Source organism: Silene latifolia, chromosome X, assembly GCF_048544455.1.
Source record: "Silene latifolia isolate original U9 population chromosome X, ASM4854445v1, whole genome shotgun sequence".
Classification (NCBI taxonomy): Eukaryota; Viridiplantae; Streptophyta; class Magnoliopsida; order Caryophyllales; family Caryophyllaceae; genus Silene; species Silene latifolia.
Window position 1 is genome coordinate 311,524,848 of NC_133537.1, and position 72,089 is coordinate 311,596,936.

General features: G+C 36.6%; 2 protein-coding genes, 1 long non-coding RNA gene and 1 other non-coding gene across 8 annotated transcripts; 1 reads left to right on the plus strand and 3 right to left on the minus strand.

The window, feature by feature from the left end:
* The first annotated feature begins 24,920 nt into the window (after positions 1–24,920).
* Positions 24,921–32,778, plus strand: LOC141617490 (GDSL esterase/lipase At5g55050-like). Its single transcript, XM_074434691.1, has 5 exons — positions 24,921–25,394; positions 30,745–30,875; positions 31,265–31,501; positions 31,804–32,053; positions 32,166–32,778. The coding sequence occupies exons 1-5, from the start codon at positions 24,980–24,982 to the stop codon at positions 32,384–32,386; spliced, it is 1,254 nt and encodes a 417-aa protein (XP_074290792.1). The 5' UTR covers positions 24,921–24,979; the 3' UTR covers positions 32,387–32,778.
* On the minus strand, positions 31,149–31,221 carry TRNAF-GAA (transfer RNA phenylalanine (anticodon GAA)). Its single transcript has one exon. It is a non-coding gene; the product is annotated as a tRNA-Phe (tRNA).
* Positions 32,410–49,705, minus strand: LOC141617488 (DNA mismatch repair protein MSH5-like). Of its 5 annotated transcripts, none has more exons than XM_074434688.1 (34): positions 49,542–49,705; positions 48,104–48,135; positions 47,581–47,672; positions 47,388–47,468; positions 47,250–47,322; positions 46,625–46,688; positions 45,514–45,668; positions 45,142–45,243; positions 45,031–45,058; positions 44,914–44,945; positions 44,768–44,825; positions 44,073–44,159; positions 43,858–43,914; positions 42,434–42,535; positions 42,029–42,073; positions 41,610–41,687; positions 41,127–41,177; positions 40,960–41,041; positions 40,495–40,568; positions 40,316–40,415; positions 40,073–40,169; positions 39,895–39,984; positions 39,723–39,787; positions 39,560–39,618; positions 36,592–36,668; positions 36,418–36,504; positions 34,588–34,649; positions 34,442–34,503; positions 33,782–33,835; positions 33,607–33,692; positions 33,206–33,237; positions 33,089–33,112; positions 32,847–32,962; positions 32,410–32,750 (listed from the first exon to the last, which is right to left on the minus strand). In XM_074434688.1, the coding sequence occupies exons 1-34, from the start codon at positions 49,578–49,580 to the stop codon at positions 32,667–32,669; spliced, it is 2,427 nt and encodes an 808-aa protein (XP_074290789.1). In that variant the 5' UTR covers positions 49,581–49,705; the 3' UTR covers positions 32,410–32,666. The 5 variants fall into 5 exon arrangements, 4 of the variants coding, with proteins under 4 accessions (XP_074290789.1, XP_074290788.1, XP_074290790.1 ...); XM_074434687.1 differs by having other exon boundaries at positions 34,588–34,670; XM_074434689.1 differs by lacking the exons at positions 47,250–47,322; positions 48,104–48,135; positions 49,542–49,705 and having other exon boundaries at positions 34,588–34,670; positions 47,581–47,595.
* Positions 49,706–63,865: 14,160 nt separating this feature from the next.
* On the minus strand, positions 63,866–64,523 carry LOC141621950 (uncharacterized). Its single transcript, XR_012532799.1, has 3 exons — positions 64,408–64,523; positions 64,203–64,301; positions 63,866–63,997 (listed from the first exon to the last, which is right to left on the minus strand). It is a non-coding gene; the product is annotated as an uncharacterized LOC141621950 (long non-coding RNA).
* Positions 64,524–72,089: the final 7,566 nt, after the last annotated feature.

The following is a 72,089-nucleotide window of genomic DNA, read 5'->3' on the forward strand; positions in this document are numbered from 1 at the left end:
CTCTTTTTTATCAGGTATGTGTGGTTACGGGGACGTAACCATGTTTCCTTTTAGGTGGGTAGGAGGTGATTGCATATGGTTTTGGTATGGTTTATGTTAGTTTTCGTACAGTTAGTAGCTTCTTTGAGTCGGTTTGAGTTATGGTTGGGAGTTTTGTTTTGAGTTTTAGTTGCGTTGTTATGTCGTGCTTGAGTTAGTGTGTTTTGTTTTTGAGTATGGGTTGAACTTCGGGGATGAAGTTCTTTTTAAAGAGGGAAGACTGTAATACTATGGTTTTCTATGCTTATGGGTACTCTATTGAGTGGGGCTTACTCTGTCGAGTAAGTAAGTTTGGTTTACGAAACAGTGTTCTGCCTGATGGTTACTCGATCGGGTACGTTGGGCACTCGATCGAGTAAGGGTCACTTGATCGAGTAAGTGACTTACTCGATCGAGTAAGTCGGTTCTGCGGGTTGTTTTAGCCGGGTTTTGTTAGTAACGCGTGATTGATATTTAAAGCCTTCTGTCAGTTTTTCTATCACTTTTATCTTTTCTAGAACCTCTCAAAATAAAAAGCAAGTTACGTTATTTCCATCTTCGCGTTGCTATCAAATCCTAAAGGCTAAGTTCGTCGGATAGTCGTGTTCTTTACGTCGTTGAGTTCGTCGTGTCATGAGTAAGATCCTTGTATAGTTTTTATATCTTTTTGTTGAGTTTGGTTAAAGCCTTAATTGGGTAATTTGGGGGTTTTGGGGGTATAATGTTGTATTAGATGGTAATGGTATGATTATGTGTTTATAGGAGGTGGTTTCGTAGCAAAGCAATATTAAATATCTGCTTTGTGACGATCTCGTGATTTGCTAATTCCGGGTAGGGTTTCCCAACTCGGTTATTGGTTACATAGTTGTTGGTGATGGTTGTGTTTATTGTTGATCTATAACGTATTGGATTGAATTGGTGTTGTTGTTGTATAATTGGTTGTGTTGTGTTTGTCTGTGGTTCGCGAGGCGTGTCCTCGGCTGAGTGGAGTCACTTGCAGAAGTGGCTTCACGCCCTTGATTTGCCCTTTGTGGAACCCGGCATAGGAGGGGATGTGCACATTAAGGAACATGGGTTATCGCTCGGAATAGATGAGCGGGGATTTGGTGGGTACGGTTGCGGTCCCCCACTGGCGGCGTGGAATACCTGTTGCGATGGGTATTCTGGCAGGACTACACACTTTAGTGTGTAGTCAGGTGTGTGGAGATATAATGGAGTTGGGAGTTGTGTGTTGTTTGTATATTGTGTACTTTATTTTATGTAATCAGTAACTGGCCCCGTTTTAAATGTATTGAAAACTGTGGTGATCCATTCGGGGATGGTGAGAAGTTATTGAGCAGGTATGAGATGGCTTGCACGAGGGATAACTGGGATGGAGTCGTCACAAATCTTTAGAGTCTTCCGCTGTGTCTTGAACTTAGTTTGTTTTTCAGTTGTTTGGTTTTTGGAACGTTTGTATTACCTTTACAGTTTTGGTTTTGGAATTGTAATCACTTAAACTCATTTACTTATTTAAGTATGTTTCTTAATGGTCTATTTGATATACATTGCCTCGAGTAACCGAGATGGTAGCATTTCCATGCATTAGGTGGTCCTGGTAAGGCACCTTGGTGTATGGGGGTGTTACATTGAGAGTATGCGGGCCTCAAAATTTGGTGATTGGGATTAAGAAACTAGTCCATTCGAGGATGCACAGTAATACTTGTCTATCTTGCCCGTTGATATGTAGTGGCTGCTGAAGTTTGACACTAGTACTTAAGAAAATTGATTGTAGACATTGATTGAAATGTAGTTGGAGGAAAATGTTATGTAATGATGTATTATTTGATTAAGATTAATGGAAAACCTCATATTTTACCAAAAAAAAAAACACTAAACATTATAAGAGTAATAAAGATTAAAACTTTGTCTAACTTATTGTATAAAAATAGCAAAATATTATTTATTATAGTCAAGATTTTTTAAAATACTGCATTGGGTCAATTGATAAAAACACTGTAACAACCCGGATTAAAAAACAAAGGAAAAACTTATATAAAGGAAATATCAGAGTATAATACTGATAAAAGGTTCAAGGTGGCGGAAACACCTGACCTATCTGGTTCGTTACTAAAACCGAAACAAACTAATACACTATTCGAAGGTTTTTAAAACATAAAGCAAACTCCTATTTTATTATTAAGCTCGCTTCGCACATTCCCCAAGCAAGCATCAACCAGTCAGCAACACTCTGAACAACCTGAGAATGGGGGTCGACAATCAATCGGGAGTAACTAGATACTCTCCCAGTCATGTTTACAACAATTGAATATAATCAACATTCAATATGGTATGGATATTGATGATCGATGTTACTTATGTGCTCAAGCTACTGAAGGGTCTGATCACTTGTTCTTTCTGTGTGCTTACAGCAAGCAGATTATCTGTTACATCAACCAGAAGCTAGATTGCCGTCTTCCTGAAAATAATGTGTTTAACTGGTGCTTGTAGAGGACTGGTACTAAGTTACAGATGGGAGTACAGGCAGCTATTGTTTGGGGAGATATGTATCACATTTGGCAGGAGAGAAACAGGTGTAGGATTGATGGGGTTATAACCAGGCCAGGCAAATGTTCAGAGCAGATTATAGAAGGGGTGAAAGCCAAAATTAGAGGTCGAGACATCCAGCATGTGACCAAGGCACGGATAAATTGGCTTAGACAAAAGAATTTATATGTAATGGTTGCTTGAAACTTTGTACTTAAAACTTCTTTTTTATATATATAATACATACTCACATTCCACCAAAAAAAACATTCAATAACAATTGAAAGGCATAAACAGTAAACATGTGAGACCATCTATACTCATGAAAACCCAATACGGCTTACCATGACTTTATCAATCTTAGACGAATGCGACAATGCAAATCTAGACCATATGCAACCACTATACCATGTACACTTACAACCAAAGTAGCACACGACCCATAACAACTTAAGGCACAATGCTAGCATTAAAGCATAGCGAACATGGTGACACACGATCCACGGCGACAGAAGGCACAAAGCTAGCAATCAAGCGTAGCGAATAGAGCGAACGCCTGTTAGAGCGTATAATCACTGCCTCTAACTTGATAGAGAGTATAACCACTGCCTCTAGCTGATGGAGCGTATAATCACTGCCTCCATCGGTGTGGAGCGTATAACCACTGCCTCTACGGTACTATGTATAGCGTAAAACCATTGCCTATATGTCTAAGACCTGGCCAGACTCTCGGTGCAAACCAAACGACACTCGGGACCCAGAGCGTATAACCACTGCTTCTGGCCACCCCCGAACACAGACCAAAATAAATCTCGCATCAACGGGTGGCGTTGGTTCATTCTGATAGTATATAACTGATACTAGAGTCACCTATTCAACCAGCCAACAAACAAATGCACAGTATAACTAACTGTACTAACATGCGTGAACAACATCACGACTCAACCCATAGGATAGTATAACTGACCATCTTACTTATCATATGAACAAGAGTAACCAACGACATAAGCAAACACAATGTCATTTAATAACTGAACACAACACAACATGTGAAACAAGTATCAACCATTCAATGTTATAGTACACCAGCTATGACTTTAACATTAATCATTCAATGTTATAGTACTCCAACTATAACTTTTACATTAACCTTACCTCGCAACTCAACGTTATATTAGCTAAGCTATAACATTGACTTCGTTAGCCTAATGTTACATTAGCATTAGCTATAACATCGACATGTGACTTAATTTATAGTAGCCCAGCTATAACATTGAGCTATAATCTCAAAGTTATACGGCTCCACCTATAACTTTATCACAACCTCAGAGTTGTACCAACCCATCTATCAATTGGGAACCCTAGCCGCACGCCCCAAACACCCAAACGGAGCATAGGCAAGATACGATATGCAATTTAAACAATAAAACACATACGTAAACACACATACACAATTAAACATGATAATAAACAATCAAACACGTACCAATTTACACAAATCAATTATTAAATCATGTAAATTACATCAATTGGCATAAACACAATTAAAGGAAAACACACAGTTACCTTATTAGCAATTATTGAAAACTTCTATAAAGAATACGACCAACGAAGCTTTGTCTCCAACACGTGTCAACATCCCAAAAATCGACACTAAAGAAAGACACAAATCGAAACCCTTGAAAACGCCATGAAAGACTCCTCTTCTTGTTTACCCATTAAAATAAGAGACCCAAAACATAGGTTTAAAGGTCCATACAAATTATTTTTCATAAAATTATTTGGAGATAAATATGTTGTAAAGATAAGAGCAAGGATTATGAAAATATAATTTATGTATGGGTTTAGAAAAAGGAAAGATATTCAACAATGCAGTCAAAAGGAGAAAAGAGAACAAAAAAGAGAAACAGATGAAAAGGTGTGCGGCACTCTTCAGGTGAAAACAAAGGAGAGCAACCAAGTTGCTTGCTTAGGGTTTTGTTTATATAAGGGTTTAACTAATGGGTTTTGGATCCATTAGCTCATACCATGTATTATCTGATTATAAATTGGATTGAGACATATTAAAACACTTAGAGAGCTCATACAAGAAAAGTAATTATTAAATTAAAATAGTAAAATCGTGCACGGACATTTTAACCCAATCTAAAGTATATCAAAATAAGAAATAATAAAATAGAGAACGGAAGCTATAAATATATATTTCCAAAATATGTTATTAAACTTCAAAATAATTAATTTAATAAAATATTATTATAAAATACGGAGTGTTACAAATACCCCTTAATGTATCAAAGCTTTGAAATTACACTCCTGTTTTTTTTTAAAAAAAATTACACCCTTAAACAATCATTTCTATCAAAGTTGATACCACCTCAATTATCATGCAAAAAAAATGTGAACAGACCGTTTTACCCCCGACTTAATACTTAGCATTTACTCCTTTCCCTTTGCTTTCACTTTCACTTTACAGTATTACTACTCACCATTCGCCAAAGTAAAATTAGGTTAAATTTCCCCAAATTTGTTCAATCTCGTCTTTGATTATTCAAAATCAACATCAACAAACCCAGATCGTACACCATCTTAGATTATTCAAAATCAACATCGATAAACCATGATAGCAATAGGAGAGATAGAAAAAAAAAACATAACTACCTGGTCAGTGTGCCTAGATTAAGGGCAAGAAATTGGGGGTAAAAACTTCACAGTGAAAATAAAGAAAAATAAGGGGGAAAGATTGATAAAAGTGTGAATAGAAACAAGGGAGTCAATATGTAATAACGAATAGGTAAATGATTTAAATGAAGGATAAAATTGGATGTTTATGTTAATATTAAAGGGAATCTTACAATAGGTATTTAAGGGTGTAGTTTTCTCTAAAAAAAAAGACATAAAAGGGTGTAATTCCAAAGTTTTGGTACATAAAAGGGTGTTTTTAACAAGGGACAGTGATAGGGCGCCACCGGGTGACGCCAAATTGGGTGTCACCCTCTCACATGCATTCTTAATTGAAGGGGTCCCCATTCACCCCATGTGAGAGGGTGGCACCCTTTTATTTTCCTTTAACAATTGATCCTACTACATATTATACCTATTTGTTCAAATTACAAACCACATACAAAGTTACTAATCTTCCCAAATTGTTACCTTATACCTAAATTAGATCTTAATTGAGATAAAATGATCAAAAACTCGGATTTTAATATGTTATACCCATTTTGCTCCACATCCTCGCCATATCTAGCACCACAAGGATCAACCACCACCACAACGTCACCGCAACCTAACCATGCACACAACCTAACACCGTCTCGACCCTAATCCAACCATACCCTAAACCGTATCCATCAACACAACGCCACCCAAGTCCCACCTTTATCCCACCACCACCACCGTACTTAAGACCCTACCAATCAAAAACCCTAGATCTAAGGAGTACGGTTCTTTTAGGTGCGACAACGAGCTAAGGAGCTAGGTTTTGTAGCGGGTGGCAGGTGGGAAAGATAGTAGTGGTGAAGGGTTTATGTGCGTCAATCGTAGAAGTGAGATAGTAGGAATTGATCTGAGACGGCTTGCAATGGTGGTATGTAGTGTAAGAGTGGTGACATTGAGCAAGATAAATAGTGGTGGGCGTGTCGAAGGTGGTGACTAATAATGGTGATGATTGTTGAGGGTGGTGGATGTTGATGGTGGTAGTGGGTGGATGAAAATGATGAAAAAGAAAGACTCAATAATAAGGGTATTATGAATAGATTATTTAGAATTCAATTAAAAAGAGGGGGCGTTAAACCATAAAATTTACCTAATAATGGTTAATTATGGTTAATTAAGTCCCAAATCCGGGTATTCGGGAGCAACTTAGGAAAAGTTGTACCTTCGTAGGTAGTAATTTGAAAAAAAAAAAGTATATTATGTAGTAATTTGAAAAATCTTGACTATTATAAGTGGTATTTTGAAATTCAGCCTAAATAAAAATACCAACTTGTAGTAAATTAGACACAAAATTCTCATTTGTGACGGCCAATATCCGTCAAAAGCTTGTAACGGGTCAAATAAAACTCACATGGGTAGATAAAAACAAGTCATTTGTGACTCCCTAGACACTCTGATCTTTGTCTTATCTACCCATGTGAGTAGTGCTTGACCCATCATAAAATTTTATGACGAATATACCCATCAAGGAGACTTACCGAGAAAAATTAGAAGGGAGAGAAATTAGTTTCCAAACTTAAATTAAGGAGGAATGAAATATGAAATCTTTCTTACAATTATTAAATTACTAACTATATTAAACTAAGAATGTAAAGAAAAGAGAGGTTTTTAATTTATGAGAACGAGACTTTCTAAAGGTTAATTAAACCTAGTGTTATTACTACCTAGACTTGACAAAAGCAACCCGATTTGAAAAGGCTGATCCGAGTCCCGAAATTGACCTGAATTACATCACCCGAATGTGACCCAACCCGACCCGAACATGACCCGACCATTCTTGACTCGTAACGAAAATGTTCCGATCCGAAACCACTCAACTCGAAAATGGCCCGACAAAACGTAACTCTAATTGAATCGAAAAGACTTGAAATGACTTTCTCTCTTATTCATGGACTCGAAAATGACCCGACCCGCTTGACTCGAAACAGACCCGACCCGCTAAACCCAAAGCATACCCGAAACCCAAAAAGTCCCGAGCTGGCCCGAATTAACCAAAATTAATGAGAGACCCGAACTAACCCAACTCAAATTGGCTTGACCCTAATCCGATCCGATTGATCCGTTTATTAGGTCTACTACTACGGACTTCCGTTTCCTGGCTCTTTGCCCAGAAAACCAAAACAAAAATGAAGACTTTTTTTCATAAATCGTCCAACACTTAACTAAGAAGCTAATATTTCTTTTTTCTCTCTAAAAACCCTAGCCTCCAACAATCAGATTCGGGGCTTCCATCGACCATTAATCGATGGTAAGCCCCATAAAATTTTTATTTATCAATTATTAGTATGAAAATTTATGAATCCATTAATAAAAGTCTCCTTTTTGGTGAGATCCATTTGTCTGTCTCCAATATCGGAGTTTTTTCTGTCCTTTATATCATTCTAGGGTTTTGCTTTATTGGAAATATAAATAAGATCAATTTGTTGATGATTTGTCATACGACTCTACAATTGATACGCGTTATTCGCCAACGATCTATGGTGCCGATAAAAGGTAAATTTTCTCCATCAATGAATCAAACGAGGGATCCCCTTAAAAGCTACATGAAGAGAAAGCGTCTGAGGACGATTAAATAGCCCAATCATATCATGTTTTGAGATCCCAAGTTTTAAGAGAGGAATTTGTCCTTTGGCTTCTATTAGATTTGTTGTTTTCGATTATACCCATCTCTTGTAAGTGCCATTTGGCGATTTATTAATGAATTGATCTTTTCTTTCAAAAAAAAAATGAAGACTTTTCTTCTAAAATATGCTGCTCGTCTTTTTGGTCAGCATTCAATAATGGGCATTTTGCTTGTTTCCGTGGTTTCGCATTCTAAACCCACATGGTGGATGGAGTCAAGTATATGATGGGCTAACCTATGTGACTGTCAGAGGTGCGGGCCATGAGGTTCCCCTGACTCGTAGAAGTGGACTAATACGATAAATAAACAGGCCCACAATAAAAACAATTGATCACAATTACACCCTAGAGAAAGGAGCCCAAATGCACTTGTGGCTTATGATTTGTTTCCGGTTTTGCTCGTACTTAACCCACTTTGTTCACTCGGTTTTGCTCCACTTTGGTACCTATAAAATGAGACATCCAAGAGCAATATCAAATTTCCAAAGAAATATGACAAATTGACACTAATTAAAATAAAACCAATAATATTCTATTTTATTCCAATATGAGTGAATAATAGCTAATTAGATTACTAATTTAACTAAATAAGAAATAAAATGTGGGTTAAAAAATGGTACAATATAGGTATTATTAAGTATTATTATGAAACTCAACAAGGTTAAGAAAAGAAGGACCCAGAACTTACTAGGACAACTACGGACATCCATGTCCTACTATTCAAGGTGAGATAATAAAAAGTGACTTTCAGTTTCATCACCATCGTCAATTAGTTCCATTTCATAATACTAGCTTTGGGCACGTGCTTCGCACGTTTGTATAAAACTGTGTATGTATGTAACATAATGTGTTGAAAATTGTAAAGTAATTCGATAATTTACTGCGGTAAAAGCTTCATTGGAAAAGTGCAAATACATAACCACGTTCGGATATAAACTGTACATATATTTACATAGACTGGTAATAACATAGTCGTGCATGGCAAGCCGTAGTATAAGTATTCACATAGTTATTGTGATCACGCTAATGTGCTTACAAAGTAGCGATCACTGTACAAAAGGAACTTCTAGTAGGGCAGTAAAGCCACGTAACACCACATTTATGCGTCCTGCTGATGGGAATAGCTTACCCAAAATTTTCCCACCATTATTCGTGTGTAGTGGCTTAGAAATAGCTATCACATAGTATCATAGTCTGCGTAATGCTTCTACTGTTAGCGGCCAAAATATGACATTAGCTGGTCGATTTTTGTTACTGGGAGCTTTGGTGCGCGTTCTCTGTTTCGTCTAAATTGTCCTCAACATTTGTGATGACAAAGCGTCCTTCCTGTTTCCTTGATAGTTTGAGCCTGAAATAGTGTTCTCCTGATGTTGTAGTTGTTGGTAGTTTGCTTACATCTATATGTCCCTCCTGATAAATAAATGGGGTTGTTGATATTACGGTAAACAAATAATGTGTGTGGATTTCTGAAATACTGATATTGTATGAAAATTTACCTCGTCGCTGTTTTGCATCATTGTTATTGCGTCTATGCGGAACAGTTGTTCTGCTTTGTCTCCGAAGATTGTAGCAGTTGTTGATGTAGTTTCATCAGTCAATTCCACCGAGCATCGACATCTGGGTTAAAATGCAAAATAAGTTAAATTTAGTGCGATCAAAAGCATCTGGTATTTTGGATGTATGCCCAGAATGCAGTAAAGGGACGAGAAACAAAGAACATAAATACTGCTGCCCAAAGTTTTTGTACGGACCTTGGTTGGGCGGTGTGCTCTTGTGCACAGAATCTGTAGTTAAATTTTTGGTTGTATTCAGCATTTATTCCGTTCCAGCAGGTTTAACAACCCATATACCAAAGCTTTTGATTTTCCGTCTTTATTGACGCCCTTGCTTTGACCAAAAATGAGACGTTCTGCATAGATTGACAGGAACATTTATGAGTTAGTGTGGTCACTGATACTATTGAACTTTGTGTTTTTCGTGATAGTTTCCAATACCTTGTCAGTGGTTGAAAGCGACGCAATTTTAACAACGACATCTGCTGCACGAGGCTGTGCTGAGGTAGTCGCTAGTGTAGTATTTCTGTCCTGTGTAACTTCCTTTACGGTTCTTTCATGTTGATTTAACCTGCAACATGGTACGCGAGTTTAATTTTTTTCTTTGAATTATTAATTCTTGCTAAAAGAAATGAAACAATTTTCCAGTTTCGAAGGGCTTCGCTTTCAGGAATTGTTGGGTTGTAGATGAAGGTGCTTGAGTAGCGTGTTGATAAAGATAAACCTGTAAATGGAGATTTTGTTAGTAATGAGTAATGTAAGAATTACCCAAAGCATTAGTAGTTAGTATTTGTACCGTTAAAGGAGGTAACACGCAAACATGTTGCTAAAATGATCGGAATCGAGTCTAAGAACTGATCAATATGAGCACCTTCAATGGAGACAAATTCATCCCATAATGTCATGACAACAGGCTGAAGTCTGGTTACAACATTAACAAAGATTAAACAAGAGTGTGCCTTTTAGATATATAGTTTGTAAAGAACCTCCACACATAGATAAATACTTACTCATGGTCTATAAGGATAATCTCTTGACAGATGCCATTATTCGTAGTCTTAGGTTGATAGATGTCGGTCACCGCAGCCAGTATGTCTGATGCAAAAAATGTAGAGTTTACTATGTATTTTTTTACAGGTTTATGGGCAACGTGAAACGTAATCAGTTCTATTTAAGAGAATTGATAGAAAGGTACCAATCTGTGAACAGAAATCTATGTGTTGCTGAAGTTCTGAAAGTCGTGGCAATTACTTTGTTGTTCAGATCATCATCTTGAATTTCGCATATAGGAGTCTTTGTACTTATTGTCCATTGGTATTTGTTGTTGACAATACGATGTTGTTCTTGTATAGGGTTAAATATAGCATTTGAAATGTAGTAATGACCAAGCGGGTATCACGTCTTTGAGAGTTTTTCAATGTCTTTACCAAAGATTGTAGCCTGCACCTGTGTTCCCTGTAATGAGCACATTAATGGGAAGTGGTGTCATGTTGTTGTAAAGCAATCTTATATATCCGTAGACACGTGGAGTGGTAAATATTGATCCGGCCATGAGATTTGAAGAAGGTAAAAGAACCTTCATGTCTATTGCAGTAAGAAAGTGCAAGTCGGTGCATGTTTATTGAATTAGAGAGAGATGGTGCGTACCTGGCCATCGATAAGGATTAGGCGCTGGTATTTCTGTGAACTGTCGTGCAAACCAGATCGAGGGTTAGCTTTTTCCATCACACGAACCCTTGCAGTCCATTTTTTGGTGGTCGGACTGATGTTACTGATAAGTACATTTCAGATGCCATTCTGGAAAGAGTACAGTGCAAATTTAAAGCTGGTATATTTTCAAAGGAGATACATAAAGCAATTGGAGTAGTGTGTAGACAGATGTAATAGGGAAGCTCAACTCTTTGTCAATATCAAAGAAAATATTAAAAGGCGGAATGTTCACAGAGATATTAAAATAGTTCGTTATGCAGTTGTAGCAAGTGACAGTATTTCCTTATAAACAACATTTCTTGTGTAATCGGATCTCGGTTGTTCTTCGGATGGCTTTGCCAATATCTTAACACACTTAGCTGTCTTAGCTCTAGACAAAGCAACATAAAGTTGCCCGTGAGAAAAAACTGGCTGCGGAAGATATATTCCCGTATAGTCTAGTGTTTGTCCTTGTGCTTTGTTGATGGTCATAGTAAAACATAACCTAAGAGGAAATTGAGATCTTGTAAAGGGTATGTAATACTTTTCATGTTCACTTGGTTTGAGTGGGATTCGTGGCAAGAAAACTCTCTTTCCTCTAAAGGGACCAGTAGCTATTTCAGCGTCAATTACATTTCTCTCAAATCATTTGCATATTAGCCGAGTACCATTGCATAAGCCTTGTGGTGGATCAAGATTCCTGAGCAACATCCCTGGGCTATTGAGTTTTAAGTGTAGAATATGTGGTGGTAATCCATTTGGTGTCAAACTATTAAGAAACTCTTCATGTTGTCCTTGCTCACTTGTATCAACGGTTTTGTCAAAACTATGATATATATAAGATTCTCCTGGAAACTTGTTAATAAGAAGGTCATTGATATAGTCAACGTCTTCATTTTTTGGTGTAAGTATTGTTCTATTAACGTTGTCGGTATAGTAAGAAGTTTCAAAATCAGGAAATACATGGCTAATCAAAGTATTGAGCGAAGTAACGTCGTCAATATAGACTATTGTTAGTGAATTTGGTAGACTTATTATGTCGTCGTAGATGTATTGTTCATCTCCATTACCAACACGTAATAAGTATTCTCCAAAAGAGGGGTCCAATTTGGGGCGCATATTCAGTCAACTTAAATTTTTTTAGTGTTTTCCAGAATTTTGATTTAACTATACTCATATCTATTAAGTCTTCCTTTGTTGCCCTTGGAACAACTGGAAGTACCTGGCGAAAGTCGCCTCCAAAAACGACAACTTTCCCACCAAATGGCAAGGGGCAGTCCATCACATCGCGAAGCAAAACATCTAGTGCTTCCACGATTGTTTTTTTGGCCATTATGGCTTCATCCCATATGATAATTTTTGCTGCACGTAAGAGCTTGCCTAATCCAATTTATTTACTTACGGTGCAGGCGCTGGTCTCGTCTATATTTATGGGTATTTTAAACCTGGAATGAGCAGTCCTAGCAAAGGGTAGGTTGGATGCAGCTACGCCTGAAGTGGCCGTAGGTAATGCAATAAAGCCCTTCGACCTCATGAATGCAAGAATAGCTCTATATAGATATGTTTTACCCGTACTAGCAGGGCCGTCAATAAAAAAAATTGCAGGAGTATTTGAAAGTTTTGTTTTCGTAATAGAATCAAAAGTGTTTTTTGTTCTTTATTTAGATTGGAAATGGTCATAAGTTCTTCTTCCGTAACCAAGATTCTTAGCTCTTCCTGGATTTCCTTGCAATAGTCATAATCCTCGAAACTATTTATGTCAAAATCTATAAATTTATAATCAGCTATATGTTTTCTCATTGATTCTAAAGCGGAACTAATTATTTGAGCGACTTTGCATCTTATTTGATCCTTTGTGAAGTTGTTAGTATAATTGAAGTCGTCGGACATAGCTTTCTCATATTTCTCCCACAGTTCCTTTGGGTTGCTCGGATCACAATAAACGAGAATGGTAGCAAATAATTGGCGTAAGGTAGAAGGCATTTGATATATGGCTGCTTCTTGTAAGCACAAATCTAAGTTGTTTTGAGACTCTAAGAAACCGTGTAGTAAAGAGGCTTCACGAAATGAGGTCGTTTTTATGTTTTTAACAAAGAGGAGATCATCATAGCAAGTAGTTGTTCCAATATGATGTAATAGAATACGCAGATAATATCGTTCACCTTCAGTTGGATTAGCTGTGACAACTCTTTCAATAACGTCTTTTTTTTTGTCTTGGACACCACATTTTGTTTTTCTGATCCCACACAAATTCCTCCGGAAACTGTCTATATAATAGGTTTTTGGGATTCAATTTCAGCTTATTCATGTAAAAATATTGCGTTAACATAGTCTCCTTTCGTTGTTCATTGTGTATAATACTGTTTAAATTTTCTTCTTTGTGGAATGTTAAAAGTTGTTTTCCTTCCAAGTGAAGTTGTAGGCTTTGCACAGCGGGATACATTTCATTAAGTGGGAATTTAAATATTCTCCACATAGCTTCCGGTGTAGATATCCATCTACCGGCTTGATATTGCTCTATTTCATCGATGTTTTCCGATGTCCTAATAGACGCTAAACCGAAAGCAACACGATCATGACCTTTATATATATATATACTTGTACAAATATATATTTGATTGCCTTTATTGTAGAACAGACTTCGACATTTATATGACAGTCATATTTAGCAAGTAGATATGGATTATATGGGATCACCCATCTGTTGTCTAAGGTGCAGCGTCTCACAGTTACCGTTTTCCCGTCATCTCTTCGTCTATACAAGGGATATGAATTCTTTGTATGTGTAGTTGTTGAGTAGAACGATTTAGGATATTTATTCTTGCACTTACCTTCGTTTGACATGCATACGTTGTTTGGTTTTAATTTTCCATACGGGCCATGCATCATATGTTTGACAACGGTTGTATATAAGTGCGGGTTTAATTCTTCATTTGGTATCTCAGCACATACAAATTTATCGTAAGTTTCAGGTGATGTAAGTTTATGAGAGGACTTTAAAATTAAAAGGAAATGTACGTGAGGTAGGCCTCTTTTTTGAAATTCAACTACATATGTGTATGCTACAACAGGGCCGAAAAGTTGTTTCTTTAATAAATCTGATTTTAGCTCTCCTAGTTTAGCCTTGAAAACACGTGCAACCAAATCTGGCCGGTTCTGTACTTCGTTGTTATACGTAAGTTCTTTGATGATTTCAGGCCAATTAGGATTACAAGTCATAGTTATAAACAAATCTGGTTTTCCAAAATGTTGTACTAATTTCATCGCGTCAACGTAACGTTTTATCATATCCCTTGGACCGCCGATAAATGAGGATGGTAAAATTATTCGTATTCCTATTTTAAATCCTTTATATTCTCCCATAGCTATATTATCTACTATTCCTTGGTATATTTCGGCTCTATTTTCATCTTGTTTATAACGGAAAAAATCTAGCCTTGTTGCCTCAAGTTTGATATACATGTCAACTACATATTGTTGCAGTAAACGACCACAATGTAGTAATATTGAGGTACTTTGCACTCTTATTTGTAATTTGTAGCAGTAATACTCTCGACATGAAACCATGCGCCTTTTTCTTCTACCCTTTGAAGCTGGCATGAAAAGGACACAAAGGGTTTGAGGGTACAGTAAATGGATCTGCATAAGTAGCAAAGCTAAAAAATGCTTGCGAAAGAAAAGCGTACCAATTTCTTCGCTGAGTAGGAGGTCAGTTGCCGAACTAAAATTGTGAGGATCTATGGGTGCAACAACATCATAAGGCGATCGGCCGCTGGCGTGGTCAAGTTTAGCAATTCCTTGGTGCCACCCGATTTCACCATATGGAAATAGCAAGGGATATTGCAGTGGATCGTAGCAGCCGTAGTAATGTTGTACTCTACAGCTATGGCCGCTATGACTATGCACAATAATATTTCGCTCCCTATATTCTTCACCCTCACCTTCAACCCATATCGCCGCAACTTGAGAGGCACTGGGTTGATTAAAAGTGCGTTGATCTAACTCGAAATGAGTTCTGATTATTATCTCGTGGTTCGGTAGAGCAGGGACGTTTTGTAGACTTCGAAAGAAGTTTTCATAAGTATTAACCTTCAGTATTTCCATAATTTTAATGATGATTTGCACATCTAACATAGGAGATGCAAGCAGGCGGTTTTCAATTTCATGCTCGGTGTCGTAGAAATAAAGTTGCAAATATTTGGGGTAAGCCTCAATCGGGAATAAGTCATTTATAAAGTGATATACCTGACCTTGTACTCTGAAGGTATATATTCCTTTGTTGCTTGTGAATAATTCTTTGTCGTAATGAACACCAAACGACGTAAAAGCGAAAGCATTGTTGTAGAAGCGAACATGTTTAAAAAACATACCTGTTTCGCTAGATCTGGATAAAAATATGTCAAAGAGCTCAGCCGGAGGGTAATTATCAATTAGTGTTACAGTTCCAGCTGAACAACAAAAACCCTTTGGTTCTCGGTGGAATTTTGTTGCACCACAGAAGTGGCATGTTGTAGTGTCTGGAAATTTATAGGCTTCCCTTGGAACGTTAAAGCATTGTCGTCTGTTTCCTATTACATTTCTTGCGACTATATTTTTCTTGTTGTGGTGATATTCATTAAGTAGGTTTTGGTGTGGCTGGGAAAATGGTTCAGATGTTTGACATACGATATTCGAGGATGATCCTACTTCGAAGATGCTAAAGTATGTTGTCTGCTCCTTGTCTCTGCGCTGATTATCTTTGTGTGGAATTTCGCTAATTTTCTCTTTCATTTTTTTCCTTCTATAGTAACTCTTTCTTTGTTTCTTCCTTACTTCACATTTTATTTCCTCGGATAAATTTTCATACCATGTTCTTTTTTTTTTCGTTTCTTTTAAGCCTAACGTCTACGGTTGAAACTGTTTTCAAGGTTGTTCCTACTTCGAAGACGCTATAGTACGCCAGTTGCATCTTTCCTTTATTTTGTTCATCTTGTTCCCGTACTTCATGGTGGTTGTGAATAAAGTTGGCTTTTTTTCTAAGTGATTGCTCTTTATTAGCTAACTTCCTTTTGTAGTACGACTCTTTTTGTTTTGTTTTTTTTTTGCATTTGTAATTTTTTTTTCGCTACAGAGATTCATATACCATTTCCTTTTACTTGCATTCTTTTCTGATCTGTTTTCCTCTGATGTATACATATGGATGTCTATAGCACAACAAACTTAAATGTACAATAAAGCGTAAAAAAAAATATATAGTATAGGAAGAATAACAAACCTGGTAACAGAAGGTAAGAGTCTTTTTATGAAGCTATGAGAAGAGCGTAGAACAAAACGGCTACTATTTAATAATTAATCTAGACAAAGAAAATTTTGGTTAGTGTTTTCTAATCCGTGTAGCACATCTGCAACTGAACATTAAAATTTCAGCGAAAATTAATACTACAAGACGCTCAACAAATGATTAAACAAAACAACTCCTTTAGACATTTGCTCAAACACCTTATAGGCATGTTCTCAGTAAACATATACAAAGATAAATATAGTTCAGTAAGAGGATTATACATCTGATGTATTACCTCCAATTCTATAGTTTTTGAGTATTCTAATCAAGTTTTTGAGTTTTATTTTAAAGTTTTTGAGTTTTACTATAAAGTTTCTGAGTTTATTCACTTAAAAATTAAGCTCTAAAAAATTATAATAAAACTCAAAAATATTACATATTAGTTTAGTTAAATTTGAGTTTTGACGGAAAAAATATTAAAATCTAACTTATAAACTTTAATATGCTCAAAAAAATATACATATACTCAAAAACAAATAAAGTTTGAGGCAATAAGCTAAAAAAAATACATATATGCTCAAAAAATAAAAAAGTTGGATGTAGTACATCCGATGTATGTTCCTTTTTCTCTCCACCATACCCGAAATCTCGAAAGAAATTCGTCCCATATTAGTTTGAACAGGTCTTTGTTAAGTACAAAAGCGTAGAAGACGAACGTTAAAATTTCAGCGAAAATTAATAATGCAAGACGCTCAGCAAATGATTAAAGGAAACAATTCCTTTCAGACATTTATACAAACACCTTATAGGCATGTTCTCAATAAACATATACAAAGATAAATATAGTCCACCATACCCGAAATCTCGAAAGAAATTCGTCCCATATTAGTTTGAACAGGTATTTGTTAAGTACAAAATCGTAGAAGACGAAGTTAATTTTTTCCTATATATGAATTGACAGCATCCCATTACCTATATCTCAAATAAATACAGTTCGTCTTAGTTTTTCATAAAGGCCAGATAGTAAAAGAGACAGACAGTGAATAACTACGCCATCGATAACACAAGTAAAGCGAAAAAGAAAAACACATTTATTATAAAGTAAGTAGAAGAACAATATAAAGGAGTAAACCGTGTAGACTTACATATGCCTAAACTGAAGATATTCAAAGTAGCAGAAGACGGTGAAAATTTACAGAGGACACAATGGTACAGTAAGGTAGATGAACGTTGAGCAGGGATGGAATTAATTTAATTTGTTGTATATGGGATAAGGATCCATGAAAGTTTCTTAGTCATTCAGCAAGGTGGCAATTTGTAGTCTATTTAGATACATGTGTCATGTAAGGGAATAATTTGGAAATAAACAATGTTTACATTACACCCGTACTCCCTTCGTCCCGGTCATTTGTTGTCCTTTGATTTTTTCACAAAGACTAAAGAAAAAGGAGGGCGCCAATTACTCACCACAAAATGGATAAGGACAACAAATGACCGGGACGGAGGAAGTATTTTATATAGGGTCTATAAGAGGGAAATAAACAATGTCTAAATTACACCCATATTTTATACAGGGTATATGAGGGGCAAATTTGTCAGGTGGTAAAGTTGGAGGAAAGGACAAAGGTGAAATTGCGGAATAGGAAAACCTATGCAAAGTCTGCCAAATTTACGCAAACTACTTGTTTTAGTCAACCATCACCCTTTTTTATATAGGTAATAGGATATACTAATAATAATGGTATTTGTTATAATGAAAACTCACGTCCCACTTCGATAGTGTAAAGGCGAAAAATCATCTTTATAAGTGTCCAGAGAATATAATAGTACGAGGCCTTTTGATAAGGAGCCTAAATAAAAGTAAATCCGCGAGGGTTTGGCCCAAAGCGGCCAATAACGTACTATTATGGACAGTGAACACCGACATAGCAGCGGCCCAACAGAAGGGTATCAACGCTTCCGGACAACAAGTGGTATCCGAGCTCAAGGTTAAACTTGGGCCTAGGCCCTACATCGTACAAATGGAGGAGCTTGGAGAGCGGAACAGATAGCATTCGCGAGTCATGGACGCATGGGCCCGATCTGGCAGAATGTTTGCAAATCTCAAGTCCATGGATGGTATGTTGGTGAAGCATCGAGTAAGGTTTGAATTTTGAAAGTAGGAGCCTTGAGCAAGCCCGATCCGATCCAGGGCTAAATGGATGAAAGGCCCCATAGGTCTTGACTCTTGTGGGACAAAGACCGTTTGTGTACTTGAATTGTTGATCATGTGGACCCTCATCAGGTTGAATTGGGTGCCATAGGTCTGGTGGGTCCTTTCCAGGTTGAATGCCAAGGACCATTGTGTTCTAGGACTTCTAAAATGGCAGACCCAATCCAGGGTATATTAGAGGCAGAGGAGTTCGATGTACAAGTGTAGCTCGTTCCGAAGAAGCTAACACTACAAGAAATCCTATTTCGGGCGACTACAAATGGCGACTGAAAAAAATAGTAGCTAATTTGGCGACTGAAAAAAATTTCGGGCGACTGAAATTAGTCGCTAAGTTGGCGACTACCAAAATCCTTCGAATTATTGGACTGGCGATCGATTTTCAGAAAAAGGGCGATGAAATCGCCGCCAAATTGGCGACTACCCCTTTTCTGTCGCCAATTTCAGTCGCCCGCTCAACGAATATGATACACACGCAGATCCTTTCTCCCCTCTCTCATACTTTACCAAAAATCTAAAACACACAAAATAACTCAACCGCAAAGGCGAAATCCGACTTGTACCCGACCACCACTCCGACCACTACTCCGACCACCGCTTCGACCACTGCTCCGACCATCATTACTGTGACGACAAGGTTCATCCTCTCCCTTATTTCGGTTCATCCAAGGTATAATTTCTTTGTCTTAAATTTCAATTACTTTGTTTAATTTTAGATTATTTTGTTATTGTAACTAGTATTAGGATGATTTGATATGTTTATATAAGTATTTGTGTTGATTATTAGGTTTTTAATTGTAATTTAATTAGGTTTTGGTGAAATTGAGATTAAGGGTTGTGTAAATTGGGGGTTTTGATAGTGATGATTGTGTTGTTGATTTTGATTAATATTAGTTTTGTTAGTTTTGTTGATTTTGTTTATTGTTTAGTGAATTAGTATAATGTTAGTAAGGTGGAAGTTATTATATGTTAGTAATGTTGAATATAGTAAGTTAGTATAAAGTTTTGTTTTTTAAAGGTAGTAAATTATTTTAATTAGTTTGATGTGGAGTATTGTTTTTTAAAGGTATTAGTATAGTTAGTATAATTTTAGTTAATTAGTATAAATTAGTATAATTTTAGTTAATTAGTATAAATTAGTATAATTTTAGTTAAGTATAAATTAGTATAATATTAGTTAATTAATATAATTTTAGTTAATTAGTTTGTATGGATTATTATTGTTAAAGGTGGTTCTATGTTTTATTGTTAAAATTATGGTTTATATATTATTTAGATTAAAATGAAGAGATTGGAACGTGGATGGATGTACGAAGAAAGAGTAGATAAGAAGAGACGTCCTACCGCTAGATTTATAAAGAGGGTTCGTGGATTTATTGAATTTGCTAAACAAAATGATGAATATGATTTGGTAGAAAATAAACTTAGATGTCCTTGTACTAAATGCAAAAACGTGAAATATCTACATGACATAGAGGTAGAAGAACATCTTTATACAAATGGGTTTTGTCCAAACTATTACAATTGGATTTCTCATGGAGAAGCATATTCTCCCGAACAACCTCAAATCCAACAAAATGAGAACCCATATAGAGATATGGTTGTTGATGCCTTTGAGTCTAATATTTTCAATAATGACGATCATCTTGCAATGAATGAAGAAGAACCACCAAATCCACAAGCAAAAGTCTTTTTTGACATGTTAAAAGCTTCTGAACAACCATTATATGAAGGGAGCAAAATGTCATTGTTACAAGCCGCCTCTAGGATAGTAACGGTGAAATGTGAGTTTAATATGCCATTTAATGCCGCTGATGCCATTGCTTCTTTGCTTGAGGATGCTCTCCCCGAAAATAATGTCATGACCCGAAGTTCCTACAATACCAAACAAATCATTAAAGGTCTTCAACTTCCGCATCAAAAGATTGATGCATGTCCCGAAGGATGTATGCTCTTTTGGAAAGATGATGCTTTCCTTGAAAAGTGCAAGAAATGTCAAAGAGATAGATATGAGACAAGGGAGGGAGATATTGTTTTGAGGGGAAAAAAGGCAACAAGGGTTGTAAGAGAGGTGGAAAGAGTAAGAAACCAATATCAATAAACCCGCCATTAATTTACTTTCCACTCGCTCCAAGACTTCAAAGAATGTATGCAACAAAAAATATTGCCGAACAAATGAGATGGCACAAGGAAAATCCTCGTACTCCGGGAAAGATGTGTCATCCGAGTGATGGGGAAGAATGGAAGCGTTTTGATATGATCTATCCTGATTTTGCCGATGAACCCCATGAATGCGACTTGGCTTGTGTCACGGATGGGTTTTCTCCATTCGATCGTTTGGTAAGCCTTATTCATGTTGGCCTGTAATGGTCACTCCATACAACTTACCACCTTGGTTGTGCTTGAAAAAACAATTTATCTTCCTGTCACTTATTATTCCGGTCCAAAAATCCAAAAAGTAATTTAGATGTTTATTTACAACCATTGGTGGAAGAGTTGAAACATTTGTGGGAAGTTGGTGTGGAAACATATGATGTGTCCAAAAGGCAAAATTTTCAACTAAGAGCTTCACTTTTATGGACAATAAATGATTTTCCCGCTTATGGAATGTTATCGGGTTGGTCTCATCTTGGGCAAAAGGCATGTCCTTGTTGCATGGAAGAGAGTAAAGCATTTTATCTCCCTAATTACAAGAAAATAAGTTGGTTTGATTGTCATAGACACTTCTTATCGGAAAGACATGGACATAGGAGGAACAAGAAAGCTTTCTTAAAAGGTAAAGAGTGCGTGACGATACTCCGGATCGACTTCCGGGGGATGAGATATGGGAGTTGATTTGTGATTTTCCAACTACTGTTGATGGTACAGAAGAAGAGTTTAAGAGTTGAAAAAAAAATGGTTGGTTTAAAAGAAGCATTTTTTGGGACCTTCCGTATTGGAAAACAATGTTAATTAGGCACAACTTGGATGTAATGCACATAGAGAAAATTTTTTTTGAGCTACTGATTCATACGATTATGGATGTAGAAGGAAAGTCATGTGATACAATTGCTGCAAGAAAAGATATAAAGAAATTTTGTGACCGTCCCAAATTGCACATTCGGAAAGACGGGTCAAAGCCAACATCCATTTTTACTCTTGACAAAGCTCAAAGGAAGGTATTGTGTGAGTGGGTACGAAAGTTGAAGTGTAAGGACACATAGACATGCAGGACCAACAGAATGTGAGAGCGGCGACATGTGGTGCAAACATGGCTAGGTAGTGGCATAGTGTCTCGGCTCATGGAAGGCTATCAAGACATGGTAATGCTTGGGGGTCTCTAGAGATTGGTTGGGGCTGTGCGGTGTGGGAGTCTCCATGGAGGTCAATGTCTGAGTTAAGATGATGGTCCTTAATTTGAGGGGAGGATTGTTAGGGTGTAAACTTACATCCCACATCGATAATGTAAAAGTGAAAGATCATCTTTATAAGTGTCCAAAGAACATAATAGTACGAGGCCTTTTGGGAAGAAGCCCATGAGTAAATCCGTGAGGGCTTAGCACAAAGCGGACAATATCGTACTATTATGGACATTGGACACCGACACAGCAAAGGCCCAACAGAAGGGTATCAACGCTTCCACACAAAGTATTACCTTCATTTGTTTGCCTTTTCATTTTGGAAATGTTGTTCATAGGTAATTTGATAATACATAAGCTTCTTATCCATTTATCATTCAGTAAAAATATCTACAAATAGTATCCATATCATCCACTCTCCTTAATCTTTGTGATAAAATCAAACATAAATAAATGACCGAAATAGAGAAAATAGTAATTAAGAGTAAATATTTTGTGACCTAAAACTCCCAAGAGAATGATAAAAATTACAAGAAATTTGAACTTGTGATCTATATTATCGATTATCAATATATCTCAGTACGCGATCATTAGTAGTATTATTAGAATATTAGGCCCATTAGGCCCGGCTATCATCTAGGGTTTAGTAGTGACGGCTCGGCTAGCGTCTAGGGTCTATGCTAGTAGGGTTTATTATACCCCATGTATTGATTCAGAAACACACAATCAATAATACAATTCTCTCTTATAAACTACTCTCCTCTTTATAATCTTAACAACTATCATTAGGTCCATACCTCTTTAATTTTGTTTTGGTCTTATTCCGTGTGGGGGCACTAGATCCAGACCTCATTGAGAAGATATTAGAAGACAATAAGCCAACATTACCGTATCGTGTCCGTTTACATTGATCCAGTCGCTTGGGACCGTAGGTTTAGTGCGCCAATATGTACGCGTTGAAACTACCCTGCTGTCAATTTTGTACCACATTATCAAGTTTTGGCAATCACTTGGTTTTTTTATTTTCCTGTTTGAGTTCAATTATTTCGATTATCTATATTATCTTGATTGGGACGGCATCAAATTATCGATTCTATTTCTGTTTGCTATAATCTGACATTTTAGTTTAACTATTTCTTCGGGCTTAATATGGTCTAAGTTAGGTAATATTTGAGTCGTACAAATTGAAGAAATTAGTTTTCTTAAGGAAATGGATTTGCGTATATATATATATATTCATTATCAATCATATTAGGGCATTACCCATGAGCATTTACATCAACTGATAAAGTTTTGTTCTAGCTTAATTAGAGGTTTCAAGTTCGAGCCCTAGGAATACAGCAGTGTTAAAACCGAGCTTTACCGCCTTAATGGTCCTACTCAACTCGAATCCGGACTAGCCTAATTGTTATGAATGGGAGATTGGGAGTCAATAAGGTGAGTTTGAATTCTGGTGCAGAACTGCAGACAGTGAAGTTATTATATCAAGAGGACAATGATCAACCTTGTAAGTTGTAAGTCGAGAGAGTAACATGTACTTCTCAAATTATCCACCATGCCGCCAATTTGGAAATCTTAAATTGGTTTCATACTTCCATAATATAAACAGGGAACTATTTGTATTGTTGCGAATTGTGATACTCAGATTCATGCAATTTTTGGTTGTGCATGAAGCAATCTATGAATTCCCTTTCTAAATTGAAAGGCCAAATTAAAATGGTGTACTTATCAATTATTTATACGGCTTTATTAATTTAACATGTTTATAAAATAGATTCGCGCTCAAAAATTATTTTAGGAGAAGTTTGAATCCGTTTCATTCAGATATGAATCTTCTTACTTATACTTAGCTTTTTGTTTAAATGCACCATATTATTTGTTATATTTAATTTATTTTACATAATATTGTGTAAGACGATTTTACATAAGATTAAATACATTTTTTTCCAAAAAAGATTCATAAAAATATTGTAAACAAACTATGGAGTACATCCAAAATTTCCGTCTTTCATTTAATTTATTTATGTATTTAGTTTGTTAGTAGGGCTACTTTCAATAATGAAAATTATCACAACAAAATAGAGAATTTTACTTACTCGGATGTAGTGATAATTACATCCTAAATTAATGGAGTGGTCTATGTCTATTGCTAAGCATCCACATAACTAATTAATTGTACAAATTTGTAAGTAACCATAACTTCTAAACATAAACCAGTTCATAATTTTCTAATTTATCTATTATATAATGACTTGCAAAAATGAAGTTTCACCGAACAACTCATCATCCTCAACATCATGGAACTTCTCGTAATCCACTTAATGGGACGACCAAAATAACATGGAAAGTAGTGGTGTCACCAAGGAAAGTACTAGTGACACCAACTAATAAACCAAAGAAAGTAGTACTTGTCACCAAAAGAGAATAAAACAAATGTATTAGATCTCATCAAATGCTTTCACACTATATAATGGAGGACTTAAGTGGCGGAGTCTGGATTTATCATTAACGAAAGCGATAATTTTTAAATAGTAGATTACTAATGAAAATTAGGGTACATGTACCAGAAACTAATTCATAATTTTCAGTCAGAAATAAATATTAAATTTCCGATATTTAGAAAGATGATGGTCCCAACTAGTTAGACTTGGCAAACGGGTTAACCGAGTCGGATTCGGGTCGGGTTAATTTCGGGTTTGCAGCCTTCGGATTGGGTTCAGGTTGGTTGGGATCATTTCGGATTCGGGTTATTTTTGGGTCAAATATTATCAAATTTTTTATGCATAATAATCAGTGTGCAGCAATATATCCCGATCGTATTATGGGTCTGGTCAATTCGGGTTAAACTCAGGTCTTGAGTTCGGGTATCGGGTCGAGTCAGGTTAGTTTTGCCATATTGACTACTAATCTCTCTAGATCCACAACTGAATAGAACTCTCGCTCATATCTTTCAGCCAGTGGAGGTATCTAAGTTAAATTTTTTATTTTTTCAGTGTAATCTGCTTTTGTACGTTTTATTTTGTCCACATAGATATATTTAAGTCGTAGTATGCTTAAAGACGAATATAGGGCAATTTTGCCGTATCTTACAAGTAAATTAGTGCTATATAAATCCCAACCCCAACACTCCTCCACTTCAAACCCATATTCTATTCCCCTATTTTTAGAGGATATAATAGAAACACTAAACATGGCACTACTATTATGGGAAAACATGCAATTAGCAAGAAAAAATTGCTTTCTAATTCCATTTTTATTCATGTGTAACATGAAATCATTAAGTGCACAAGCACAATTAGCACCAGCTTTGTTTATGTTTGGAGACTCATTAGCTGATGTTGGAAACAACAATCATCTTCCTTTGTCCATTGAAAAGGCTGATTTCCCTCACAATGGTATCGATTTTCCTACTCATAAGCCTACGGGTCGATTCAGCAATGGCAAGAATGCTGCAGATTTTCTAGGTAATTATTGCTACTCCCGTTCAAGTGAATTTCATACACTTTTAATTCATATATGAGGTATATTTTAATCAAACGTATGAAATTTATTTGAAAGGATTAAGGGAGTACTTTGTTGTTTTATTAGCGGAAAAATGAGTTAGTATCACCTGGATGGTTTTAAAATGTGCACCTCCATAGACCATAATCCGAATATAATTGTTTTATTGATATAATAAAAGATATACTAAACTTAATACGATCTAATTAATAACTTAATTAACACGTAGTTTTCTTTATTAAATACAAGGGCATGGTCGCATTGGAAAATCACCTTGTATAAAATTGTAATACGACATGTTATGATCTAAGCACATGTTTTCTTATATAATAGTAGCTTCTGGATTTGAGAATAAATTTTAGAGTTTTTTGTCAAAAACTACCTTATATTTAGGGGTATTTATAAAAAAAAAACTACCTTATATTATTTTTCTTGTTTTAGACTACCTTTGTTTTCTCATTGTTTGGTCAAAAACTACCTACGCTGAAAATATAGCGAGATTTGGTCGATTTAGTGACATTAACCTATTTCACATGACTTTCTTAACATCAAACAACAATGATCATCTGCATCCAAACTAAAATTTAACTTCAAATAAGCAAAATTAATAAATTTCACATTTCAATAATAACTACAAACATCTACTAAAGTTTAGCGTAAGTACTTTATGATTTTCCAAAATCGGGCCTTAGTAAGATTAAAACATAAAAGAGTCATGTGAGATATGTTAAAGCCGGAAAATAGACCAAATATGTCTAGATTCTTAGCGTAGGTAGTTATTGACCAAAAATAAAGAAAACAAAGGTAGTTGAAAACAAACAAAATAATATAAGGTAGTATTTTTACAAATACACCTAAATATAAGGTAGTTTTTGACAAAAAGCCCTAAATTTTACACTATTTATTGCAAGTATGTGCTTTTTCAAAAACTAATTTCTCTTCTCCGAAAATATGGCCGATTCAGGATAGTTCTCTTAATCCAATATTCCAATAATGTGTCTTTATTTTCTTTCTTTTTTTTTTATTCAAAAATTCATAGTATAATTATTTCTCCATTTATGATATTAAAAATTCATGCAATGTCCAAAGATTATTTGTTTTTAACACAATAACTCAAAATTGTCTTAAGGTGTGACTGTGTGAGCATGACATGATGAGTTGGACACATGAATAATTATTTAGCCGACTCAAGTAATAATAATACGCGTTTGTTTAGAAGTTTGTATTGTTGATATTACATATGTACGTACATGATTGAATGCAGCATTCAACATTATTTGCAACTTACTTCATTCTTTTGCCATGCATGTATTGTTACTTACGTACGTGTTCTGGTTCGATGCTGTGGACATCTGGTCATATATATTACTCCACTATTATAATCTGTTAGGGGTTCGATTCACACCCACGATATAAGTGCGCTCAATTAAAGTCTTGAAGTAAACTAACTTTTTCAATAGATATGTTGTTGGTGATTTAAGTGTAATTACCGATTTATTTGGTGTAATTAAGGTCGGTTCATTGATGGGTAATTTCTAGATAATATAATGCGAGTTCGAGAACTACGGAGTGTACGCTTGTATAATTATTTACGGATTGTGGAATAGTTTGCGTAATTTAAATACTTTTAATCCTAATTTCTGAAGAGTTACAACCATTCATAAATGCATCCCCCTATTTCCCTGCCACCCAAATCCTTTCTATATAAATAGATAAAGGATGAGAAGAAAAGTTACAGAAAATCATAATCTTCTACTGCATCAAAAGAATGTACTGCATCAAAAGTATAACATTCTACACAAAATATTTTCTATATTACGTCTCTAATTTTGTGCCAAAAATCAGAACCGTCTTATCTCAATAGGAAATTTGATTTCACCCAGGCACTAATAAGGGTCGAATTATTCTATTAAAAAAGCGGAGTCGATTCGGTGCGATATTATTGTCAATTCATGTTCGTGCATATAAAATTTCCTAACATCTGTTGCATAAAAATATCAATGAAGTACGTAGAACCTAGATGTTATTGATAACATGGCTCATGCTTTATGAAACAATTTAAGAATAATATTAAAAATTGAGATTCAATGAAACAATATTGGGGTAATGGTCCTAACTTAAACAAGGCTCATGCTCTATGACTTAAGGAGTAAAATTGAGATTCAATGAAGTAGATAGAAATGTTTCGTGTAATTATTTTCGCAAATGTTACCATTAAAACTAGTATTTCATATCTTTATTATTTCATACTCTGTACTATTTAAGTTTATATTAAAATAAATACAAATTAAAATTTCAACAAAAAGTAGATATTAAACTCGTCGATATAAGATTAGACATGAGTTTAAAATTACATGCTCTCATCACTCTACGACTAGTGGAAAGAACAACGAAAGATAAAAAAATATTTCAGTCAATCATGTTTGAGATGAGACATAACAAATGAAACTCTTCTTATTAAAATAAAAAGAAATCATTGGCACAAAATGGATAATATAAAAGTTAAATAGATTATAACCTGATTTGGATAACAATCTTATCAGACATCCAGGGGTTATTTTAGTCTTTCTCTAATACAATTCTTAAATCCTAAAATAACAAACCTAAAACAAATCAAACGTAATCCCTCTTCTCCATAACTGCTTCCCTATTCTAACTACTGATCTCCATCTTCTTCTCCTATACAGATTAATCATCTTCTCCCTCTAAATTATTCAATCAACTATTGCAACTCTCATTCTTCAATCAAAATCATTAAGAAATTAATCAGTTTTTACCATCAATGGTGGACGGAGCTTTATTGGCTGATGACCGACGGCTCAAATTCTTTATATATTCATCTTTTTCCATTATGCCTTACTTAATCATCCTCTCCCTCTAATTTATTTAATCAACTATTATAACTCTCTTTCTTCAATCGAAATCAATTTTTACTATCAATGATTGATGACTGATGGCTCGAATTCTTCATATTTAAGCTCGAGTTCTTTTGCCAATAACGCATCTAGTTTGTGTAATAGCTCGATTTCTTATATGACTTGCAAAAGCCTTGAGAAATTAAATTGGCAAGTCACGCATCAGGTGGAGCTTCAATGATGGCTCGAATTTTTTTTTATATAAGCTCGAGTTCTATGTTCAATAACACATGTATTATGGGTAATAGCTCGACTTCTTAGATGACTTGCAAAAGCCTTGAAAATATAATTGACAAGTCATGTTTAATATCATATGTTCAGCAACAGATCAATAAGGATATAAAAGTAACTTAAAACTAGTTTGTATATAAAATTTCAACAAAAAACTCTACATTACAATTAGAATCAAAAGACTCTATATAGACTCAAAATCTCATGTAATTAAAATGTTGTTGAAAAATTAGATGTAATGCCAAGAATTCGAAACATATACTAAAAATATGAAGAATTGTTGGAATGGGTAAACATAGGCTCAAAATATATAGCTCGAGTTCTTTATATATTAGCTCGAATTCTAGCCAGTTGTATAATGAGCATTATACAACTGGATGTAGGATCCTATTTGTGTAATATAACAACAATTCTAATTTGGAATCAACTAATTAAAAATCTGCATACTTATTACGGGGTAGTTTATTAGGATGGTAAAAAATCACGTATATATCCCTTTATTTATTCTCGTTATCTTTTTTTGTGGCTCATTTGTAACCACAGAGAAAACAAATGGAGGGAAATTAAAGGCTTGAGAAATTGAGAAAGTTTACAAGCTAAGTATTAAAATTTGAAAATAAGCAAAACCAAAAATTAAAGAGCAGTCCATGTGGCCAGCGTGTATGCATGCATCTTACATCTTTACCCATTAACATACCTTTTGTAACTGTTGTCTAAAAAAAAAACATACCTTTTGTAAGTTTGTTCACGAAGTCTTTATAGCCAACGTTGTGCTATTAATCTATTTATTTTACTCGAGCTAAGTAATTAACACACCAGCAAATCTTGTTTGTGATCGTCTTTTTAAAAAGACTAGTATTGGTGCCCGGCTTCGCCCGGGCTACCTCTACTTACTATTATTTTTTTTTTCATTAAATAAAATTATTTAAAGTTGCATAACCCATAAATTTATCATTAATATATTTTTCTATGACATACCCTAAAATTACGATGAAATAAATTTTGAGACAAATTCACTACTCCCGCTATTAATATTTTACTCTTATTAATGAAACAATAGTAATAACATTTCACTACTTGCCCGTGTAAAAAATGTTACTTTTTTTACTACCCCGTATGCATTAAATCAAATCGAAAGAATTATGCAATATTATATATTATGAAATATAACTTGAATTATTTATAACCTACTTATATTATATTTTTGTATGTTAAATAATTAACATCTCTATACATCTAATATAAACTGTAAAATTTAATAAAATTGCATGAATTTTAAATTTAATATATAATTTTATGATGATAATAATTAATATCATAAGTGTGCATGTTTATACTAATTAATTACTTTATTTTAAGGAAATTGACCATCTTTTAGTCTTCTATAAATATTTAGGAAAATTACCAAGTATCTTCTTTCCTTCAGTCTCCTTGAAATTGACCATCTTAATTAATTATTTTATTTTAAGGAAATTGACGATATTTTAGTCTCTTACAAATATTTAGGAAAATTATCAAGCTTCTATATAATTTAATTTTAACCCAAACTATATAATATTTGCATTGAGATCCCTTAATCGGGTCCATCACACGGTGCCAGCGATTTAAAACTATATAGTATAATTAATTTGTATAACTTTCTTTAATTACATTGAAGTCCCTTGGTTTCTGGAATTAATATATAGTATTGATTGATTGATTGATTGATATCTTACAATCCTCTCTCTTATTAACTTTTATTTTAATAGGTTAGTTGTTAAAGGTCTTTTTGAAAAGACCATCTATAACGACATTCTGTACTAACCCATCTGGTTTAATTTCCGTACGTGAGATTTCTTAGGACCATGCTTATTAAGTTATTACACTACCTATTTATCTAGATACGGGGATACGAAAAATATGTTCAAATGATCAATGTATAATAGTCATTTTTTCGTTAGCATTATTGATTCCTACTAACGCATGCAATCAGACAATATACAGTTAATTTATTGATTAAACATTATTTTACTCGGTAACTTTTGTTCACAAATGGTATGATTCCATATTGAATAGGATGAAGTATTTAATTTTTAATGTATGAATTTGTATACAATTTAAAAAGTTTTAAATGTCAGATGTATCATATACCCCATTTTAACGAGAGAATAAAATTAAAATGTAACAGCGGAAAAGTTGGGGCTGCCGTCTTCGTCACCGTACCTATTACTGATGCACACACAAAGCAATAACTTTTCAAGTGGAGTAAGCTTCGCATCTGGTGGTGCTGGTATCTTTGATGCTAATGATCAACTTTTAGTATGCTTCTTTTCTCTGTCTTCTATTTTCCACATTCTTAGCATCTTCTGTATGTACCACCAACAAATGTTAGTCCAATGTCTCACTTCAATTGTCCTACATAATTTTGAAATAAGACTAATATGCAATTATGCATTTGTCCTACATAATTTTGAAATAAGACTAATATGCAATTATGCATTAGAAAGGGAAAAAAAAAGAAAAGTCCTACATAATTTTGAAATAAGACTAATATGCAATTATGCATTAGAAAGGGAAAAAAAAAGAAAAAAATGCGGTGAGCGTGGATCGAACACGCGACCTTCAGATCTTCAGTCTGACGCTCTCCCAACTGAGCTATCCCCGCTGAATGAATATTATATTGACCTACACATATTTTATAACTATAGCGTCAGTCGATACCGATGAACAAGCAAATAGAGTACTGTGCAGCTGTACAAGAGACAATAATGCAGCAAACCGGACAAGCAGAGGCCAGTGACTTCTTATCAAAATCAATATTTGCGATTGTGATTGGAAGTAACGATATTTTGGGTTACTTTGGATCATCTTCGAACAAAATGAAAAAAGCTACACCTCAAGAATTTGTGGCTTCAATGGTTCAAGCAATTAAAGGACAACTTAAGGTATTCCTCTCTAATGTGCTTATCATTCTTGTATATGGTACGACACTTTTATATAGTACAAAGTACGTAGTTTATGGCACTTCTCGTATTAGATCTTCTTAGTTAAATGTTTTAGGCACGGCGAGTGTCAGTATAAAAGACGGTAGTCAAAGTTTCGTGTTAAAAAGGAGTTTTGGCTGAAGTCTGTCAACCCATTATAAGCCATGATACACAATCGTAAGGAAGAGTAGAAGAAGCTGAATAAATCACAGGTTATACTTATACTTGTTGCTAAAAGGGCCCGTTTTTCGTGTCTCTGGCAGAAAATATACGATATGGGGGCTCGGAAATTTGTGATAATTGGGGTGGCATCAGTTGGATGCAGCCCAGCACAAAGAGCGAAAAGCAAAACAGAAGCATGCAACGAAGAAGCCAACATTTGGGCGTCTAAATATAACCAAGGACTGCTCTCAGTATTGCAGCAATTTAAAACAGAGCTCCAAGGCTTCCAATATTCTTACTTCAACACCTACGATGTCTTACTTAACCTCATTCAACAGCCTGCTAACTACGGTATGCCTCGGTCATTGTCAAAAAAAGACGCATAAAAGAACATTAAAAGGAAATTAACTACGGAGAAAAGGACGTCTCTAACAATTTATACATGCATAAAATTTGTGTGCAGGATTCAAGGAAGCGAAAACTGCGTGTTGTGGACTAGGAAATCTAAATGCACAGGTCCCTTGTATACCAATATCAAATCTTTGTACCAACAGAAGTGACCATGTTTTCTGGGATTTTTACCATCCAACCGAAGCAGCTGATCGGTTATTCATAGACATCGCTTTTGATGGCCCCAAACAATATGTGTTCCCACTGAATGTTCGTGAGCTGGTTTCTTCGTAAGCTGTTGACAGTTTTTGTTCACATATACTTTTATTGAGTACAAGTCAGATATATATAGGTAGCGTAATTCATTTTACACAGCTCGTAAAGCATGGAATCATTATCAATTTACATAAGTCACACCATACAATTTCTAGGATTTACATGATTGATAATAAGCAATGCTCGAGTTTCAGACAGTCCCAAGATGTGCTAATGACATCAGTACTCAATGAGACATGGAAACATCCGACTCAAGAAAAAATCATGCCTTACGATAACCATGGTTTGTAATGTTATTCTAAGCAACACGAAAAATGTCTTGTAAAAAGAACTGGAGATTGCCGTTCCTAGGCTCGAAAGCCAACAGTTTATCAAGTGCATCCTGCAATTACAATATACTTTATTGCTACTCTGCGAAATGCACTATTGAGTGTTTCTTCGGTAAAATTTAATCTACGACAATAGTGAGAAATAAGACCTTGTATTGTTGATCTTGAGTTACTAAGTTCTCGGTAGATAGTCGCTCGACGTGGTTATTGTCAGAGGTTGCATCCAATATCAAGGCCGCTCTCTTTATAACATCCTCAGGAATACCTGCGGATGTTAGTAAATGTTTCTTTTGAAGTCAAATATTCAGTCAAGATAATAAAAAATTTTAAACTTCAGTATGGACAACACAGTGTTGAAATAGCACTGTCTCAAAATTAATTGCAAACGTACCAGCAAGCATTGCACAATGCATCCCTGTAAAGCCGCAAGATGGTCAAATCAGGATGAAAAGTCGAACAAACAATGACAGATATTTCCTCAAGAAGTAACGAGTAGTGAGACACCTACCATAACTCAAGTGTGCCTGTCCAGGAACTAATCTGTATAGCATGTCATGAAACAATCAGTTGACACGATTAAGCTATTCAAATATGACAACCAAAGGTATGTAAGGGCTTGCAATATCCTTAGCCATGTTGTTAACTATGGTTAGGGATTAGATGGTGGTGCAGTCTATGAACTGTCCTTCCAGATAGAAGTATTATGAAATTAACAAAAACTCATAATGGACAGTATGGTCAGTATCATCCTAATGAAAGTATACTGACTAGGAAAATTTTGGTTAATTTTAATGTGCACAAACACTGAACAGGGTCGGCCCAACAAGTGCTTCTTAGGAGGCACTTCATATATACCTGAATTTCTAAAAGAAGAAGCACCATCATGAAAGCTTCTCAAAGAAAACATACCTGTACAGAAACACAATGTCTTCCACAGGCAAACTGCTCTCCTCGGGCCTCAAAACACTCATTGTGTAAAACATAATCTTCTCAGACTACACGATTTATAAAAAGTACTGAGAATTCCATCAAGAAGCAAACCTCATTAAGTTGAGTAATGCTCAAAAATTAACACAGAATTGACCTTGGGCAATACACTCTCCTGAAATATTTCAGTCAAGTGAGTGCAAAGCAAAACCTGTATATCGAAAATTAACCATCAGTCATCTAGAATATTCTCTTCAAAGTAGTAACAGATACTGTTAGCAACTCAGAACAGAAGCTTTTAACGAAAAAAAGTTCATCAACTTAAAGATTATGCAAGCGAAGACTTCGAGCGATTCATGACAGGACAAATTAACAGTGGAAGTACTAGTACAACAAGAAGGCTCATAAGAGTGTTAAGAATGCAAGCAAAATAAATACCACGTAATCTTAATGTCAATAGAAATTTGTTATAACATATGCATAACGAGTACAAACGGAATAGCATTCAAAAGCTGCACTCATAAGAACATCAACTTCAACTCAACGACTCTCTAGAGCATAATTATTCATCTAGCCATGTGTATGGGTTTCAGTGGGTCACTTTCTTGGTGTCTTCTCCATTCACGCCCTTGGTGTCCGCTTATAGAAAGAAACGAAAAAATAGCTTGGCGATTATGTCAGTAAACAGTGGCTCAAGTTGGTACATGTTGACAAATTAATGATTCCACTTTCAGTTATACTCACTCTCGTGTTTACCTATTCCTGTGCACTCACAAATTATTTGAGATAACTTGGGGAAGGAAGTTCACCATCTAACCTTTGGAGTATCTTCACTTTCCGCAAAATATTTCACAGTTCCACCGAGAAGACCAATGCCATCTGAAATGGGCATGTGAAGCATTATACACTACCGACTGAGTTACTACAATCACAGATCAGGTCACACAGGCCTCTAATTTTTACCTTCCGCAAGAGTGCCTTTCCCAAATTCATCCAGAAGACAAAGAGAACTCGCCGTAGCTTGCCTACAATTATTCCCATTTAGCCTACCCTTGATTAAGAAAGCTTGGACAAAATTTCAGAGGTAATTGAAGACTCCTGTTTCCAGGAGAGCAGCTAGAGAGAGCACTATGCATGTGAAAGCAGCTAGAGCACTATGCATGTGAAAGCTTATGGAATGAAGATGATGTTAAAATTAGCAAGTACCACCTCGTATTCATCCCAAGCTTATTGTTTCCATTGGACTCTTGCCGTCAACCGGTGTCAATTCTAAACACCAATTTCTTTAAAGAGTAAATTAAAAATAGAGTTTTTTGCTATTTACCACCTATTGAGTATCAAAGTTTACATATTACCACCTATTGAGTCCATTTTTACAAATAACCACCTACTTTTGAGGGAAACCTCTACAATCGACACCTATTTAGCACTTCATTGACGGTTTTTATTACTTATCGGCTCCCTTACGATTTATCGGTCTCTCGATTATTTAAAATGACCAAATATCCCCCCTTCATTATACACATATTTTCAACTCAATTCACGCTCATTCCTATGTTCATCTTCTCACACATTCATCATCTCATTTCATTTTTTTTTTTGGCAGCAATTTCATTTTTTTTTCAACTCTAATTAACGGAGTAAAAAACTCTCTTTTATGTCATCTTCTCGATCAACAACATCCATCATCTCCATTAGAAATCTAGGCAATTGTTTATCACATTAGAGCTTCCTGGGAGACGGAAACCAGTGTTCATCTTCATCAATCGACATTAGTCATCATGTCAATTGTCAATTAATTCAAAGTTAAGGTCATTTCTTTCCCAATTCGTTCTACAATCGTGGTTAATGCTACCAGAATTGATTAAAATTGCGATTTTTCCCAATTTTTAAATGTTAACCTAAATTTCTTATTGTTACCAGAATTGATTAAGACCACAGATTTTCCCCAATATAATGTTAATCCGAAAATTGAATAGAATGATTAACCTAGAAATTTTCGTAACAAGTGTAAAGAGATCGAAAGGAGAGAGGATGGAAGAGGGGGACTCGAAATTGAGAACAATTGAAAAAAATTACCTGATGTTGATTGCCCAGAAATGAAGAACTGCAATATTAAGAAATTGAGTATAAAGGGGAGAGTGGAGTTTGGGTTGTACGACTTGTATAATGAAGGAGGGGTAGTTTGGTCATTTTAAATAACCGAGAGACGATAAATAGTAAGCGAGCCGATAAATAATAAAAACCGTCAATGAAGTGCTAAATAGGTGTGGATTGTAGAGGTTTTCTCAAAAGTAGGTGGTTATTTGTAAAAATGGACTCAATAGGTGGTAATATGTAAACTTTGATACTTAATAGGTGGTAAATAGCAAAAAACTCTTAAAAATAACTCTTTTTTAAAATTCAGTTTTTAAAAATTACTCGCTTATATAATTTTTTTTCTAAAATTACTCCCTTAAGATGCACTTTTATTAAAAATTGCTTCAAAACTTACAAGGGAGTAATTTTAGAAAAAAATTATATAAGGAGTAATTTTAAAAAATTGGATTTAAAAGGGAGTTATTTTTAATTTAATCTTCTATAAATATATGTAAAGATAAGAAAAGTAAAATATCATGTTTAATTTATGAAAACAACTAATATCATAAATCATCTTTAAAAGGCTGTATACTAAGTTGTAAATTAGGAGAAAATATCCTTCAAAACAGCAGGCAAAATGAGAACAATGTTAATGGGATGGCGGAATACAATTTATGCACACTGCACACGTCTGAAACTGCTCAATATTTATACCTCAACATCATGCCTACTTGTTGTAAATCAATCATAAATGTTGATTGCTCAGCAGCAATGAGCTTGCTTCCCATTGCACAAAATATCCTATCCGCAAAATACAAAAATTTGAGTGTTATATTGACAACTTTGTGACACCTTCATTGTAAGAAGCCTCAAATATCAGAAAGGTACCTATCAGTTAATCCTATCACAGCAGCATCCGCAGGTACAAAACTTCCAATATGAGATAGGAAGACTATCAATGCTACCTGAGCCAAAAAATCATATATTATGAAACACAAGCTGCTCAAAATTTTATCGCACCTCACTTTTGCAGGTATGTGAACTAAACAAAGGTGACAAATCCAATAATAAATTTCAGGCACTTTTTTGGAGACAGTAATATCCTGCAGGCTGAACTATAAGAATTCTAAACTCAATGGAAAAATACGGTCACGATGGTTGTGGCTCGGTTTTGAATAATGGTCAAGTCTGCAAGAAACATGAACAAGGGGTATTCTGACAGGCCTTATCAATGGATCTTATATGCTGAAGCAGACACCAAAAACTGAATGTTGGAGCATGGAACCAGAACTAAGGGGCCTAAAGCATATTAATATTTGGGTGTAATCAAACATTAACTTTTGATGTATGTCAAATGAAATACGGAGTACTTCGTTATAAATTATAGCAAAACATGAGTGATTTGAGTATTGATTCAGTAGGTGTCAATAATAAAAAAAAATAAGTTCATTTTTCAATCTAAAACTAGAATTAAGAACTCTTCGAAAATGGAACATTATAAAATAAGTTGGGAAATGGAGAGAGCAGAGTGGCATAATAGTCATGTATATTGGTATAGTGTCGCAATTAGACCTGTCAAACAAGCCAGTCGGGTTACAGATTCGGTCATTTCAGGTCGGGTACGATACGGATAGGTTTGTTTCGGGTTTGTAAGATACGCGTTTGTACGGGTCGGGTTGGACAAAAACGGGTCAGATTAACACATATTTACAAATGTCTACATTCTTTAATTTTAACAATAAACATATAGATATTTTTATTTTATTTTTTTATTTTTTAAAATATCTATATTTAATACTCCATATGATATTAGTAAGATTAAACATTTTTTGTTTAATACATTCAATATCGCAAAGATATACGACATATTTGATTGATCCGTTATTGCGTACATGACAAGCAGTGACTATATTTATATGGTAATCATATATTTATATGGTAAATCATTTGACTAATTAAGCATGTGGTAAAACAATGCTTTAAAACAAATATAAGCATATTTTATTCTAAAACTTTGACAGTTTAGAAGTTTAGATTATGTTTATCATTTTATATTAGTTTTATGGGCTTTTTTGACAGAAACTACCTTTTATCTAGGCTCGTTTGTGAGAGACTACCTTTCTTGTTTTTTTTTTTTCGACTTTCTACTATTTTATTTCTTCTTTTTGCAAAAGCCTATCAAAAAATTCAGTTTCGGCAAAAAAGTCAAATTCCCGTCGTTGGCTTACCATTTTCATGCGTGAATCTAACTCTTTACTTCATAACACTACTAATTGACGATACATTGATTAAACCCAACATTAATCACCTCAATTTGTCCATCTCTTACCCCGAATCAAAACCTAATTCACCTAAACAAAATCGCCATCAACATTTAACTGAACATGGTAAATTCTTTTTCAACAACTATGATCTATCATGGGCAAAATCAACGCCTAGTCTTAACTTTTCGAAAATCATCATGGATCAATCTCAGGATCACTTTTCTGCTATCTCATTAATTTTATGATGTTCTGATGCCCGTCATCTTCGCCGTGCAGAGGAAAAGAGGGCTATGTTACTCCGACACTTCACTTAACTGCCGTGTCCGACACATATCTGTCCGACACCGACACGACACTTTGACGCTTCATTTTTGACCAAAAAATTGAAAAATTCTCACAAAATAGCCGTATCCAACACTCGCCACGTGTCAGACACGGCACCCGTGGGCACCCGTGTCGGAGAGTCGGGGTAACACAGAAAGAGGGTACTTTTATATGACTGCGATGAAGAGGGAGATTGAGGTGGTTGATGCGATGAAGATGGGATGGAAAGGACTTTTGATAGGTCATTGGGTATGGAGTGGAGCCTTTTGGGATTTTGTTAGATGAACAAAGGGGAAAAACCTGGGTTGTATGTATGAAAAGGGAGAAAACAGCCAGTCAACGTCGGGAAGTTGAATTTTTTCGTCAGAAGTGAATTTTAGGCAGGCTTTTGCAAAAAGAAGACATAAAAGGTAGTCAAAAGCCAAAAAAAAGGTACTCTTTCACAAATGAGCCTAAATAAAAGGTAGTTTCAGGAAGAAGAAGAAAAAAAAAAAAAAAAACAAAGGAAAGAAAAACCTAGTTTCATTTGTTTTAAATACAAATTTTCAATAAATTTACCTATCTGCGGGTCGGTTTATGTGTTGGGCGGGTCTTAACCGTAAATATGCGGATTATTGTCGGGTTGGATCGTTTCCAACTTCGGGTTGGAAAGAGCGGGTTACTCCCGGGTTATTTTTGGTTGGTTTTTGGGTCGGGTCATCTTTTGACAGGCTTAGTTGCAATGCATAGCAAAGAGACAAAAACAGAGCTTGACAGGATAGATTGGTGAACTTGGATGTTGAAATGAAAGACTCTTCGAAGGTATGTCTGAGGATCTCATGGGCAGCCACAGACATATACTACCATAAACTATGTTACTCAAACACGTTCAGAAGTATCCGACACAGGTGTGTGTCAATGTGGCGGACTCTCTGCTTTTTATATGAAAAATATGCATATTAGCTTTAAATGAGGTCCAAGTGTCAATATCCATGTCCGAGTATCGAGTGTCTGACAAGGGTACGCGAGGGAATAAGAAGAGTTGGAGTAGCATAGCCTAGGCATCAAAGCCACACTAGGTCAACCACCTCATCACTTGGGGGCAGGGGCAGAAAAGAAAGGAAGAGGTCTATTGAGTGAGGAGTGTTTTTATAAGTTTTTGTTTTTTTGTGCATATTCCATTAAAGGCTAAGCAAGGAAAATCAAACATTCCTACTCCTGAAATCAACAACAAACAAAACAAAAGAACTTTATGTGCTTGTCTACAGTAGGTCGAGTAATTAACACACCTGCTTTATATAAATACTTTTTCCAGAATAATTAGGTCCAGTGATGATGTTAATTCTTCCTGAGAAAGAGCAAACATAATGTAAGTATCGCTGCAACTTTGGACAAAGTGACAAACACACGGTAATGGCCAGATATTTAGGTGCAACGCCTAAAGTCACTGACCATTATCAAGAATTTTCGTGTCATTTGGAATAAATGTATCGACGGTCATCTCCTGCAGAAGATGCCTGACAGGAAGCAGTGTTGCATATTACAGATTCATTCCACAGCACCCTCCTTTTGAAAAATTATTAGTCATTATTTCATGTTGTAAGACACAGTAACCCGCACTAACCTCCCATTTTGTATATGGAGTATGGATTCAGTAGTCAGAACAGGCCTTACATAGTTGTTTTGCTGAGATACCAATGCCAAAGACAAATAGCTGAACATGTGAAACCAGATAAACTGGTATCAGAATCATTTAAACCAAATGACAGACTAAGTAGTAACGTTGAATCAGATCTACATACCAGTCAAGTTCTGCGGCAAAGTTCACAGCCTTGAGCAAGTGTGCCGAGAATAAGAGAACGTGTGATATCAGATCCCTTATAATCACCCTCTCCATGTCTATGCCATTTGAAAGTAAAAGTAAACAAATCAAAACCAAGCAAGTGTAGAGAAGTCATGCCAGCATTCTCCATCTTTTCAGTTAGCAACACCGGCCATGCAGGCAAAAAGATGAAGCATGTGTAGACACAGAGTAGCATGCTAACCCAAAATCTTGTGATATATGTCTCCGAGGATGTCATCCAACTCTCTTGTTTTTGAGGTTCGGTAGAAAAACCTTCTTGGCTCGTTGTCACCGTCAGAAAACTGCATTATGTAGCACTCCTAATTCAGTCACTCATGCTGTTCTCATTGATTTATAATCTACTCGTTTAATGCAACTTACAGCAAATTCGACATCTTCAAGATTTTTTAGTGTGGACTCGTCGAGCTTTTCCTCAAATATACAGAGCAGGTATCCTAAACAGGAATTCAAACACATTGACGTTTCCCCAAGTTAAAAGAAAAGACATAGTACAGTACATGAACAGAAGTAACATGAATTGTGAAGATTCAGTCAGCCTGATGATGATTACACAATATGCATCAGCCTTAAACAGAAACACACCTAAAAAATATAGAGAGTCAAGATATATTATGATAGCTTTTTTGTCTTTTTACTAGTGAAGTTACTAACAAGTACATTGATGTCACAAAATTATGTTGACACACAGAAGGAATTATACAAATCCACTAGTTCTCTGATTCCTCAAAGTATTATAACTATATGACAGGCAAAGGCCAGATCAATGGTAAAAAAATACAAGGGATACTTTACATCAGACAACGAGGTACAAATTGTAGATCAAACCTATTTGGTGTATGTAAACAGTACAAGGCACAAGCTTTCCTCCATGCAAGTGGGGCAGCCGTGCAAGCTCTAGTGATGAAACCTGCATCATATTTGAACCTGAACCATCAATAATGAAACGTTACATGAATGTGCATTGCTCAATTTTCAACTTGTTTAATAGCTACCTCTTCCAGAAGTTCCGGCAGTTCCTCGTATATTTGCCTCAGTTCGTCCAACTAGGTATTAGAACAAAATTCAAAATTACCAACTGATACGACTACTTTGCAACAACAATATCCCTATAGTACCCTATGTTGCTCGGACTCTTCAAAATTACCTCTGCGTACCCATATTGGACACTCGACACTCGGACATGGGTAGGACACTCGGACATTTCATTTTAGACCAAAAACATGATTTTTTTTCATAAATAACCAAACCCAACACTTGGACTGTTGGACACACACCCATGTTGGATACTTCTAACCAACTCCGAGCAACATAGGTACTACCAACTCACAGAGGTCGTCTACAGAATAGTTAATGTTCACTTGTTTAATTTAGAAAGAAATTCCATGGAATAAGAAATTGACACTGCTAAAAAGGAGCATTCCATTTCCTTCAACGAGAAATTATAAACTGCTACAAAAATGTATTCAATATCTGACCTCATCACAGAAACCCTCTTTGACAATTGTTGAATAACCTTTCTCTTTTACTCTAGCTACATCAATGACACCAATGACCTGCACAGTGCAAAGCATAAATTATCCCAACCAGAGCCAAAGAAGAAAGACACAATGAAGAAGCTAGATGTTGAAATAAGTAACACAGAAAAGAACTCTAAAAGAGGCTAAAAAACATTGACAAATATGGAAAAACAGAAACAAAGAAACTTACCCTTGACAAAAAAACATAAGAGAATCTTTAGCTAAGTATACAGATCACTCACACATCACATATCACAGTTAATGGATAAAACGTCGTTTTTAGTTAGGGAGGAGGGGAGAGGGACTTGAATAGAATTATCATCATCATCATTATAATGAAGATTGTCAGCAATGTGGATGAAGTTGCAATGCCTAACCAGTTCATAGATATAGGAGAGCTCCGTTGTAATGCATAAAGCAGCCTGCAATATGGCATGAATAGCTAGGTTTAGACTCAATAGAGAATTATGTTACTCTGACTTCTTTATTTCCCAATCTGTCTCTCCCCAGTTTGTCATATAGGCATATAACACAGCAGCAGGACATGAATCTTAGACACGTCCTTTCAGCCAAAAAAATACTCCCTAAGTCCCATTCATTTGTTTACCTTTTTTATTCTTGGTGAGAGGTATTTTAATCAAAGGTAAACAAATGACTAAGACGGTGGGAGTATGATTTTTTACAAAAACAAACTTTGTCAGACACTAAGACAGGAGCCTGCGTCTAGAACTTCAGGCTCAACTTGTATAACATAGACAAAGATAACGGTGCAGGACAAATACCTCATCGATAATTTTGAGGTTGAAATGGTTGATATGTTCCCTTAGACTCTCAGATATACCTACTTCAAATATCTTGTTCAAGTGCAGCAGGGACGATAGGCTCTGGAAGAAGAGGGTTCGTAGATGTAATAAACCCAGATTAAAAGAAGAAAAGAAAGACATGATAAAATGACGATGGAATCTCCGCAAGATCTTGCGTAAAAGTAAAACCGTCTTACATTTGTTTTAAGTTTTTAACGACCATTGTTTCTGGGAAGGGTAAATGTGGTAGTTACAAAATAAAAAAAATTGGAGAGGAAAGTTAATATAAAACCCATTCACTAATTAGTGGCACCATAAACCATGGTAGTTACAAAAGAAAATTTTGGAAGAGTATTTGAATCAGATAACATGTGGCTTTAGTGTTTTAAACGAAAATGGTCTTATACAAGAGTTTGCAATTTTGGAGAGAACAAAGAGCAAGAGAAAAATAACCACCATTAACCACCTTTATTTGAAAATGTTCTTATACATGATTATCTGACCCAAAACTGTTGTTTTAGAAAGCTTTCAAGCAAATTTTGTTAAACCACCATTAACCACCTTTATTTGGACTTTGAGATAAGAAGATAACTCATAACCTACTCTTTCAATAAAGAACTTCAGGTCTTAAACGAATTGGTTTCATTAACTAAGAACTGATTATATAACCGTTTGGTTAGGTCATGAATTCTGAAAACAAATAGTAAATAGATATTGCTGCAGTAACACCATGTAATTATTCACAAGTGGTACACTGGTACCCACTAATAATAATTCAGCACAAGGTAAGGAAATAAAATTTCTCCGCACACTCCAACTACTCATCCAAGCCATCCCACAACCATCAATTGACTGCCATACCCCTATCAAGCTTAACTTCGCATCTTTTCACAACCGCTGAGAAGGTAATTAGCCTTCACTTCCTTTGGACACTATCAAAGGCTACCAAACCTCCTACAGGAAGTACCTGCCACCATGGCTTAGGCAATTTACATCCTATTCGAAAATGATGAACCTGAGGAAAAAGGGTATAACGCAGGGATGTTGATCCAGGATAGCAGGAACAGGAAGTTTTGGGTCAAAGCAGCTGCGGCAGAAAGGATGTAGATGGAATGCGCAGAATTTGGGAGATGAAATGTTTTACCACAGTTCTCTTTTTCGTATATAATACAAGATGTAAATATGATAGGTCACACCAACTCGGCATGTTGATATGATGTAAAGAAGGTACTCCGTAGATATTTCTTGAGAAACATCCACGCCTAACTAACAGTTATAAATACAAAGCCAGACACTCGAAAAAATAAAGATTGTCAAACTAACCAAACCACTGTGAAGAGGCAAAGCCTTGACAGATTCCACATATTTCACCAAAAAAATCACTTAAAGAACCTGCTACTGACCTTTAAAAATGCTGCCCAATCACTACTCGTACATAATGAGCTTGGAGAGTTAAATTTCTGCAATAAAGCAGGTAGATATTTATAACTGAAGTAAATAATTTTCAAACATTCTGAGTGCTATGAAGTAAAGTGTCAGACATAAAAGATAACCTCGAATACGGAATTGGGTAAAGAAATTACATGACAAGAGCACAGCGAGAGAAAAAGTGTGGTACCTTGACTAAGTATGGAACATCTTTTATGGACTTTAGTGTACCACGCAAAGAGACTATCAGTTCTTCAGAATATAAGAAAAAGGTTATCTTCACAAGATTAAGAAAATTCAAATCATAATTTATCATCATCAAAGCGACAGAATTGCATCTCCGCTATGAGCCATTTAATCCATCCATCTCTTCTCCTTTTATTAATTTAGAATTAACATAGAAGTGGTTCTTGGTTTCTTGGGATGTATGGAAGATCATCAAAGAGAATCTGCAAGGAATACTCGTGCCAGTCACCAAGAAAGTTCAGTTATCAGCACTCTCCAACCCAATACTAGTCTGACGCGCTCTTATCCCCAAGGATCCCCATATCAGTCAGAACACTCGACTCTCTCGAAGCACCCAGTTTTAACAATTTAACATAGCTATATTATTCAATTCTCTGTCACTCCAAGTGCTGAATCCTCGAATCCTTGCTCATTTATGAATTAACAAACTAAAAACATACTTGCACATACAAAAGTTCCTTCTGAAGTTAGTCGGAAAGGTTTGCACTTACTCCGCAAAGAGCTCTGTATCCAATACATTCACGTGCACATATAGGTTCTGAAAAAAATTCTATTATCAAAACATCTACTGGAAGGAGTTTATCACACCAAAACAGGCTTACAATTTGCACTGCCTACAAAAGTCATGCAGAAGGATACAGCATCAAGTCGACTGTTTAGAATTTCCAGGTCAAGTATAGGTCGGAGGAACCAGTTTCTGCATAACAGGACACCATGTGCCTGAGCTCTTAGTAATTATTGTGTCAAGTTATTCAAATATTATCATAATTACCGGGCAAGCTTACCTCAAGAGACGTCGACCCATTGGTGTGACACACTGCGAAGAAAGAAAAGCACCCATACCAAATTCAGAAACAATATTATCAGTAAAGAATAGCAGACAAGAGCCTGTAGTCCTGTACCTTATTCATAACACCAAAAACAGAAAACCTGCAAATTAAAAAAAAAATAGCTACTCCAGATTACATTAGTGCACAACTTAAAAACACAAGACCAACAAAAATAAAAGGTACCCTTCTTTTGATCGACCAATGCCCATATGGCTGGGATGCTTATCAATTTGGAAAATCTGTAGTGCTTCATGAGCTGCGGCATCAAGTTTAAGAAATTTATTTCTGTCTTATGTCAAGAAAAACTATGGACAGCCTTTGTATACAATGCATCCCAAAAGAGCTTGGACACTATATTCGGCATAGTACTCCCTTTGTCCCAATCATTTATTTGCCTTTTTTTATTCTTGTGAGGAGTATGTGAATCAAAGGCAAACAAATGATTGGGATGGAGGGAGTATATAATTGCATCTCAGGATATCTCCAATATAAACTATAAAGCATAACAAAATATTATCCTTCAAATCATCATATCAACAGTACACTAGGGGATACAGTGAAACTTCAGATACAGAATCAATGGCAATTGACGTGTCTCCATATTCCATGGGTTCAAGGATATCAACAATTCTTTCGTTCTCCAATATTGCAAGAAGACCCCCACTAGCTCGAACTTGAACCTCGCTTGCTATATCCATCATGGAACTAAGCTGACAGAAAACCAAAAAAAAAAAAAAACATAAGAACGGATACGTATAAAAGAGACTTGGCAGAATTGGTTAAATACTTTCTATTGACAGAGTCATTACAGATTTACAGATAAAAATCAAAGAATTACATTTGGAAAATGTAATAAAAGGGAATTCTACAATAAAGAACCCAATCCATCTCTAGCTGTTTGCCCACTTTAAAATACATGACTCTCAGGGCAAAAAATATTGGGTTTGGTTGGAGTTATCAGAGGATTATCATTATAGTAGCATCAGAAAGTCTAAATGTTTATGATATGAATGACAATTTCGAAAAATTATAATTGGATAAAGTAAAGCAAGGGGATTCATTCACTCTCAGTGCAATGTTGTATGGCAATGATTTTAACTGAGCAAAATAGCCTTCAAATAGCTGCCGCTTTAATGCAATGTATTATGAAAACTGTCCATTGTTGAGCAATATCGCACATATCATACCTGCTGACACGTGATTAGATCGATTTAGATGTGGCAAAAGTGAACTGAGCCGAATGAACCTGATCCTAGTTAGCCCAACCCAAATGCAATCTGAACCGGAAAAGTACAACCCAAATTTGACCCAAACCTAATATGTCCCAATTCAAACTGAAGAAGTTGAAACCAGGAGCTTTTTTATAATTATGACCAAAACTGACTCCTAACGATCAGAATGACCCGTCCCAAAAATGACCCGACCCGGAAATGATCCAACTCAAATTGACTCATCCCCAAAATGATCTGATAGCAGCGCCCCCATAAATGACCAGAGCCACACCTGACCCGAGTGACTTGTTTGCTAAGTCTAATCTGAAGTAATGAAGTACATTGTTGATGGATGTGCCAAATATCACTCCCTAATAAGTGTGTGCTTATAGTGGATGCCTAACACGTTTATTTCTAGGGTGCAGAATGCAGCTGAAGAGAGAGTGGAAACTTACAAAGGTTATGTGCTCTTTAACACTCAATCCATCATCCATTCCCGAAACTCTGAGATATATCAACCTATGATATTCACAAAATGAGTGAGAATCTAAAAAGAAAGAAAAAGACAAACTCCACGAGCATTTTAGAAACATGCCAATAATCATATACTCAAAATAAAGTAATAAACTCAGTACCATTTTCACTACATTTTTAAAAAGGACTGACAAATAAAACAATATTATCATTTTCTCATTTTCTTCCGTTTTTCAGGGCCCCGTTACAAATCCAGGGATTACTAATACAAATATATATACATCTCATGCCTTTATGACATCACCTTGCAACAAAATAACACTCCCAAAAACTAATGACTATACAGTATTAAATGGACCACTTGGCGTTTCATATTCAATTTAGCAGTGCAAGAAAGTGAAGCAGCATCTCAATGTTCCAAACAATAAGGTCCCAAATCCAGATCACTCAATTACAAAACAGGAAGGAGCTAAACTATGGATATAGGTAGAATGAAAGGCTTCAATAATAATTGCAGCTGATCTTGAAGCTTTCTGTTCAAGATTTTTAAGAATCAACATAACGCAGCTCAAGATCAATGTTGCAGAAAACTACAAGAATATGAACCTGTGCCAAGCTTGCTCGTAACTAAATAATGAACTTTTCATTAGCTTCAATGTGGGTGCCAAGTCCATTCCATCTGCAACGTTTTGTTATAGGATTACAAAATTGATGGCTTTGACGAATGCAGAATAGACCACATACCATTTCTCTGCAAAGCCGATAAGAACGCTTCTTCACATTTGGTGCTGGTGTAAATGATCGCAGGTTGGGCCTGATATTTCACTGTAGAAATACCAAAGTCAAAAACAATATTTTAATACCATGACATGGACAATACCAAGCTACATTACTTCATCAATGAACAATATGACAGTTATAAGATAGAATCTCCAACCCAAATCAATTAGAGGATAATCTGCACCATCCTCCCAAAATTCAAGCACATTAAGTTGCCTAATAGTCGAATCGTAATAGGAGACTCCGATTCTGTCAAATACAATGGAACTGGTTAGCAAATGGCCAGAGCATTACACAGGTTATTGAGTCTAACCATCTAGTCCAATGGCATGTGGGTCATGTTGCAGACATATATGTTGCTCGAACTCTTCAATATGACATCGCGTACCCGTGTCGGACATTGGACACTCGGACATGGGTAGGACACTCGAACACTTCATTTTAGACCAAAAACATGATTTTTTTCATAAAAATAGACGAATCCGACACTTGGACACGTACCCGTGTCGGATACTTCTCACCGAGTCCGAGCAACATAGGTTGCAGTACATATTGATGAATAACATAATTCTTCAAATTAGGCATTAATAACGTCGACCAGAAGCTTAGGAGGCAAGTACCACGATAGCACTCTTTCCAAAATTAAGCATTTAAGGAGTAATATATTGCATTAGACATACCTATGACCATGCACAACACAGGCCATATAAACCTGCATAAATGATGAAAGAAAGCACATCAATTTCTGGCAGTTGATGATAGGCTAAAGGTAGTTTGTTGTAGAGTAACTCTGAAGGAAAATCTAAGATCAGAATGTTGTTTCAGTGTTTTTTTTTTTACTTACATTTAACCTTGTTCCATGTAACTAATATTTTTTACAGAAAGTAAAGGCTAAAATTCACAATGGTTGTCCTCGATTTTTGCCCTATTACAGATTAATTATACAATGGTTTCCTCCTACACTCGTCGTTCATATATCCAGCGGATAATAAGTACAAGAATAGAAGGTCCTTAAACATCATTGCATCCCTTCTCCCTCATGTCGATGAACCACATCTTGTTCAACTTACAAACAACGTTATAGACTGACTATGTTCTTTACATCTCCAAACACCTATTTACCTCAATGCAAACTAGCCTATGTGATCTCTGTATGGCATATTGAGCCTCCTATATACACTATTTAGAAAAGTTCAAAGATTATCTTCACAATCAATATTATATTTCGATAAAACATACGGAGTAACAGTTATCTTCATATAGAGAAAACAAAATTGTGAATTTCAAGTCTGTATAACATGACGACAATAATCATACTTATAATCAGCAAGAAGATCATGTATTCGTCTGTGCTACTTAAATCTACCTAATACTTCCTCCAGTCACCCATTTCCATATGTTTGTTCAAATTTATGCTTGCTTACTTTAACAAACGTGTGGAAATACCTGATACTCAATCCTTATATTTCAATAAACATAACAAATACCTTCATATGGAAAAAACATAGCAGAATTGTGAATTTTAGTTCTGTATAATGTGAAAAGACGGACAATAATCATACTTCTAATCAGCAAGAAGATCAATTATTCGTCCGTGGCTTTACCTAAATATACCTGATACTCCCTAGTCCCTCCATTCAAAATTACTCACTTATTTTCAACAAATGTATGAAAATGAATTCAATAGTCAATCCTTCCCTTTCTAAATGAAAAATAATCAAACAATGATCAACTCAGAAACCGGCAAACCAAATTACGAACAATCTCCACAAGTTGAGGCGATAAAATTATAATCTAATTTACGGATAAAACCTTAATTCACGTCGCATACAATAATTTCGCACATCATTACCGCATAAACGAAGATTATCAAAACTCCAATAAAATCAATACGAGTAACTAAATAGGACAATTTGTGCGGTTGAATTTGTAAGAGAAATTACGAACAATCAATCATCATCACACACAGCAAAAAAAAATCAGCAACAAGAGCGATAAATTGAAGCAAATGGAACATAAAATCGAGGTTAACATGATGTTGAACTACTAGAAAATGCAATTTCGGTGAAGTATGAACAATAAAGTTGAAGAAAATGTTGTAAAGATGAGAGAAATAACCTGAGACTGCGATTCGGCTTCGTCAATTTCTTCCTCCATTGTTGACAGTTGAGAAGATGAGCAGAATAGGATAGGAAGGTGGAAGAGAAGAGAGAAAGACGCTGTAGTAGTGAGGATTTGAGGGCCGTTTATTTCGCTCTTATTTATACCTTTTGTTCAGATTTAACAAAATTCAAATGCGAGCTTTATGAGTTTTATCTTTAACTAGGTAGGAACTAGGATCCCGCCCTTTGCACGACCCTGTTTGAATCAATCAATCATCAATCAATACGTATATATAGGGATGGCAGTGGGTCTGGGACTTGACCAAGACCCTTCGGGTTGGACCCTAATGGGTCGGATCTGGGTCTGAACTTTTTAGACCCTGATGGGTATTGGTTGGGTATGGGTCTTAATAAAATATTTTAGGTCCGGGTCCGGGTCCGATTCATGGGACCCAGACTCGACCCTCAGACCCGTCTAATTTTTTTTTTTTAAAAAAAATGCAAACTCTTAGCCTTTGTTTGGTAAAACTAGCTGAAAGGTACCTGAAACCTCAAAAGGTACTTGAAAACCTAACTGAAACCTGAAAAGACAGCTGAAAATTAGGAGCTAATATAATAAGGTAGCTGATTATGTAAAATTATGTTTTGCAAGCTAACTGAAAAGGTAGCTTATTTTGGTAAAATGACGTAAAAGGATATGATAATTATTTAATATTATAAATTGAAGGGGTAATAATGTAATTTAAAGGAGGATCAGGTACCTGAAATCTCAAATGCTACCCTGGATAGCATTTCATTTCAGGTAGCTTATTTGTGCAAATAAGCTACTTGCCAAACACTTACAAAAAAATAACGGTTTTTTTCCCATGGTACCTCGAACTTTGGCAGATTACACATGGTACCCCTCCTTTTAACTTTCTACATATGGTACCCCTGTATTTACGTTTTTCTTTCCCAGAATGCCCTAGCCAAACTTCCGTCATCACTCCGTTAGTTTTTTTACTAATGACCTTTTTTTTTGTTATTTAATATACTAATTATACATAAATCCTTATTTTATACAATATACTAACTTTAATATCTAAATCCCCAAACCACCCATTATCATCATCTTATTCAAAATCACCCAAAAAGCCTCCACTTTCACCCACCACCATATCAACCACCATCATCATCTTCGATCACACTGGCCACACCAATAACAACCACCAACAACCGCCAACAATGACAACATCAACAACCACAACCACTAAAAAAATCAGATCTTAAAAAAATTTCACCAAAAAAAATAGATAGACGACGACATCACCAACCGCCCTTTCTCCACCAGCCCCACCGTCAACCACCCTCCAACCACCAACCACCAACAATCGTCAGATCTATTTTTTTAATAAAGGAATGTCGGCCGCAGTCGGTGATGCGGTGCGTGAGTGGTGGCGAAATTCAGAGGGTTGTGCTGCAGGTGGAAGAAGAAAGGATAAAAGGAAGAAGAAATATGAAAAGGGTGTGCGTTGGTGAAGGCTGTGCGGTGGTGCGGTGGATGTCGATTTTGGTGGTGACGGCATGGTAGTCACGGTGTTGTCGTGTGGAAGGAGTGCAGAATGAGAAAGGAGGGAAAGAGGAGAGAGGCGGCAGTGGTCGTTGTGGACTGGTTTGCCGACATCGGCAAGGTGGTGGCTGTGTGGTGGCGTCGGCGTGGTGGTCGTCGAAGGCATGACAAGTGGTGGGAGCTATGAAGATTATGATGGTGATTGGTATGGTGGTGGGTGAAAGAGGAGGATGTTTGGCGTGATTTTGAAGATGATGATAATAAGGGTGGTTTGGGGATTTAGTTATTAAAATTAGTTTATTGTATAAAATAAGGAGTTATGTATTATTAGTGTATTAAATAACCAAAAAAAAGAGGTCATTAGTCAGAGTTGTAACGGAGTGATAACGGAAGTTTGACTAGGGGCATTCTGGGAAAGAAAAACGTAAACACAGGGGTACCATACGTAGAAAGTTAAAAGGAGGGGTACCATGTGTAATCTCCCAAAGTTCGAGGGTACCATGGGAAATTTCCGAAAAAATAAGCTACCTGAAATTTTTGTCAAAAAAGCTACTTGAGTAAAAAAAGGTACCTAAAGTATCGTGCCAAACAGAGCCTTAACCTACTAACAACACAAACAGCCGTTTCATCACTTCCTTTCATTCACAAATCTTTCCTCTTCAACTATTCTAATTTCTAAACTCTAAACTCTAACCATAACTCACCAGTCACCCCTAACCCAATCCCTAAACCAACATTCGACGACGGCACCTTTCTCCTAATTGTATTCGTACCTGTCCTCCAAAGTCCAAAGGTCTCTCTCGCTCTATAAAACCCACACATAGCAATTAGCACTTCTCTACAAACTTAGATTAAAATCGTCAAACGAAAACGTGAGAGTTGGAAATTAACGGATGAATATACAAGGAGCAGCAAGAAGACGAAGGTGATAAAGAGATTGTTATGAGAAAACGCTTGTCGCATCGAACAATTAAAGTTTGTTGTTTTTATTGCTTCATATTTGATTTTGCATTGTTAATTAGGTTTAGATGTATGGGTATGGATGGAATTGCTGGAATTAAGAAAGAAATTGGATAATTTGGGGAGATTTGATAAATTAGGGATTGTAAGGTTATAGAAATTGGAAATTTCATTTGTTGAAGACGAACCCGCGGGTAGACCCGGACCCGATCTAGACCCGTCGGGTTTGGGTATGGGTCTAATGATTTTGGACCCTTGCGGGTTTGGGTCGGGTACGGGTCTGAGGTGAACATTGTAGGGTCGGGTCCGGGTCTGGGCGGATCTGACCCAGACCCGACCCATTGCCATCCCTACGTATATATAAAGCAAGTGATATTAGAGAGTCCAATTTTATAGAACTTCTTAATATATAAATGTTTGGGCCAAATTCTGCATATTGGGCCAAGAAGACTAATTGGACCGAGGAGCGAGACGAGTTCATGGGCTGGTGATCAAACGAGGAAAGAAGGAAGCCGTGGGTCACAAATAATGGGCTAAGGATAGCAGAAAGCAGGCCCACTGGGTGAACTTCAGCTGACTTGGGAAGCAAGCTAGCTAAACCCTAATATGGTTTTGCCCTATATAAGACGGGGAGGAGAACATCACTTCATTCATTCATACACACGTCGCCTCACGCATAGCACTAGCAATTGAATCATCTTACTTCCTGTACTTGTGACCTAGATTACTTATTATTGCTAGTTGAATCTTGGAAGGATACCGTCTCCTTCCCGCGGTCATTTCCCATATTGGGTTTTCCGCATCACCAAATCTCTCGTGTCAAGTCTCTTATTTACGTATTTTATTACTTGCATTAGCATCTTATAATCACACATACAATTCAGCAAACGATGACGTACGATTAACAATATTAGACCGCTTTAACCCTAATCAAATAACATGGTAAAAAATACCAAAACAGTTTGGCGCCCACCGTGGGGCATAGTGGTCGTCATCGTTAATAGTGTTACAAGCAACATTGAAACCATGCCAGGAAACAAGCAGAACACCGCATCAAGATCTGTAGGGAGTCAGTCACCACATCTGACGGAGGACCACCACCCGTGGTAGGAGTGCAGGCTTCAGCATCAAGGCCTCCGCAAAAAGCTAGTCTCTCACCCAAAACAAGTCATAAAAAAGCAACCAGGGAAGTAGAGGTCCAGGCGAGAACGAAGAAAGAGACGGGGTCTGTCTACCAAGAGCCAGAAGCCCGCCCAGCAAGTCATGTCAGGCACCAGACTCCCCCACCTAATCCAACCCAAATTATAATCAATGGGATGGATAACTTGCAACGGACGATTGATAGCACGAGGGAAGAAAACCGTGCACTCTGGCCTCAGATAGACGCCTTGCAACAACGAAGGGTTATCCTAACACCTGTGGCAATCAGAACCCAAACTCCAACAGCAAGCCATTAGGACAAGGCATCAGGCAGTAGGGAACCAGCACGCTCATTCCCCGCGGACCTGGTTACCAAAATAGATCTATCGGGAACACCGACAGAAAGAGGAAAAATCCCACGAGGGCTAGGATGCTTGACACGTGATGGCTGGCCGGCAACAAGCAGTATGGAACCAAGGGCAGGTAACCCCCCAACTATTAATTTTGTTATCACTAATCAAATATCTGGTGTAGAACTTGTCGGTAGGCAATCAAAAGCCAGGCTCCAACATCAAGCCATCTGGACGAGGCATCAGGCAGTAGGGAACCAGCACGCTCATTCCCCGCGGACCTGGTTACCAGACTAGATATAGCGAGAACAACGATAGAAAGAGGAATAATCCCACGAGGGCTAGGATGCCTGACACCTGATGGGTGGCCGACAACAAGCAGTAGAGAACCAGCACGCTCATTCCCCGCGGACCTGGTTACCAAACTAGATCTATCAGGAACAACGCTAGAAAGAAGAATAATCCCATGAGGGCTAGGATGCCTTACACCTTATGGCTGGCCGACAACAAGCAGTATGGAACCAAGGGCAGGTCACCCCCCAACTATTAATTTTGCTATCACTAATCAAACATCTGGTGTAGAACTTATCGGTATGCGGGAGACAGATTGGCAACCAGGATCATTAATGGCGACAACTCCCTAATTACCACGGATCAGAATCCCGTGACAAACTGGCTGGGGGCAGCATCCAGAACTAGCAGTTCGCCCACGACCCTCGCACAGCTTATGACAACATTAGGGATATGCAGTATTTGGAAACCAGGGACATGCTCAGCAGTATTCCAGGAAGGTCAGCACCCCTGGAGAAGGCGACCCCCGACAGGTACGCGGATTCCCCGTTCATAGACGCCATATCACTGGTTACAGTGCCAAAGGGATTCAATGCCCCCACAACGACACTCTATGATGGCACGACATACACTCTTTTCAATTAATATATATTCTCATAATTAAACTCTAATCTTTTTAATTAAAATTCATATTTATGATTTTTCACTGAAATCCATAATTTATTATGCAATCATTTCCATTTACATAAATATTATTTTTCATCAGTTACACTCTAAAATTACGCAAACCTGCTTCTTATGCAGTCTTTAACATAATTATTGTCATCACTTACACCCTAAAATTACGTAAATCTGTTTCTTATATTATCCTTCATCGGTTATACACTAAATATGGTGTATATTTTAAAGGACGTAACAATTTTTATGTTTTTTTTAATTAAAAATAAAAAAAATATTAGTCTAATTATTCGTGAATCGTCTTTTTAAGTGCGTGGTATACTGTTTTTACCTCTTATTGTTATAAGGTTTATACGCATTTTAATTAGATTTTACATTTTTACATCACTTAATTGTAATTTAATGTCATAAATTAGTTTCATGCAATGATATAGCATTATAGAGTTAATTTTTATAGTAAAGTAAAAATGGTTTAAGACAAAAATAACTTAATTTAAAGTGACTTTTGATGGTAATAAAGTTTCATTTTCTACCTCTTACTAAGATTATATTATTACATTATAACATTAAAGGTACAATTAATTTATGCAATTTATAATGAGAATGTCTCTTTATAAAACAAAACTAAAAAATACCGTGCTGTAGCACGAGGATCTACACTAGTTTGTCATCAATTGCATTGAATGAGTCGGTAATTTGGCTTTTTATATGGTATCTTGCGTATTTGTGTGGTTTTATATGTCAGAGGACATGTTTGGTTATTTGTTTTTGAGGAGACATGAGGCGGTTGGGAAACCGTCTCATGCTCGAGTCGCCTCTTGGAGCTTCCCACTGCAAGAAGGATGTTCACATTAATGACTTGAGTTTCGAGGGACTCGTGTAGTTGAGACATGACGTCTTGCAGGGGACCCGGTTGGCTTCCGGTCCCGGTACGTCTGGGTGTGTCTCGGTACCTGTTGTGAGTTGTGGTGTCGTGGGCGTGTCCCGGTACCGGCGTGGTGGTTGTTTGATAGTGTTTCATTGATATTATAGTTATGTTGCATACTCAAACACTTTGAGTTGTGTCTCACTTTATTTATTGAAATTGACGTGTTGTGTGTCTGTGTAATTGTCACCTATTTCCGGGGTGGCTTGTGTCAATCCATATGATATTTTCGATCATATGGGGAGTTGGTTGAGTACAGGTTTATTTGTTGACGTGATCGGGATTTGGGCCGCGCCTTGGACTCGGAGTCGAGTAGCGTAGCATAGATGACATAGATGATAGTCGAGTTGTAATGTGTATAGTTTAGATTTATCATTTTTTTACGTTTATGTAATCACTAAACTTGTTATTTGTATAAAGAGTTTCTAAATTGAAATTTCAATTTCACTGCCTCGGGAAATCGAGACGGTAACTTTCCCTAATTACCTTGACCGGGTAAGAAGGGGGTGTTACGAAGTGGTATCAGAGCGACGATTTTGGAACCTAAACCAATGAAGCAAAATGAATCTAGGAGTGTCTAATAAAATGAACCAACATGAGTACAATAAGAGGTCGGTTTTGGGTGAGTAGGATCCCTCATTTCAAAACTGTATCCTATTACTTCGGTTGGTCACTACGTGGGTGGTTATGAGTCGAAAAACGTGAAGTGAAATGTTTCATGAATATACTTGAGTTATAGTTTTGTTGAACATCTTGCATGATATAGAAGTTGTGGTAAATGATAACATGTGATAGTTAAAATGATGGAATTGAAATGTCTACAACATTGTTTCATATGAAATGCGTTCATTTGGATGAGCGTTGCATGTTTGAATATGATCAGTTTTGAAGCCATAATTTGCATATGTGTTGTACCCCGTTGATAGGATTCTTGTATGATATACTTGTTCATATGGTATATGATAGCATGTAGAAGTTGGATGAAATAATCAATGAGCGTAACATATTTTGGAGCGGTTGTTATGTGTCGATGTGTGAAGACTATGTGAACTGTGGTGTGATTACATGTATTCTATAACAAGTTGATATGATTCTTACATGATTTAGTTGTTCATTTGGTACATGTTAATATGTGAAAATTGGATGAAAAGAGTAATGTATATAACACGTTTTGAAAGTGGTTATTACGTGTTGGTGTGTGAGGGGCACTAGCCCCATCCTTTAGCATGTTAATACCGCATCTATGTTTGGATTTAGCTAGTGCCACAGTAGTGTGTGACTAGTGATAGTTGTTAGTAAAGTAATCGCTAGTATAAGAATAATAATTCTTAGTCGGAAATTGCAAACCGTAGAGTGGCACCCAACCGAGTGCATGCTAGTACTCGACCGACTACCAGTCACTCGACTGAGTGAACCCTACCAGTCGACCTAGTGGACCAATTTCCAGAAACTTGAAAACTTCTGGAAGTGAGCCACTCAACCGAGTGGGGAGGACACTCGACCGAGTGGACTCAGCTCTCGACCGAGTGCCAATTCTGGTTGTGAATTTCGCTAAAATTGTATTATTTTCTTATTTTACTTTATCTCTTCATTCCTTCGTCATTTAAAACTATTTCTAAATTCCCTTGTTGACGTTTATTGTTCGGATTCAAGTTTTCTGCTTCATTTATTCCCTTAACTTGGCTAATTTTATCATATAAGTGATACTTTCTTTCCTCTTATTTCTTTTCCAATTGATTTTGTTTAAATCTATGCTAATTCCTCCAAATTTTGTCAATTAATTCCATGTTTTGTTTAATTCATGATATTTATTACCTTTTTACATCATTTATGATGTCAAGTGTAAAATTTTATATTGAATTTTACCTAAAAATTTTATGAACCATAAATTATGTAATCTCGTGCCAAAAATTTGATTTGGTGTTTGTTGCATGGTTAATGGTTTAATAAGGACTAAAGTTTGGTTAATATTGCTAACACTTGTCATACATTTAAAATTTTGTCTCGAAAATTTTGTCTCGAAAATTTTGGAACTTTAATGTTCATTTAGTTTTGATTTTTCGTGTTTAAAAACCTAGTTTAATTGGCTAATGAAGCTCAAGAATCTTGCCGTGCTTAAGTTTGATTTTTCTCTGTTAGCAACGACATGTATTACTTTGAATCAAAAATTTTATCTTAAAATGTTGTCCAAATCTTTTGAAAGTTCATTTTAAAACTAATAATTTTGATCTTTGCACTTAAAGCATGATCCAATCGTTTCTTGTTACTTAGTTCTCATTTATGTTGCATTGTGTTACGTTAAACTAGCAGTCTTGCTTTACAAATCGCCTCAAGTTTTGACATGTATGTTAGTTATACTAACAAATCCGATTTTTATTCTCCATTTTGTCTAATTATGTCATAAAAATTCAAATGTTGTTTAATGATGCCAATCATGGTCTAAAAATTTGAAATATTGTCTTAGAGCTTTTCTTGATTTAATTGAGTAATAAAACTTCAATTTTGTTAATAATGCTACATATGGTATTAAGTCGAGAATCTCTCCTTAAAATTTTGCCAAATGTTTTTTTTATATACCATAGCGTATATGATTGGATTTCAAATTTTGTATTTGAGACATAGTTTCCTTGTTCCATAGTGTTGCAATGTTTGTTAGTGATGTATTATTTTGCTTATATATGGGTCTCAATGTTTGTCTACCATGTAAGTTGTATGGTTTTGATGAGTAAAGAAGTTTAGACACACGCGGTTATGATTAAGAGGATGTGAAACAAAAGTGAGTCGGCGAGCTTATGAGGATAAAAGGGGACAAGTGCTAATAATGTGTTATGAGTGGTGTTACATCTCGAGAGTTATGAATGTGAAACATGTATTTTATTGGGATTGATGTAAGTCGTCCGTTTGATGTGGATTTGAACCGTGTAAGTAGGTAGGTGTATAATTCATGTTTGGAAATTAGGAGTAGAAGAAAGGGACTTTAGCTTGCGTAAGGTGTCTTGAATTTAGTAAAATGATTGTATGAGATAATTGTAGATAATGAGTGATGTGTGATCTAAGCTGAATATCTGTTGAGTGTTTGAACTTATGGATAATGAACGAGGTTTGAGTTGCATGTTGAGGGATATTGTTATTAAGCATAACTTGGAAACTTTGGTTGATAAATAATTGAGATATATGATGGTGGATTTAGTATTACTAAGTTTAGTTTTCGCGGTCATGATAGCAAGAGTGTGGCATGTAATACTTGAGGATTCAATCGTATGGTTGAAGTATTTGATCATTCGTGTTATAGAGTGTTAATTTAAGTGGCTATACACGAAGTATGAAAGTGGTTGTCTGGGAATTCGACCCCATGAGTGGTAGTATAGATGTTGTTTCTAAGTTGCCTCCCAATCATTAGGTAAAGCGTCAATGGTATACATTGTGATCTTGTTGTAGTGTCTATTTGAAGAGTGATGCTGTTATTATTCCTTGAGAATAATAGACTAGTGTAGAACTCCCGCACAAATGCGCAGTTTTTTAGATAATAATATACAAAGACGTTAAATATTATAGCTTGGTAAGCGGATAAGAGCGAAAATTTGATAGTTTTCACACCAAATAAGATTGATATTTAACTAAAACTAATTATATAAATTATTACGTAATTATTAAAAATAATATTATTATACAATTACATTTACCAAAAGAATAACCTCAAGTAATGACTTAAATATACAATAAAATTAGAGAATTTGCAATATGAGATAGTCAACTTGTAGAGTACCTTTGTAGGAAAAAAAATGAAAATAGAACTATGAAAAAAATTGTGGAGAATATTTTTCTCATATCATCCTCATTATTAATGCAATCCCACATGTATAGTAAATCAAAATATCTCATTAATGTGTGTTTACAAATTAAAAATTAGTAATAGTATCTCCTATTTATGGTATATAATTAATACTTGTACGATATAGTGCGAGGACCAATACAGAACATTTCACTTCAGCGGAAAAAATTGAGAGCCATCTTATTCTTTTAGTAGAAGGGAGATGTGTTAAGTTACTTTCTAAAGTAATCATTATTGCATTATGAAAAATTTAGCAACTTATAGTTTATAGTTTAATATTAATTTTATTTTATTATAATGAAAAAATCATAATTATGAATTTATTTAAAAAATTAGAGTTTATTTATAAGAATAAATTCATTGAAAAGATAATAATGTAATGAAAGAAAATTTTATTTATTACCTTATTTAGCTAGATGTTTTTTGGAGGGAAAACTAAGGGTTTGTTTGGTTACCCACTAAATAATGTAGGAACTTAAATTCATGTGAATTGCAAAATGGGTATGTTGTTTGGTTACCCCAATTCACATGAATTGGAAGTTCCCATGAATTCCAATTCCTCCACAATGGAGGAAGTTACTTACCTAGGCACCCCCAGGTAAGTTAGAATGCCTACATAAATTGCACTTCCTTCATGGCAACCAAACAATTTTTTGCAATTCACATGAATTCCAAATTCATGTGTTTTATGACTTCCTAGGCAATACAAATTCCTATATGCAACCAAACGACCCCTAAGAGAATTTTTATTCTCTTAGTAGTAGGGGGGATGGTTAGGGCTGTGTCCATGAGACAATGTAAGTGTTGTGGCTACCAATCTGTGCGTTTGTTGGTGACGGTAGCGTGATAACGTCACCAGGTATAGGGGGAATGCAATGCTTATGAAACGGATTTTGAAATATCATGTTGTATCATGTTTTGTTTTAGTTAGGTTGTAATAATGGCCATAAGGCCGTGAGTTTGTTTTAATTTCGTTATTTGGTGGTATGTTAGTCACCATCGGAACCTATTAGCATTTGTGTGATGAAATAGGAAAGTTTGGAACCAAGTTGGAAACGAAAACCTTCTGCCCAGGTGACACTCGACCGAGTGTACCATGCACTCGATTGAGTGGCCTCCTACACTCGACCGAGTGGCATGCCTTGACTTTTGTTTTGTTGATATTCGACCAAATATTGAGCGTGTACCCTTATTTCGCTATTTATATTAGTTGACTTGTGTTTGGATGAGAATGTTGACCTTACATGGGTGATATTTTGTGATTGTTTACAGTTGATTACATGGTATGTCAAATTGCAAGTAAATGGAAATCATTGATTCGACATGAGTGGATTGACGACAGAAATGACGTGATAATCTTGTTTTATGTGTGTTAATCGAAGTGATTTTATTTTATTATATACAAGTAAGATGAAAAATGCAAATTATGTGTTGCATAGTGATCTTTTGCATGAGTGTGATTGTTGTCTTCCGTATGAGCGTAATTATTGATGATGGATGGGAACAGATATGGAAACACATGTGTGATCATGTGGTGAATTTGACGCGGTCTATGCGTGCCATGGTGTGCGGAAATGGGAATGTTGATCATGGTTGAGTCACATTACGAGTAATTTTGCATTATGTGATTGTTTAATACAATCCACATATTCATGATTGATGTGCATACGTGTGAATGTATGAGATTTGACGTGATATAAATACGTAGTAATAATCAATTTATACCCCTCGGTAGATACGTATACATAACAAACATGAATGGGGAGTTATTTATAGGATTATAGATTGGAACCGTGGGTTTGACCTGACGTTTGACCTTTTGGGAGGCTTGTAGATGAGGGATTATATCAATGGAATTAGAACTACATGAGGTTTGATTACGGATTTGCAACGAGTAAGAGAGAGTGTTGAACCTGGAATACAATCATTTGTGGAATTTAGTAATGAACGTATGAGAGCACTTTATGAGGTTTGATAGTTGAACTTCGGGAGGGAGTTCTCTTTTAGGGGGAGTGAATGTAACAATTGGGAATTTAAAGCAGGAAAACGAGCGTAATATGCACATGAATAGCATATGAGTAAAAAGAGGATATACAATAAAGGAAAACGTGTGAGCCCGGTGAGAGAGACGAGAATCATATTAGCATAATGAGAGTGATGATGACAGTAAGTACCTCGAGAGAGTACTTGAGAATCGGTGCTGAGACTTGAGGAAAGGAGAGAGTGGGGCGAACTTCGGGGACGAAGTTCATTTTAAGGGGGGGAAGACTGGAATACCCCGTATTTTATAATCGTATATATTATATTATATTTCTACGAGTTATGAATGAGACGGAATAATCAAATAATAATAATAATAATAATAATAATAATAATAATAATAATAATAATAATAATAATAATAATAATAATAATAATAATAATAATAATAATAATAATAATAATAATAATAATAATAATAATAATAATAATAATAATAATAATAATAATAACGCGTGAGGAGAGGGAGAGAGAGGCGACCGTCGTGCGACTCCACGATTCTGCATTAGGGCTGCTGCTGCTACTGTCACCGGCTGCCACCAAGGGTACCACCACATCACGCCGGCATTAGACCTCACGTCGCTGTCGTGCGTGGCTGTAGGTGGTCATTAGGGTTCCTGTTCGTGCGTTTTTTTTCACATTTTCGTATTCGGTTTTTCGATCGCGGGTTTTTCTCTGCTGACTAGTCTCGCCTTATTCTTGGCCGTCGGCCATCTTTTTCGTGTCTACCATCGACACATTTACCGGTCTTACCCGTGGTTGTGGTTTTTTTGGTCCTTTTAGGGTTTTGTTTTGCTGCAGCCGTTAGGGTCCGTCGGCGTTACTGTTTGTGTCGTGATGCCGTGGCCACTGTTGCCGCCTGTTGTGGCCCTTCCGTTCAGCATCTCAGGTTGCTGTGGATCTTGTATTGGGCTGCTATAATACCCGTCCTTTTAGGGACCCGTTGACCGACGTTGACTGACCCTAGACACCTATCTTGACCTTCGGAAACCTTACGAGTGGTGACCTGTGACGATGTGAGCTTTGGCATGTGTGTTACTCGATCTAGATGAGGCTACTCAATCGAGTAGCTTTGGAGCTCGATCGAGTAGAGGTCACTCGATCGAGTTGCGGGTTTGCAGCGGGGATTTATAAATCGTTAGTCGTGAAATCCCAAATCATTTTCCTACCTTCTTCCTAAACCTAAATGTCGTCACCTCTCTTCTCCTTCACCGTGGTTCACCTTCTTGAGGTCCTTGTGAGTGTCTACACCTTAGGAAGGGGATACTTGTGTCGGGTAGCGGTCTTGACGCCGGATTGTTGTGTAATAGGTATGTCGTCATCATCATCATCGTCCTTGTTTTCAGTTATATTTATAGAGGTAGTAATAGATAGTTGTGGTGGTTGTATAGGTGGTTTTCGTGGTTGATTGGTAGCTTGTGATCGGACGCGGAATCGCTGCGGTTTGCTAAAGGTAGGTTCGCCTACTCAGTACTGTTGATTGTCTAGAGAGTCTGTTGGTGTTGTTTGGTTGGGTTATAGTCAGTATTGATGTTTTTTTTGTAGTAGTTGTTAATGTTGTGTTGGTATAGAAGTTGGTGATTGTTGTTGTACAACTGATTGTGATTGTTCGTCGTCTATGGTTCTCAAGGTGTGTCCTCGGCTGAGTGGAGTCATTTGCGGGAGTGGCTTCACACCCTTGATTCGCCCTCCGTGGAACCCGCCACGGGAGGGGATGTGCACATTAAGGAACATGGGTTTATCGCTCGGATTAGATGAGCGGGGCTTAGGTGGGAACGGCTGCGGTGCCCCACTGGCGGTGTGGATTACTGGTTGCGATTGGTAATCTGGCAGGACTGGACCTTTGGGCAGTCAGAGATGCGAAGTTGGTTGGAGGAGGTGTGGTGTGTGTGTGTGTGTGTGTGTTCTGGTAGTATGTGTTTAGGTATTTTTTACCAAGTTGATTGATTAGAGTCAATGCAGTCTTACTCGTTGGTTAATTGTATGATTGCTCGTTTGTTGATACACTACTACAGAAATCATGAAGAACATCGGACTTCTAGACACATGGACATCGGATTATAGGCCGATGTAGAGTTCAGTCCCGTCCATATGGGGTGTAATGGACATGGGACTTTAAACCGATGTCCATTAATATATGCACATCGGATTTTTAAATATATCCGATGTCCATATGAGTAATGAACATCAGATTTTAACATTAATCCGATGTCCATATGTGTAATGTACATCAGATTTTTATAGAAAGCCCATGTCCTTTGAAGCTAGAATTACATCGAACTTTTATAAATCCGCTGTCCTTTATATTGTTTTTTTTTTTTAAAAAATTTGAAAAGAGCAGGCCAATTCATATTGCATTACACCAATTTGAATGCCAAAACATTAATACAAAACATGCCAACTGCCATTCAACCAAAATGATCGATTTCAATTAATAAAAACCGATCCCAATCAACATACAACGCAACCGTCTCCGTCATCCGAATTCAACAACTAACGAACAACAACAAAGGGCATAACAAATCCCAGCCAACATAACATATGGTCTTGCGATGAGATCATGTAATCGGTTTTTCAAAATGCAACTACCTAATACATTACTACGCTAGCTAGCTATCTACGGCTAGATATTGAGAAAATAGTTCGCCCACAAGTCCCGAACCTCATCTAATTCTTCTTGTGAATATGGCGTGGTGTCTTGAAAAACCTGTAATGCATATTAATGACAATGGGGCAGTCAGACATAGCCTCACAAGGGCAGCTTCATATAAGCTAATAATTAAGGGAAGAGGGTGCAATGACTAGCTCATTGAATTGGCAAGCGAGGTTCGCCCACAATGCGTATAGCAGCAGGTCAAAGTAGGATAATTACTTGAAAAAATACCGAGTTTTGCTATAATGTCGAAACTGACCTCATTGATAGCTTTTGTTGGATTAGAACGCGTGACGATTTCCAGCATGTACCTCATGACGTAGTACCCGCATTCTACAACACCTTGTTGACGAGCACACTAAAACAACAACTCGACAAGAATTAAACCAATAACATGACTTTGTCAATTAAAAGAGATTGATGATCAGACATTGAATTTGTCGTCATAATAAGCAACAACTTACATTATGTTGCAGCCATTGCGGTGCTTGAGAACGCATTCTTTCCCCACCATTGTAGCCGTATACTCTTACCGATCTAAATATAAACATGGTTTCAAATAAATGATTGTCAGCCAATAATAGTTGCCATTTTTAATGTTCTAATCAGTTGAACATTTATTTATGTGCATATCAATAAATGAACTATGTTTAACATTCTACCTTACTTTTACTCCTTACTTTGTTTATTTACATGCTTTTTATGCTACAGCGTATTGACTGAAAATAGTAAGCAGATTTTCAAACATGCTAATCACAGACCATACATTCACTACACATTCACACATGCTAATCACAGACCATAGAAACCCCCAATTTGAGCATACATTCACATACATTCTTTCACAGACCATACATTCACACAACTACCAACTAATCTGCTCATACAACCACATCAAAAGAGACCCAATTCAACAAAACATTAGAATGATAAGTTTGATAATCTAATAGTCAAGTTTCGAAACTTTCTGAATGATTATTAAAAAACTAAATGGCAAAATTCAAGCAAAGAAGAAAAGTGCCAAAATAATTAATACAGCGGCTCATCTACTTATACACAAATTCATCACTTAAACAAACAACAATTCAACTAACAACGAGTATCATTCATATATAAACCAGGAATATAAATGCATGTAATACAATAATAGCAATGTATAATAATAAACCCCCAATTAGATTATCAATTAAATTATAACCCTATAATTCATTCTTCAGTCAAAATTACAAACAAATCAAAAACCATTTCAGTAAAATATTCAAATAAACCATAAAATGATCGAGAATAAATATATAAATGATAGGGAAAGATTAATTACCTAATAATAAAGAGCGAAGAACGAACGAAAAGAGCTAGGGTTTGATGTCGCGAGGTGATGAGAACGAAGACTGATGATATCGCCGGTGAAGAGAAGAAGGATGATGTCGCCGGTGATGAGAGAAGAAGGGATGAACGATGAAGCAGCAGCAGCAGCTAGGATTTTGGGTTTTTGATCGGGTTTTGAAGTGAAGAAGCTAAGGGATGAACGATGAGATAGAGAAGAAAGGGATGAGTAAGCTAAGGGTTTGGGTTTGGGTTTGTCTAAAAAAAAGAATGATATGGAGTAAGTATAATAGATTGACTCAGTATGCTAGTGAAAATAATTTGGGGCGGGGGAATTGTTTTCATTTTGCGCCCAAATTGAGGATTATATGGACATGGGTTGTAATTTAATCCGATGTCCATTATAATGGACATGGGTTGAAAATAACAACCGATGTCCATATAATATAATTACATCAGACTTTTATAAAAATCCGATGTGCAAACTTATTACATCTGTTTTTTCAAAAATCCGATGTCCATCCACTGATGTCCTTGATGAATTCTGTAGTAGTGATACTTAAATAAGGAAATAAAGTATGCAATGTAAATTGACACGTAAGATTTGGTGACGCGGAAAACTCAATGTGAGAACAACCGCGGGAGAGACGGTACCCTGCCAAGTATTGCACTATTTGAATAGGAGGATATTACAATTGTGGCACAAAGCTAATCCTGCTGGCCCTAGGCGTCAGGCCTGCAAGATCTTAGACGAACGTATATTTGAGTATATATAATATGCCGAGGTGTTGATGTGATCTTGAATGTGGATGTGTGAATACGGGTGTGTTGAATGTCCTTCTTGATTTGCTTCCTTGGCTATTTATAGGGTAAGAACCCTAGATATGTCCTACTTCGAATATGGAAAGGGAATATAATTTCCATAAGAACTCTTTCCACACTTGGACGCCTTTCCCAATTCTCCCTGATCTCCCTAACTTCTCCCTATCTTCTTCCTAACTCCTCTTTCCTTAATCCGGACGCCTTCTATGATGGGCTCCTGATCTCCCTTGAGCTCGTTTCCCCTTTCTCCAACCGCGGGCTTCCTTCCTCCTTATCACTCCTTCCACAGATTTTTATTTTATTAAGTGGGCCTCCTTTGTTGTGCTATTTTTAGCCCAAATAGTATGCCGTGTCTTTTACATAATTGTTATCTCAGTTGCTGACCTTGTGTGGTTTTGTTGTGTTGTCTGTTTCTGTTGTGTCTGCCGTGATCCACTATGGTGAGTAGTCGATCTTAGCAGGTGGATATATGGATCATAGATGGGTGCTTAGAGGGATTATTCTACCACGAGTCATGGCAGATATAGCTTTACGTAGTGGATAGTAGTTTTGAGTTGTATCTTTTATATCGTCAGTTTGTTGTTATTCACTTGTAATATAATATAAACATTCCCTTATCGACATTTGATTATTACTGTCCTCGGGCAACCGAGATGGTAGCGCCCTTATCTACTGGGGAAGGTCTTGTTATGGCTCCTTGGTAGATGGGGGAAATACAAAGTGGTATCAGAGCGACGATTTTGGAACCTGTAACAAATGAGCCTAATGAATGTAGTGAGTCTAATAAAATGAACCTGGTGTATGTGTGTTGGGAGCCCCAGCTGATGCTTGATTTTGGGTGAGTAGGCGCCCTCATTTCAAAATCACGGTCCCATTATGCTTAAGCCAGTCACCGGGTATGGGAATATCGAGTCGGGAATTATGTGCTTAGTGTATGATAGATAAGTAGCAATAACTGTGATAGAGTCCCTGTTAATGTTTAGTACTTGTAATTGTGGTGATGAACTGTGTAGATTTGTGGTTGAATGGAAGAGGGTGTGGATATAGTAGTGGCGGTGAAGTGTCGATAGTGCATGACAAGGTTGGGTGATGTGGTGATAATAATGCGATATAAGCCTTTCTATGCGTACTAGTTTATAAAGCATTGTGTGTTTGGTATGTGATGATGATAGTAAGTCGTAAGTTTTGTACTAGTTGTAATGTTTGTCAAGCAGTAATTAGAATTACAATGGATTAATTTGCTGAGTACTTTTGTAATATGGCATAGCTAAGTTGAATAATTTAGTTGATGACTTGCTGTGACATGATCAAATTTCTAGCAAACTCGGATGATATATGATGGTTTATTGTTAGGTGAATGTTTAGAGTAGTGTGAGTATAAGTAGGATGTTAAATTTACAAGTGCATGGTTAGAAGTGAAGTAATGTTTTGAATGTATGCATGAATAAGTTAATGGTATGGTAATCTGTTTTTCGTAGTATTTATTATAGAATGAAGTATCATGTGTCATGTTTGGATGAGGTAGTTGAATTATATTGAGTAGTAATAATGTGTCGTGAATAAATATAATAATCTGTGACGATTCCCAAATACATTTTGGAATCGACACGAGTTGTTGCTTTGCAGGAACCGTTAACTAAACTCGTAACTTTTAACTCTGTTCTTAATCTTGCTCGACCGAGTACGAGTGCCTACTCCATCGAGTATACCTCATTCGATCTAGTTGAGGAATTATAAGACCGAAATAGCTGAAACTGCCAGCGAAAACTCGGTCGAGTAGCTCCAACTCGATCGAGTAGAGGCCACTCGATCGAGTGCCTTACTTACTCGATTGAGTAAGTAAACAGTACACGGGTAAAAGACGGGATTCTTATACCCTTTTTCCTATCTTTCTTCTTTCTATTTCTCTTTACATCTAAACCCTAATTCCTCTATATCTCTCTATTTGCTCTCAAAAACTTGTGATTTGGTGCTTGATTTCTTGGTGCTCTTCTTGCTTAATTCATCCTTTTACTTGCTAATCATTCAAGGTAAGAATGTTCTTCCTTTTCTATGTTTTTAATTGATTAAAAACATGTAAGATTGTTGGCGTTTTCTGAAAATTTGATTTGTATACATGAAATCTTGCTTATAATTGTTGTAACATGACTTATTTGCTTTAACTTGATGATTATTGATGCTAGAAGTAGAAAAACATCGAATCAATTTGGGGGTTTGAATGTACCGAATTTTCTAGGGTTTGGGGATTCAAATTGATTTTCGTTTGTCTTTTGCATATGAAAAGGGGAAAATTAAGTAATGTATGTTATGGGTATCATGTTTAGTGATGATTTTGATGTATTTTGCCCAAAATTTTGCCTTAAAACTCCGTCTTAAAGATGCCCCAAATTGAAAATTGCCCCAAATCTTTTTGATAGTTGTTTGTTTGGAAAGCTATTTTGAAAGTTTAATGCTTTAAATTTGCTAGTTGATGTGTTAATTGAAGTGATGCTCTCCAAACTTTTTGTAGCTGTGAGACCGTCTGACGAAAATTTGAGGGTTGTATACTTGAGGTTTTTGGATTGTTTGGTGAAAGTGTGTATATAGTAGTTCTTTTTCTATGATCATACATGAACGTTTATATGTTTTCAAGTAAGTGTTTGTTGTGTATCTAAAATGTGTGTTGAAAACAGATGCGGAGACCTACAGTGGGTACCCGTCAAAGTAAGAGGGGGAGGGCTTCTGTGCTTGAGGTTGGTGAGGGGAGTGGGGGACCTACGGTCCCATCTGTGCCGGAGTACCCTACCATCGTCTTTGTTGATTTCAAGCAAAGAGATGCGTTTATTGATCTACAGAAATGTAGTATGAGACCTACCCGTTGTATTGATACCACCATCTTGACGGACCTAAGAGTTGAGACTGATGTGAGGCACATCTTTGAGACTTTGGGTATGACCGGGTTGTATCGTCTTAGGAAACACTCCTATGCTTTTCTGACTTTGGAGTTCATGAGTTCTTTTCATTATGATGTGGTGGAACAAACCGTCGAATTCCGTCTCATGAACACTAGCTTCTTTCTGACCATGGACATGTTTGCCACCCACCTCGGCCTTGCTAGACCAGAGAAGGGAGCCCTTAGGGACATCCCAACTGAGTATGGAGCCAGTAGTATTATGCCTTACTTTACCGGCAAGTTCGCCCCCACCTCTAGCAACATGTTGATAAACGATGTTCAACATGTCACCTTGAAGATCTTCCTCCGTGCTATGACCTGTTTGCTATATGAGCGGAGAGATGTGAGTAAGCTTAATTCACATGAGATGATGTTGCTTGCGGCTTACCTTAACCCCACCCGAGCCCCGAGAGTCTCTTTCAGTGCCCCGACCATAGTGTGTGCTAGCCTAGCTTTGATGGCTTCTTCTGACACCCGTTTCTTGAGTTGTGGTGCCATTGCCACACAGTTGGCGGAGCGTTTGACCACTTTTGAGGCCTCCTCGGCCTATACACCTTTGACCCTAACGGTGCTTACCTTGGACCGTGAGTACTTTCTCGACCAGAAATGGTTGAAAACCTTGGAGGATGGTGGGTTAGCGTGTAGAGTTTGGGGGATGAGTTGGATGAAGATACCCGATCTTGAGCACCTTCCCATGACCGAGCCCTTACCGGCGGCAGTGGTGGCAGCCGATTCTGATGATGAGGAGGAGGTCCTTAATAGGCAGTTTTACCTCATTGATGATGACATTTTGGAGGTGATGTCTGAGCCGACGAAGAGGGATCAAGCTAGACCCAAGGATAGACAGCCCAGAGTAGGGAGAGGTCCGCGACGGGTGAGAGAGGGGATGGCTGAGACCCAACCAGAGAAGCATGCGCCTCCACAGCCCCAGTTTTCCAGCTATCCTTCCTTCTTTAGCCCTGAGATGAGAGTGAGTGAGCTCACGGAGAGGGTGTCTGCTACCTTGACACTCCAGAACCGCCATGAGATGGCTTATATTCAGGGCATCGGGACCGAGGCGGCTCAGCCGGTGTGTTTGAGAGGCGTTGGGGATGATAGCGGGGTCTTCCATTCCTTTGGCGTGGAGCGGTCTACTTGGGGAGAGCCCATGAGTTACCCCTATGGTTGCTTGGCACCATGGCGAGTGGGAGCCAATTCAGCGCTGGTGGCATCGCGGGTGAGGGTACAGCTAGAGTAGGCACGTCTGGAGGTGGTGGTAGAGATGAGATGATGGATGAGCAGGCTATAAAATGATGATACTTCTTTTATTTATATCTTGTTACATGGAATTGTAGTTCTTGATACTTGTTCCATTTTGTACCTTTTTTTTAGACTTTGGTTGTATTGTGGCCATAAGGCCGTATTTTAGATACTTTTCAGACTTTCTCTGCAGGATATTGGTGTCGGTAATACGTTTCCGACTCATGTATATATTGCTTTGGACTTATAAAGCGGTGCCTTAGGGGATTTTGACCTGTGGCTACTCGATCGAGTGCCCCTCACTCGATCGAGTAACTGCAGGGTTGACATTCTGGATGCATTCTGATCTTGACATACTCGATCGAGTGCCTGGTAAGCTCGATCGAGTAAGGTCAACTCGAACGAGTGCCTAACGAGCTCTATCGAGTGCCACTGTTGGATGCCTATTTCGTTAAACATTTGTTTCTATCTTCATGTTGGTGGTTCTAGTGATAATGCTTCTTGTTGTAGGGGTGTTATATCATTGTTCCGTCTCAACGGTGGCTATACAATTGTGCATATTTGTATGATTTGTACAATTTCGGTGGTGTTTATATAATTTAGTATGCTAAATCATATTGTTTCAGGTAACGTAGTGTGTAATGATTATAACTTTTGTTGCATAATTTGCATGGTCGTAGAGGCAAGTAGTCGATGACATGGTTGATAGGCGATCATAGGATGACTCGTTGTGTTGTTCACTTTATTGATAGTTTCATATCTATATGAGTCATATTTATGTAATGTCAAGGAAGTATCGTGGTTGACATGGGTCGAAATGTGCATGTGGTATGTTAGTAATGTCAATATGGAATAATATTTTATCGACTTGTGTTTTTGTAAAATTGGGTTGTTGGTGAACTTCGGGGACGAAGTAAGTTCCTTTTAGGAGGGGAAGAGTAATGTCGCGGGGAAAATGACGTAACTATAGCAATTTTATAGCATTTTATGACAATTTTGAAGTATTTTGAATGGTTTAATAGAATAACATGTTATTGTATCTTATTTTCAATTAATTGTCCTCTGTGTTGTAATGAAATTGGATGTTAGTAGCAATTAGTAGAGTTGTTGTTAGTAGAATTGTGTTGTGTGGTTGAAGTAATAAAGTGGAATGAATGATGTGTTGTTGTGAATCAGTAATAGGACTGTCGTTTTTGAGTGTTTTGTAACTGATAGTTGTTGGCAAGTTATTGATGAAGGAATGATCTGATAGTTGTGTTGGTTTACGTTTGAGTAATAGCATGAGATGAGTGCAATTAATTGTCGAATTGGTTGTTCTTCTGTACAATGTGTGTTTGGTGATTCAATGGGGAGCCGTGTTGTGTAATATAATATAGGGTAGAAGATGATGATGGCTGATGATCATGCATAACGGGATGGTATTTCTAGATGATCGTGTTGACCTGTGTCGGATAAACAGTGGTAGTTACCTCGGTTCCTTTGTCTTTGTGTCGCGGGGGAGGATGAGTCAAACTTCGGGGACGAAGTTCTTTTTAAGGGGAGAAGACTGTAATACCCGTACTTTTAGGGACCTGTTGACCGACGTTGACTGACCCTGGACACCTATCTTGACCTTCGGAAACCTTACGAGTGGTGACCTGTGACGATGTGAGCATTGGCTTTTGTGTTACTCGATCTAGCTGAGGTTACTCGATCGAGTAGAGGTCACTCGATCGAGTAAGTTGGTTACTCGATTGAGTAGCGGGTTTGCAGCGGGGATTTATAAATCGTTAGTCGTGAAATCCCAAATCATTTCCCTACCTTCTTCCTAAACCTAAATGCCGTCACCTC

Bases quoted from the DNA above. Each gene is read 5' to 3' on its own strand.
- LOC141617488 (XM_074434687.1), bottom strand. From the start codon at position 49,580: ATGGAGGAAGAAATTGACGAAGCCGAATCGCAGTCTCAG. The intron at 44,826-44,913 runs GTAAGCTTGCCC...CCTGTTATGCAG, and splicing joins ATGGGTCGACGTCTCTTGAG to AAACTGGTTCCTCCGACCTA. The intron at 32,963-33,088 runs GTACGTTTGCAA...TAACATCCGCAG, and splicing joins GCATTGTGCAATGCTTGCTG to GTATTCCTGAGGATGTTATA.
- LOC141617490 (XM_074434691.1), top strand. From the start codon at position 24,980: ATGCTTAAAGACGAATATAGGGCAATTTTGCCGTATCTTACAAGTAAA. The intron at 30,876-31,264 runs GTATGCTTCTTT...TTATAACTATAG, and splicing joins ATGCTAATGATCAACTTTTA to CGTCAGTCGATACCGATGAA. The intron at 32,054-32,165 runs GTATGCCTCGGT...ATTTGTGTGCAG, and splicing joins TCAACAGCCTGCTAACTACG to GATTCAAGGAAGCGAAAACT.